This window comes from Stenella coeruleoalba, assembly GCF_951394435.1.
Source record: "Stenella coeruleoalba genome assembly, chromosome: 19".
Classification (NCBI taxonomy): domain Eukaryota; kingdom Metazoa; phylum Chordata; class Mammalia; order Artiodactyla; family Delphinidae; genus Stenella; species Stenella coeruleoalba.
Window position 1 is genome coordinate 1,185,874 of NC_137165.1, and position 69,741 is coordinate 1,255,614.

General features: G+C 53.6%; 2 protein-coding genes across 4 annotated transcripts; one reads left to right on the forward strand and one right to left on the reverse strand.

Moving 5' to 3' along the window:
• Positions 1-1,123: 1,123 nt before the first annotated feature.
• On the reverse strand, positions 1,124-24,434 carry COPS3 (COP9 signalosome subunit 3). 2 transcript variants are annotated; one of them, XM_079905251.1, is made up of 12 exons: positions 24,310-24,434; positions 20,221-20,350; positions 17,721-17,833; positions 17,580-17,629; positions 15,938-16,030; positions 14,314-14,493; positions 11,550-11,690; positions 9,425-9,598; positions 6,323-6,409; positions 2,682-2,795; positions 1,724-1,804; positions 1,124-1,433 (listed from the first exon to the last, which is right to left on the reverse strand). In XM_079905251.1, exons 1-12 carry the CDS (start codon positions 24,362-24,364, stop codon positions 1,380-1,382), a joined length of 1,272 nt encoding a protein of 423 aa, XP_079761377.1. In that variant the 5' UTR covers positions 24,365-24,434; the 3' UTR covers positions 1,124-1,379. The 2 variants fall into 2 exon arrangements, with proteins under 2 accessions (XP_079761377.1, XP_079761378.1); XM_079905252.1 differs by lacking the exon at positions 20,221-20,350 and having other exon boundaries at positions 24,310-24,407.
• A 2,773-nt stretch (positions 24,435-27,207) lies between these two features.
• NT5M (5',3'-nucleotidase, mitochondrial) lies at positions 27,208-41,307 on the forward strand. 2 transcript variants are annotated; one of them, XM_079904710.1, is made up of 5 exons: positions 27,208-27,695; positions 30,984-31,084; positions 35,851-35,911; positions 39,325-39,439; positions 40,719-41,307. In XM_079904710.1, the coding sequence occupies exons 1-5, from the start codon at positions 27,429-27,431 to the stop codon at positions 40,859-40,861; spliced, it is 687 nt and encodes a 228-aa protein (XP_079760836.1). In that variant the 5' UTR covers positions 27,208-27,428; the 3' UTR covers positions 40,862-41,307. The 2 variants fall into 2 exon arrangements, with proteins under 2 accessions (XP_079760836.1, XP_079760835.1); XM_079904709.1 differs by lacking the exon at positions 40,719-41,307 and having other exon boundaries at positions 39,325-39,895.
• Positions 41,308-69,741: the final 28,434 nt, after the last annotated feature.

A 69,741-nucleotide genomic window follows, 5' to 3' on the forward strand; every position in this document is an offset into this window, starting at 1 on the left:
AATAGAAACAATGTAGCAGAGCCATTAACCACACATTAGAAAAGGGAAAAAAGTCTCCCAAGGGATTCATAGAATGTAGGTGGCTGGAGGCTGGAGGAGGTGCCCAGTGGAACTGGGTCCCCGACGGTTTGTGGAGGGGGAGGCCTGCCTCCTGGGCTGTATTGCCACATGGACACGGGGGCTGCAGCGAGGCGGATCCCCAGCACCCTGCCAGGGTCCTGAGCCGACTGCAGGGGGGCCTGCTAGGTTTGCAGAGCTCTAGCCACGGAACCAAGAGAACACACGAGGGCAGGTGTGAGGGCCGGGAGTGAGGGCCCTCCTCCCCAACCCCGACAGGAGGGGCTCACGTGAGCGCCCTGCGAACGCGGGACCAGGCCCTAAACACCGGGCCCTCTGGAAATCAAAGTTTCAAAATAACGCGGTGTTTCAATGAATCACTATTCGGGGAAGAATCTAGTAGTGTCCACATGAGGAGCCCACAAGAAAGTTACTTTTTCCTTAAATAGCCATGACTGGCAACTACTAGAATTCTTGAACACAGTTGAGGTGATTTTAATTCAGATCCAGGTAAATCAGAAGTTGTCCAATTGTTTTCATAAAAACAAGACTGTGTAACTTGCCACACTGATAGAGGGAAAATTTCTTTTTTTTAAATAAATTTATTTTGGGCTTCTTTGGGTCTTCGTTGCTGCCTGTGGGCTTTCTCTATTTGCGGTGAACGGGGGCTACTCTTCATTGTGGTGCGCGGGCTTCTCACTGCAGTGGTTTCTCTTGTTGTGGAGCACGGGCTCTAGGCGCGCGGGCTTCAGTAGTTGTGGCACGTAGGTTCAGTAGTTGTGGCTCACGGGCTCTAAAGCTCAGGCTCAGTAGCTGTGGCCCACGGGCTTAGTTGCTCCACGGCATGTGGCATCTTCCCAGACCAGAGCTCGAACCTGTGTCCCCTGCATTGGCAGGTGGATTCTTAGCCACTGCGCCACCAGGGAAGTCCCCTGATATCAACTTTAGATTCACATCTTCCAATAATTCCTAAAATCTGTACCTGTTCACAATGAATATGTTTGTTAAAAGCTTTTCTGAGGAAAAAAGTGATACAGAAGACACGCCAATGTTCAAATAATTTAAAACAAAAAGGTAGATTTAATGCAATAACCACATTAATCTGAGGATAAATAAATCCACAACAGGCTTTAAAGTTTGAAAACGTTTTCCTTTCTTTGCAGAGAGAATGGTTTTCTGAAAGCACACAGGACCGAAGACGTCAAAACAAAACACACCGCCTTAGTGTCTAGGTGAGACGGGCCTGGTCCTCCCTGCTGCCTTCCCGACACCTGCCCCGTACACGGAGAAGGCTTCTTTGAAACTCAGGAGAGGCACTGGCTTCAGGAATAACTGGATGGCTTGTTTCCCGAATCGTCTTCCTGTGACCCCATGCTCTGGAAGGGAGGGAGAGAGGCAGTGCACTTGTCTGCCCTGGCCAAGGGTTTCCCGCCAGCCCCGGACACCTACGCCCCCGAAGACGCCACCCCGTGTGCAGGGGAGGCAGGTCCAGGACCCCCACCCTCATCCCTAAACACACTTCCAGCCTGGAGTCTGGAAACGTCCCCAACGAGTATGTCTCTGTGAGCCTCCCCGATATGGCTTCTGGGCACAAGCTCACACACCTGATGGAGGATGCCACCCCGCCCCGCCCAGCCCACTCCGTGAGTGAGGGGGCCCCAGTCACCTTCTGCACAAACTGGGGGTTCACTGTGATCTCCTGGTCCATGGCCCTCAGCCGTTCGTCCAGCTCTATGCACCTCAGCATCTGCGTGGCAGACAGGTGTGGATGCGCTGAGTGAGCGGGTTTAGGGCAACTTCACCTTTTTAGCCTAGACTATTACTGTGGGTGCTACAGGGTCACAACCCTGGGGCCAGATGAATTCTGGAGTCAGAAGTTTTGGATTCCGTCAGCAACACAGTACAGCAGGACCTGGGGCAGCACCCCGTCATCAAACACGCTGACATCTTTTGCAGTGAAACCTAAAAATATTCATTTGCCATCACATGAGTTACAAAAAAAACCTTCCCGTTTTCAGGGTTTTTTAAAGAAAACTTGGAATTGCCAAAAACAGACTGTGGAGACATACTGCTTTGAAGGTTCTGGAGCTGTTCAGTTCAATCCGTTTGCCTAAACAGAGGTAAGAAACCAGACTACCCACACACTCCTGGCTCATGTCCAGATCCCGGCAAGCACTCGGAGCAGGATGCGCTCCGGGGCCCACGCTGCTGCCCAGGGGCAACCGCGGACGGCTCGTCTCCTCCAGCTGCCCGCTCTCCCCCAGCAGAGACAGGAGATTCCTGACTTCCTGAGCTGGGGCTCCAGATTCACATTACTGAAGGCTCTACAGTATAGGTGGCCACTGGGTACGGATAAAACCGTACCGATTCTAAGACCCTTCAACTGTTTCAGGAGTTGAGGAGGCTTTGGTGAGCTAGACAAATAAGCTAACCCACCATCTACTTATAATCGTACAACCTGGGAGAGTCCACCTTGAAATTAACTTTCTAAGAAATAAGATGTTCTTAGAAAACTAGTTGGGAACTACCCGTATTCAGAGCTAAAATTATCTCGGAATATAGAGTCAGTGTTTCAGGTATAACATCCTAAACATCAGCCCAAAACACCTGGCATTCATATTTACCTCCTGGTCGATGTTATGAAGCATGGCGGGGTTATTATATTTTTCAGGGTTATCATGGAAACTGACCATCCCATCCTTCTGATTAATACTTGCAAAAATTTCACCATCTTCTATCTATAAAAGAAAAATCAGGAAAGCAGTTTAGACCCCAAAACGATGTGAATATGCAGTGTTTCAACACAATCAGGAGAAATCACAGAAAGCAATAAATACATCTGCATGTGGATGTAGAAGCACCACCTGCTTATTCACAGATACCTGTTCAATACCTATCACGTGCTCTGCAGCAAGACAGACGTGAAGGGGTAAAATCCACATGAGGTAAATGAACCACTTTACTTAGTTTATTTATTTAGTTGGCCATGCGGCATACAGGATCTTAGTTCCCCAACCAGGGACCGAACCTGTGCCCCCTGCATTGGGAGCGCAGAGTCATAACCACTGGACTGCCAGGCAAGTCCCAAATTTACCATTTTAAAGTGAACAATTCAGAGGATTCAACTACACTTGTGATGTGCAGCCACCAACTCTACCCTGTTTCAAAAGATTTCACTGCCCCCACGGGGAACCCGCCCCATTTAGGCAGTCACTGCCCATTTCCCCTCCTCCCAAGCCTCCTGCACCCACTAGGCTACTTTCTGCCCCATGGATTCGCCTGTTCTGGATGTTTCATATAAATGGAGTCAGACAGTATATGGTCTCCGTGTCTTGCTTCTCTAGCATAACGTTTCGGAAGTGCCCTTACATCTTTAGAAAATTTCTGTGAGATATAACTGACGTTGCCGCTGCATTTTAAAAAGTGAAACCCTAACACATTTTTGTTTCACCCCAGTAGAAATTGTCTTCTGGTCCTTTAAGAAAACTTTTCTGCCAATGTTGATTCCAAGGCAGTTTCAAGGTCTTTGTTCTTCGCATCAACAACTGGGGATTTATCTGTTTGAACTTCATCGCCAAATCCTGTCCATGAAGTAAAAAGCGAGAAGCCGATAAAATCCCAAACAGGTGTTTTTCTAACAAATTGCTCCCCAGGTGACAGTGGTCTGTCACAGTGGAACTGAGCTGCCTGAGTTGGTCTGCTCCTTTCCATCCTGGAAAGGGATGGGCCCCAGTTAATGAAACACCAACAGCCCAACACACACTAAACAGAAGGCGTAACTCTGACCCCATGAGCAAAGAGAGCTGCCTCTTCACAAAGGGGAAGGACATGCACACCGGGCTCACCACAGTGGCACACTCTGTAGTAACTACAACTGGAAACAACCCAAGCGTCCCCTGATGGGAACGGAAAGGCAGCCTCGTACAGTGCAACGCTGCAGCCCTGCAAATGAGCCAACTACGATGATACGCAACACTGTGCATGAATCTCATGGTGTTGAGCAAAAGAAGCCAGACCCCGCAGTACATATGCTGTACGTTGCCTTTTATATAAAACTCAAAAGTAGGACGTGACTAAAACTAGGCCGTTAGAGATCAGGATAATAATAACCTTTCTAGGCAGAGGTAGGGCTGGAAGCAGGTTTGAGAAGGCTACACACTGTATGATTCCAACTATATGACATTCTGGAAAAGGTAAAACTGTAGAGAAAATAAAAAGATCAGTGGGGGTGGGGGAGGGGGAGAGGGACAAATAGGCAGAGCACAGAGGACTTTCAGGGCAATGAAAATACTCCACACGATACTATGATGGACCCATGTCCTTATACACCTGTGCAAACCCATGAAAATACTCCACACGACACTATGATGATGGACCCATGTCCTTATACACCTGTGCAAACCCACAGAACGTCCAACACCATGAACGAACCCTAATGTGCACTAAGGCCTTGGGATGGTGACACATCTGTGTAGGGCTGTCAGTTGCTAAGAACTGTCCCACCCGGTAGGGATACTGATAAGGGGAAGCTGTGCACGTGTGGGGCGGGGAACCCTGTCCTTTCCCTTCAACTGTGCTATGAACCTCAAACCACTGTAAAAAAATTGAGTCTTATTTAAAGAACAACCCCTGCCTTCATAAATTTTACACGGTAGGGCAGGATTTTTCAGGTGTGGCCTGACGTTTTGAGCCAGACAATTCTTTGTGGCGGGCGCAGTCCTCTGCATCGTGGGAGCTTGAGCAGTGCCCCCCGCTCTACCCGCTACATGTGAGTAGCACCCCCAGCTGTGACGACCAGAAGCGCCCTCAGACATTTGCCCTGGCAAATGCCACGTGTCTCCGGCAGATAGAACACCGCCAGCGGGTCTGGAGCCTGTCAGGGTCCGTCTGGGCTGGGCAAGCACCTCACTAGCTGTGTCCGCACCGCTGACGAGCAAGTCCGGGGAGGTGTGCGGCTGACCCACGGGACGAAACCCTGTGGGCGGCAAGGTGCTCTCAGCAGGCGCTCCGAGGCTGGGGAGGTGGGACTGGTTTTGTTTGTTTGGGATGTGTGTCTCTGTGTTTGGAGGATTACGTTGAAGGAAAAAACCTTCAAACATTTGTAAATTGAACTATGGAAAGAAAATACTCCATTATCACACTGAAAACAGTTTCATGACTCCTAATCCGGACCTGGCAGCACTCCTGACATCACAGGGGAGATCACTAGCAGAAAACGCAGAATGCTGACTTTCTACATGAGAAGACGTGCCTGACCCGGGCTAAGGACAGAGGTTTGCTCTTGGGGATCAGATCGGAGGCATGCGTTTGTGTAACAGAATAACTAAATGATGCTATTTCAACTTGGTGGGTTACCACATAGTCATTTAAATGCTTATCCAGGGACTTCCCTGATGGCGCAGTGGTTAAGAATCTGCCTGCCAGAGCAAGGGACACGGGTTCGAGCCCTGGTCTGGGAAGATCTCACATACCGTGGAACAACTAAGCCCGTGCGCCACAACTATTGAGCCCGCGTGCCGCAACTACTGAAGCCCGCGTGCCTAGAGCCATGCTCGGCAAAAAGAGAAGCCACCGCAATGAGAAGCCCGCACACCGCAATGAAGACCCAATGCAGCCCTGCCAAAGTAAGTAAATAAATAAATAAATATAAAAATGCCAACCTTTAAAAAACAAATAAATAAATAAATGCCCATCTAAATTTGGGGAGTGGGGAGTTACAACTGGGAAGTAAATGGGTCTCAGGTGTCCTGTGACATCTGCCATCTGCAGCTGGAGCTGAGCGCGTGGGGATCTGCTCTGAGTGTGGTCTCGGGGTGACACCACCCAGGAGGGGGGTGAGTCAGACTGCCACCCATGAGGTCACCGGCCCCTACCTCGCTGCACAGGACTTCCTCAGGGCAGCAGGGCCCTGCCCCACATATGGCTCGTCCGTGGGCTCATCACAGACCAGCAGGCAGAGCAGCACTGCTTTGTGTCTCTTTGTATTATCTGAAGTATTTCATGAGTGTTTTAAATGATATTCACAAAAACCGTGACAATGAAAATATAAATACGGAGCACTGCTAAGACACCACTGTGTGCGACACATGAGTACATGTCACGGGAAAACCCCAAAGACTGTAAGGAAATCGACGAAAATGTCCACAGTGGTTGACGCTGGATGGGCCCCCTTCGTCCTCCTTTGGATTTTCTATCGTAAACACCTGTTACCTTTACAAGGACAAAAATACAGTGATTACTTTTTGAAAAACAGCAACACACTCACCATGTGCAAGACATACTTTTCTGCCTCCTGAGGTCCAGATAACTGCACACGACTTGCCATGTCTTGTAATGACAGCGTTAAAAAGGTCTGAAATTCAGAAGTTAATTAATCACAAGTAGAAATGCTGAGGAAAGAAATTTTATTAAATGTGTACAGTGTTCTACTGAGTCTCTGAAAAGCTTTCCGATACTGTACAAGACAACTTTTTGTTGTGAAGATGACATGCAATGGATAAACTAAGGTTTCAGCATCAGTTTTCTAGAGGACTAATGACTTTTAAGCAGTATCCCACACGTGTGTCCTGTACATCTGAAATGACGTGTGCACCGCCATTTCAGCGCCGCCTGCAACGGCAAAGATTGGAACCACCTAGAAGTCCGTCAGCAGAGGACTGGCTGAGTGCAGCACAATTACACGAATGGACTCCTACACGGTTGTAAAAAACTTACTGGTGTGGACACTTTTTATGAGCTGGAAAAGAATCCAAGACATGTGCATCGTTAAATATAAAAAAGGATGCAAAACAGGGTCTACAGCACGCTCACATCTGTGTACAAGGGAAGAGTGCATATGTGTGACAGCACACATGCGTATGAGTGCATGTGCCTATGTGCACAGATGATCTCTGGAAGGATATCCGAGAAGCGGGTGACACCAGGCTGCCTCTGGGGAAAGAAAAGGCCGGCTGGGGTATAGGAACTGGATGGAGATTTTTGTGTCTTTGAATTTCGTATTGTAAACATATTACCTTGTAAATAATATAAAATTGAAAAAAATCACATTCGTCCTTCAAAATTCAAAGCTAGAATGTGTAAACAAATGGGGGTTAAAAGGAAACCAGTGTTTATCATGGGTTTGCCTGGGCCCTGATGAAAAGGCCCCCTTCCAGGAACAAATTAGAAGAGCTCTTCCTTTAGGGCAGCTGGCAATATTTACAATGATGGCATCTTCACAGCAGGCCATGTTAAGACTGTGATGTTGAAAACTCTTGATAAGTCAATGACCGAGAATTCTACTGATACATATACTTTAGTTCAAAGAGTAGCATGCCCTCTGCAAATGAAACTACTGTTAATCCTAAGAAGTATCTAAGTAGTTTAGCGCCAATGAGGACTCAAAAGTGAACATTTCTAAATACCCGGAACTGTCCTTTTCCCCATTTCAAAATAAGGAGAAACTTCCACTGGAATGTCTACCAGAAGAGGACTGGTTGAGTGAGTTTGACCATCTGTACAACAGAGTATGATGTACAGTCATTGTGGTGCAGGCTTACATTGCCATGGAAACAAGGTGAAGACAGTGAAAAAAGCAGTGTACAGGACAGCACATACAATATGATCCCAACTACAGTTAATGGGGTGTCTACACACAGAGCAGAGGGATTTAGAGAGACGCCCACAAAACATGAATGTGGAGCAGATCTGAGCCTCACAGGATAAGCCCATTTCCCTGGTGGCCCTGCAGCAGCCTCTCATCCCGACACCCACATGCAGTACACCTGCTGAGACTTCTTTAAAAGCCTGATTCTTTTGCCCTTTGAATAGCAGACTACTAACCTGGCTGGAAAATCCTCTGATGCCCCATCTACTGTTCTGGCACCACGGCATGACGCCACGCATCCTCCATGGCGGCGCCCCTGCCCACCAGCAGCTGTGATGCCCCCCCCAAGGCCGCCGGGAAGGGCTTATCAGCCCAGCGGACTCAAATCAATGGTAAGTCAGCACAGTAGGACCAGGACGCTGGTGACTGTGAAGCCACTGCCCCGCCCTGGACTGGCCACCCAAGGCCCTTCACGTTTGCTTGGTCACACTCTGGATCCGTGTTTATCCAATCCAAAATGGAAAACTGCACTTTCCATATAAAGCATACCGACTTCTCGGCATAAGCTATCAACTGATTCCAAAGTGACGAACTGGGGTTGACTATTTCACAAGAGTTTAACTGATGATTTTCACAGTGATGCCTACTTACTAGATTCCCTAAGTTCTAATTCTTCATTTAACTCTCATCCGCCATTTTGTAACTTAACATTTTTTTGAACGTGCACTGTCTTCTCTCCTTGTTCACATTTTGGTTTTCCATCTAAACTCCCAGTACCAGTCACCTACGGGTGCAGCTGTTTCCCAGCAGCTCCTCTCGATGGCGAGATAGAAACTTATTGTACTTAGAGCAGCTGTGTTGGCACCTGGGCCAAATGGAAAACACTGTGGGGAGAATTCAGCTGCTGGTCACCTTGAATCTTTTAGGTCCGGTCTTTCTAGCCTACGGGTCCAGCTGGCTTTTCTCTGACAGGACATTTGTTTTTCCTCTTCTCGAGGCGCTCTCTCTTTCGTGTCTCCATCTTCCTCTTACAGACGGATGTCTGGAGTGTCTGGAAGGGCCTCCTCCTCGTGTGCGGTGACCCTTCCCTCTCCTCCTGCTCCAGGAGCGATTCTCCCCGTGTAGTGGCGGCCTCCCCGGCTGCCCCTCCTCCCCCTGGTCCCCTCCAGCCTCCCTGGCCCTCGCATCAACTGAGCAGCATCCTTTCCCGTCCTCTGCCTGGAGCCCCACAGCCCCGTCCTTAAGCCCCAGGAGAAGAGCCGCACCGTCCCGGTCGCCGCTGCTCTTTGTTGGTTTACCACTCCCTGCAGCAAACGCCTTCCTGGCTCGTGGGGAGCTTCGTTTTTCTTTTTACACTTTCCTGGGCGGTTTTAACATTTGATAATAAGCGTATTTTCCGTCATCAAAAGCCACTAGGTTTATTTTCATCTTGAAAATAGAAAATACACGATCGGCTCACCTCCCTCAGCTCCAGTGTGCTGGCCCTGTGCCCCCGCGTGCGTCAGCCCGCCGCAGGGTCCAGAGCAGCATGGCCACGCCCCCGGGCTCCCTGTCTGTACCTCCCAGGGTGGCCATATCTCCTACCTCTTGCCCTTCACCTGTCCCTCTTCTCAAATACCCTGCCCCAGCACTGGAAAGACCAAAAGCACCCATCAAAGTGCCCTAGGGAGTCAGCTGGGAGAGCTCTTCCTCAGGACGAGACCCTGTGCTGCTGCCCCGGCGCTGAGGGGGGCGAGGGGAGAAAAGGAGCCCAGGGTCGGAGGGGCCCGGCCAGGGCCTCACCTTGGTGAGCCTCTGGATGTTCTTCTTGTACAGCGAGGACAGGCACTGCTTCACCAGCCCCATGTTGTTGTCGCGAGTGAAGGTCTCGCTGTGCTTGGTCACCAGGGTGCGGAGCTCCGAGGGGTTGTTGGTGGAATAAACTTGCGCTAACTCGTGGTACGCGTTGCTAAGAGGCTAAAGGTGTGCAGGCGGGAAGAAACCAGATTCGAGAGTTAGAGGAACGGAGCCTGTGTAAGACGCAAAAGAAAACATGGCACTAAATTTGGAGCAAGTACATTCAACATCCTTCACTGTTACCTAACAAATTATAATTTACCCAAAGCAAATGCCTAGTTTTCAAGACCAAGGATAGAAATGCACCATGGATTAGTTTACTGTCAAACAAAAAAAACTCCCACTTTGTAGTACAGAGCAAACTGCTGCACAGCAAGTGCAGTACACACAGTTAGTAAAGGCACACAGGTCTTTTTTCTCCATCAGGGGCTCTTGATTTTTCTCTTGATAAACCACTTTGGGAAGAAAGAAGGAAAATTCCCACCCTTCTCAGTTCCCTCTCCCGCTCACACATACCTCACTGGGTGCAACAGGACAACCCGCTACTTCTGGGGGAACCAGAGACAACAGGGCTGAGGGCACACTCAGAGGTGTGCTGCCTTCACCATCGCATGCGCTCCCCTCTACCTCATTACGTGAGCATGCGTTGCCCTCTATCTTACACGCGCGCATGCGTTGCCCTCTAGCTTATTACGTGCACATGCGTTCCCCTCTATCTCATTACGTGAGCATGCGTTCCCCTCTATCTCATTACGTGAGCATGCGTTGCCCTCTATCATACGTGTGCATGTGTTGCCCTTATTACGTGCGCATGCGTTCCCCTGTCTCATTACGTGAACATGCGTTCCCTTCTGTCTCATTACGTGAACATACGTTGCCCTCTTACTACATGCACATGCGTCCCCCTCTATCTTATACGTGTGCACGCATTCCCCTCTCTCTTATACGTGAGAAACTGGACCCAGGCCCACGAGTAGGTCCGTGGTCCTGAGACACGGATTCAAACCTGCATCCCCACCCTGAAGCCTGTGCCCTCTTCACCACTCTGATATCACCGCCAACAAACCACAACTGCGGGGAAGGAGGCCGAGTCATGGGGACCTCACCTTACAAAGGCCCTCCTCCTAGGGCCACCTCAATCACCCCAGGAGCTCCCCAAACCTGCACGTCCTTCTACCCACCCCCATGCCCCCGTATGTGACTAAAAGCCTGGAGCCTGAGAAGCACGACGGGCTCTTAGAGAAGGACACGGGCCACCCTCAACAAGGCAGCACGGAAATCTTCTCATCAGGAAGACTCTCACACTGATCTAGTGAAATTCTGAATTTTGTACAAGGAGGGTCAGCAAAAAATTGTTATCAGAATGATAGTGACTTCAGTTTAAAAAAAAACAAAAACAAAACCCTATGAGCATGTATTATTTAAAAAAAAAAAAAAAAGTAGGTCATTTCTTCACGTGGTCCCAGGGCTGAGTCCTCAGGGAAACAAGAGCAGCTCTGTGAGCAGCGCTTGGGGTCTAATAAGATTCCCCGGCACTTGGTCAAAGTGAGAGTCCAACAGAGTCAGCACTGCTTTTCTAGGACCTTAAACATCTACAGCTATGATCACCCAGAGCAAAAGTGTGAAAACAGATTCCTAGGAACATCGCGGTCCGTCAGGCGATCGGTGTGCACGGACTGGGAGGGTTCGGGCTCTGCCACATGCCCAGCAGCCAGCAAGTGAGCATCTGCTAATTTAACGTGCCGGGAGAGCTAGGGCCCGCAGAATAAGACGACAGAGGGCTTCCCTGGTGGCGCAGTGGTTGAGAGTCCGCCTGCCGATGCAGGGGTCGCGGGTTCATGCCCCGGTCCGAGAAGATCCCACATGCCGCAGAGCGGCTGGGCCCGTGAGCCATGGCCGCTGAGCCTGGGCGTCCGGAGCCTGTGCTCCGCAACAGGAGAGGCCACAACAGTGAGAGGCCCGCGTACCGCAAAAAAAAAAAAAAAAAAAAAAAAGATGACAGAGCTACACATCACCACAATTTCCTATGATCAGAACATGTCACCTAGGAAATCTTGTTTTAAAAACTCACCTTAATGAATCTTCCCACAATTTGAGACGTGTATTTCGGCAGCTGCTGCACTTTGCCAAGCAGTATCAAAGAAACGAGAATATACTTTTTATATGCCTCCAGCATGATGTGACTGACAGCCATAGCAGGAGTGGCGATGGCCTGAGCAGGAGTGAAGACAGCAGGGGAGCTTGAATTAGGAAAAGAGCACTTATACTAAATCACTACCTTTTAATAACTCTAGCATTTACCCTTTGAACACATCCAACTCACTGGGCTTTGGTGTCTTCACCAAGCTGTGCGACTATCACCACTACCGAATTTCAGAACATTTTCACCCCCTAAAAAGAAACCCCAGGCCGTCAGTGGTCACCGCCCACCCCCCTACCCCAGGCGACCACTCCTCTACTTCACATCTCAATGGATTTGGCTACTCTAGACAGTGCATATAAATGGCTTTTTTTCTGTGTGTGTGGCCTCGCTGCGTGGCTTATGGGATCCCAGTTCCCCAACCAGGCCCTGGGCAGTGAGACCATGGAGTCCTAACCACTGGACCGCCAGGGAAGTCCCATAAATGGCTTCATGTAGTCTTTCGTGAGCAGCTTCGAGGTGACATTTTCAGGGCACACCCCTGCAGTGGCCTGTGTCAGGACATCATCTGTGTCATGGGCCAACAGTGCCCCACCTTCTGTGTACTCAGATCCTCAGCTGGCGGGCGTCTGGCCACGTGAATCATCATGGTGCTGTGAACATTCATGTATGGATCTGAGTGGACATTTGTCTTCACTTCCCTCGGGTGCAATCCTGGGAGCGAAGTGCCAGGTCATTTGGAAGTTGTAGGTTTAACGTTTTGAGGAAGCGCAGAACTATTTGCAAAGCGGCCACACCACTGTGCACTCCGCTGGCAGTCACGGGGGCTCTGAGTTCCCCACATCCTCATCAACACGTTACTGGCTCTCTTTTTAACTTCAGCCATCCTAGTGTGACTTGATATCACACTGTGGTTTTGATTTGCATTTCCCTGATGACTACTGCTTTTAGCCATCTGTCTATCTTCTTTAGAGCAATGTCTATTCAAACCCACTGCCCATTTTTTAAATTTTATTGTTGAGTTTTAAGACATCTTTGTATATTCTGGATGTAAGTCTCTTATCAGAAATGTGATCTGCCAATATTTCCTCCCATCCTGAGGCTGCCTTTCCACCTTTTTTCACCTGGATTCATGAGGGTTAAGAATTCAAAACTATCACACCCACATCAGCCCAAATGTTCCAAATCAAAATCCAAGCCACTGAGCCTACAAGGCACTTCTGAGAATTATTCAACGGAAACACTCATGCAAGTGCAGAAGAACACAAATGCCACGATCCACACGCAGCACTGCTTTAATGGCGAAGCACCAAACCTGCTTAGAGTACCACGCCGACCGGGGGCTAGTGGGCTGCCAGGGCCACCTGTGGCACGGGGTAAGAGGAAGAGGCTACTTTCACTCTTTACTTTATATAATGCTGCGTGATCTGAATTTTTTTCACTAAGTACATCGTTCTTTTGGATTTTAAAAAGGCAGTAAAACAAAATCTGTGTCACCTCCTGAAATTAAGGTACTAATACTACCTGGAACTGATGTACATCATGAAGACACAGCGCCATGAAGCAGACTGTCACTTGGGCAAAAGAGGGACTACGTGGATTATCAGGTAAAAGCCTTCTAGCTGTAAACGTGAACATGCTGTGTCTTTGACATTTCAACTCTCTGTGACAGACCGCGCACCCTCCTGCCGCGCGCCCATGTCTCGGCACCCCTAGACCATCGGCGGGCTCATCCCACCTCTGCTAGGCTGCAGAGCCACCGCGCGTTCAGTCGCTGCGGGTGTCTGCTCGCGGTTTTCTGAGGAACTGAAATTGTGACCGTACGGTCAATGTAGTCCCCTGGAAGGTCCTACCTGACCAGTCACGTCCTTGAAAGACATCGCCCCTGCCAACAGCACCTGTGGTCACCCTGCCCTAGGCCCCCAGCGATGCTGGCCAGCTCCCGCTCACTGAGGCGACACCCACTCACAGGTCTGTGCGGGGGCTTCTACAGCACCTCAAATACACCATGAGCGCCTCTGAGGCTTGGAATGTCTTTTATCACCTGAACATGTGCTCTGAATGAAACAACTTATGGACATCTGGCAAATTTATCCTAAAACACTGGTTGTAGCCAGCACTGTCTATCTTTGTTAGACCCTGAGTGAAGCTGCAGAGCTGCGCAATACGTCTCATTACACAGACACAAAGGTGGGAGGCACTCTTCACTGTGTACTCCTTCACACCCTTTGAATCACAGACCAGAAGAATGTTTCATTTATTAAAGTAACAAAAACTCGGGAGTTCCCTGACAGTCCAGTGGTTAGGGCTCAGCGCTTTCACTGCTGTGGCCCTGGGTTCAATCCCTGGTCGGGGAGCTAAGATCCCACAGGCCACGCGGTGCAGCCAAAAAAAACAATGAAAGAAAGAAAAGCTTAACCGAACGTCACATCTGGTTTCAGAACAAGAAGATGCGTCAAAGGTCACTCGGTTCCATCCCTTCCCCACACACAAAGGAAGCTACAAAGTCAAGAGACACACACAACTCAACCCAAACCAGGGGTCGTGGCAAAGCCTGGTCAGCCTGCCCCACAGTGCCCATCCCTCCCCTGCCCTGCGCCCCTGGCCACAGGGAAACGGCCTCTGAAAGAACCCTCCCCTGCAGCTCCAGCCGCCAGCCTGCAAGTTCATACGCCCCCGGAGGAGCGCCGACTACCTGCTCGTAGAAGTAGAGTGCCCGCTCGAAGTTCTTCAGCCCGGTGTAGACCATCCCGCCGTAGTAATAGTAGCATAGGAAGTGCTTGGCCTCGTAGGCCCCGTTCTCTTTGCAGATGTCCACCATGTCCACGTCCAGGTACGGGAGGGCGGGCTTAAAGCACTTCGCCAGCAGACACAGCTGTGGAAACATTGACATGAAGCCATCACTCTAGGTGCACTTCGGCTTTAGCAGAAAGAGCAAATTCCCAGATTCCGCAAAGTTCTAGAAAATAACGGGCTTTACATTTTATTGACTAAAATGATCTAAATGTTAGCATGTTATTCCATTTTCTTAGGCATTCAGAATACAATAGCATTTCTTTAGAAAAGACTAACCAGCTATGACATAAAGGGCTCCACAAATGAAGCAAAGCCCATCTATTTACAGATGCACGACAAGTGTGACCTTTTCTCTTCACTGATCTGGTGAAGTAAGAACAGTTTCTCTCCAATCACTGCTTTTCCATGTCTGAACCCTTCAGGTAAGTGTAGGGAATGTGCAGCTCAAGAAAGCAAGATCCAGCAAAGTTCTGTGTCTGGGTGATGCAGCACAGGGCACGCACTGTACACCTGAGATCTGCAAACTTTACTGTATGTACGTCACACCTCCATCACAAAAGTTTTTAGAAGAAATAAAGAGGGGACTTCCCTGGTGGCACAGTGGTTAAGAATCTGCCTGCCAATGCAGGGGACACGGCTTTGAGCCCTGGTCCGGGGAGATCCCACATGCCGCAGAGCAACCAAGCCTGTGCACCACAACTACTGAGCCTGCGCTCTAGAGCCCGTGCGCCTAGAGCCCCTGTTCCACAACAAGAGAAGCCACCAACGATGAGAAGCCTGTGCACTGCAACGAAGACCCAACGCGGCCAAAAAATAAATAAATAAATAAAGAGAAAAGAAAGCACGTCTCCATGTGAAATTAGAACATGTGGTTGAAAATAATCCACATACCATGTTATTCATAAAGGAAACAATCTAGATACCCCACAGGGACTGGCTAAACCCATGTTATGGAATTCTCTGCAGCTGTAAAGCACTGACATGGAATCATCTCCAAGACACAGTAAGAAAAAAGCAAGGTACATAAGACATTGTATAGATTAGTATTTGTGTTTAAAAAACTAGAGAGGACAAATATAAACATATCTTATACGTGCATAAACCGTCTTTGGAAGGATGCCTAAGAAACTACTAATTCCAGTTTCCTTTGGAGAGAAGGGATGGGTGGCCAGTCAGCAGGTGGGAGACGGGCTTCATTATATACCCACCGCCCTTTGCCATCTGGGTTTGGAGTCACACAAAATAAAATAAATACATGAACAACACTTTGAAGTGTAAGAAGTCACCTGGTTCGTCCTCAGGTTCCAGAGCTCCTTACTGGGATTGTTAAGGTCACAAGCCCTACTCACCCCACCTGCCCCCACATCACGAGCTGACTAGCTGGGCCTCAGTCGATGGTTTGCGCTCAGTAGCCCCAAGATTCCCTTCCCAGCAACAGGGGCAGCTACACATTCCGAGGCTTAGAACACAGCGCCATCTTCACCAAGTCCAACCGTGACTCGGGGCAACCCCTCGCTGCTCACCTGGCAAAGGTCAGCATGGACGGAGGTCAACTGGTTTGTGTTCATCTGCATCTTGTCAATGGCCTGCTTAAGGACGCCGATTCCGCGCAGGGGCTGTCGGAAAGGACACCTGTCAGCACGCTGGGTCCTAGGCTGTCACTTAGAAACGAAAGTAACATACTGATGGGCTCTTCTAAACCACAAGAGGAGGGTCCCACAGCCTCTCACGAAACTTCTATCCCTATTCAGTCAGAAAATGTTGTCTTAAGCTGTTTATTGTGATATGTAGAGTAATTCAGCACAACTTTTTAAATCATAAAGCTTTTTCTAATTATTGGAGATCAATAATCAAAAGCAACATTACACTCTCAAGAGTTCATTATACTTACAGCTAAACAAAAATTTTACAAATTATTTACAACAGATGAGACCTATGCTTAGGTGACTGAATTGTGGATAAGGATGTTGGCATTGTCCCACAGGGCAGTCTAGCTGTCACCTGTAAATTCTCTCCAGCAACATCTCTTACCTGGTGGTAAACTGCTGTTGAGAGTGATACCACAAGCCCCTTTTACAGCACAAGGGGCGCCAGAATGGCAGTTCCAAGCACAAACGGACCGTTTTCCTGCCCTGACCATGAATAACAAGACCAAGAACCACACGAGGTGCAGTCAGCTTTTGGAGAGGAGGTGTGACCATAAAATAGCTGAGGAACTTAACGTGTTTTTTCAGTAGAGACTTGGGATTAACCATCTCCCTCAAACAATAATTACGTAGTGCTCCCACAAAATACCAACTGGCTCTTTGTTTTCAGCCTCTTTTTTTTTTTTTTTTTTTTGCGGTTGTTTTCAGCCTCTTTTACACTAGTCTTAAAGTTGAATTTCAAATCAAAAAGAAACTTACAAATTACAACTTGTGTATCACAAAAAATAAAGAGTTTACCAGATTAAAGGAAACTAAAGACACACAGCAATGTAATTCAACCCGTGATCTGAGACTTTCTTCTGTTATAAAAGATATCAGTGAAACAACTGGTAAAATCGGAACCAGGTCAGATTTGCTAAAGGAGTCGGTCAGTGCTCATCTCCTCATGTTGGTCAGTGTGCTGCAGTCATGCAAGAGAACGTCTTAATTTGTCCTAATTTCTAAGAAACACTCGCTGAGGCACTCAGGCATCACATCTGCAACTTTCTTTCCGGGGCTCAGGAAAAAGAGAAAAGAATGAACAAGTATGGTAAGACACTAACAGCTGGGGGCTCTGGGTGTAAGACGCTAACAGCTGGGGGCTCTGGGTGTAAGACGCTAACAGCTGGGGGCTCTGGGTGAAGGGCACTTATGGCAATTAAGTATACTAACCTAACAACTTTTTTGTAAAGCTAAAATTATGTCATAATTGCAAGTTAAAAGGTTTAACAAACAAAAAAGCGGCATTTTACAGCACAAGGGTGCTAGAATGGCAGTTCCAAACACAAGCAGCAGCCTCCCCCTTGAGGCACCACTTCTGTGGTCAGAGCCCCACAGTGGATGCTCTGAGCTCTCCACAGCGACCACGTACATCCGAGCATTAGGGTCTCAACACCAGGCTGGAACCCTTACACTCAGCGCACTGTGCAGATTAGAGGCGTGCGAAACAGAACTATAAATACTCAAATAACATTCTTACCTGTTTTCTTTCCACAAGTGCATTTGTTAGCTGATGGCAAAGCCCAGCAACTAGACACAACAATAATAAAATATTGAAAACATAAATGACTACAGGGCAGAATACATTCCGTGGAAAAGAAGAAAAAGCTGCTCCCCTTACAGGTGTCTGTTGCATAGCGAATGTGCTCCCCGTTACAAGTGCTGATGAAGAGCTGAACCTGTGAGAACAGCGTCTCGAAGTCAGGAACGCTGGGCATAGAAAACTTCACAAACCTACAACACAGAGAAAAGAAGCAACTTGTCCTGGCGTCTCACAGGGAAACGGAGAAGTCCGTCCGTCCGTCTGTCCGTCCTGCCTCCAATGCTCTGTGAAGTTAAAGGAGTCACAGTACTTTTAAAAATGAAGAACTGGAATCTGTGAGATTCTTCTGGCCTGGTTCTCTGCACAGTCAAGACACAGAACATGGACACAAATAGAGATTAAGAAAAATATGCTTAAAAAAGAACAACTTTTACCCAGAGCAGTTAGGCAAGAAATAAAATGCAACCAAAAAAGAACTTTCAAAAAAGAAAACTCCGTCAAATGAGGCCAAATATCAGGTTGTCCTGATACTCGTGAAGTAACTGAATATAAACTCATAACCAAAAAATTTTAAAAATAGATTTCTTTAGCAGTCCAATGTGCTCAGTACTGCTTTGTTCGCCTAGAAACCCGCTGTGGGCTTTTCCTGCCTGAGCAGAACACACTGAAGCTACGGGCTGGCCGGAGGCCACGGCAGCGGCTCATGGTCACAGTGCTGCCCCAGGACCCAGGGGATGCTGGGTGACCTGGGAGAAAACCTAGCTGCAGGGCAGGCCCAGAAGGAGTGGAGCGCTGAGAAGAGGGATGACTCAGGCAGGTGGCCCGTGCCGAGCCACCTGGGAGATGATGCCACCAAGTGCCATCGTAAACACCAAGGGGGGTCGGAGAGGTTTCGAGGGAGGAATCACATAAGCTACCACCACTTAGGCGCTGCTTACACGTAAACTGCAAGCTCTTCTTTAAATAGAACAAAAAACTGAATGGTTTAAACTCATTTCAAGAAAAATCAAATGGGTATTATTGCCTAATGACAATTTCTCCATCTTTCAATCTGTACTTCCATCTATATAGTATTACTTAACAATGCCACCTTACATCTGTAATTACACTTTCCAAGTATCAAAATGTGTCCGAACAATCTCATTTGGGCTTCACAATAGGTCAGTAAGGCATTGTGATTTCCATTTTATAAATAAAAATATGAAGCTCAGGGCCTCAAACCTCATCATCAGCAGAACATAGATTCAAACCCAGGGGACCTGGAAACAAGGTCGGGGCTCTTCCCAGGTTTCCTTTAACTGATATACAACGTAAAACGCCTTCTAGTTTCAAACAGCTTCCACACACATCACCTCACTTGACATGCGCATCCGCGTATGCTGACGTGTGTACAAATCACGCTTTCTGTTCTTTTAATCGGAAACCACAGGCGGCAGAAATCTTCCCCAGCCATCCCAACCCGCGGAACCTCCTGCAGCGGAGGCCCTGCTCCACATCTGCATCGTCTGAAACAGTGGCTACAGGCAGCTCCTGAGCCCTTGGGGTGTGGCAAGTGCAACTGAGGAACTGGACCTTTCACTTCACTCATCCATAAAGATTTACATTCAAACAGGCACATGAGCTACTGGCCGCCCGTGTTCCGACCGGCACCTTCCTCCTGACGCATACCTGTCTCAGAACCTCAGTGCAAGTGGAGCCAGACCCTCGCTTTAGGTCAATTTCTTCTCGGTTTACTTACATTACCTCAACTTTCATAACAACCACAAAATCCCGATTTATAACACTACAACGTTAAGAGAAAAGAATTCAACTGTCAAAGACGCAGGGTCACAAGAGTTCAACAGACCAATTGAAATAACGTCTATTTAACTTGGCCCTAAAACAGCTTAAACTTGTACAGCAACTATAGCTTTTTTAAAAAGGGAAAAAAAAAAACCAGCTTCAACTTGTCTGAAGGGAATTGGAAGCCAGGCTGCTCTGGATCACTGGTAACTTCCCTCGGTATAGCCCCTGTGCCCTGTTCTGTCACTCTTCCCTCTTTTCTTTCTAAGTTAGAAAATGGGGAGAATCCAGTGGACTATGTGAATAGAAGTACTCAGATAAACGCAAACTACAGCGCCCTCAACTGAGATGGCCATTCATTTTTTAAAATACATTTCAAAATGTGTATAAACATAAGAGTTTTAAAAGATGATAAAACAGAACAAAATATAAAAGCACCTACTGTATAGCCCAGGGAACTCTACTCAATGCTCTGTGGTGACCTAAATGGGAAGGAAATCTAAAAAAGAGGGAATATATGTATAGTTGATTCACTTTGCTATACAGCAGAGACTAACACAACACTGTAAAGCAACTATACCCCAACAGAAATTAATTTTAAAAAGTAAAATAAATAAAAATGAAAGCAATGATTAGCCGCATCGAGTTAAAAGTAACTACTACAACGTGACTTTAGTTGTGCAAAAGAGCTCACTGTCATTTCCAGGGCTTACTGCATACAACAAAAAACCCCAAAGCCAGAAAGTGCAGCGCTGAGGTTCAGCGTGCACAAAATCATAGAGGAAAACGCCCTTACAGAACAGCAAGGACTCCCAAGGAGTGCTCCTGGACATCCAGAGCCCCGAGCACGGTGTCCAGATGGGATAAGTTCTTCGCAAGGAGCTCCCCACTCTTGTTGATCAGTTCACAAAGCTGAGTCATTTGCCCTGGAAAACAGGAATAACACTATCATTCAGTTATACCACTAACCAAACCAAAGGAGGTCAAATCCCAGACTTCACACATCAGACCTGCAGGTGCCTGAGGGTGATTTCTTCTCCTTCATTTCGGACGAGGACCCAGAAGGGCCAAAGACGTCTTGCCTGCAGCCTCAGCACTAAACTTCCCACTTTCCTCTGGCCCCTGAAGGTTTCCCCTTTTCTCCACTCTCGCTTCCAGTCCCCCAAGCCAGCAGTGTTCACATCACCGCCAGCACCGCCGCACCTCCAGGACTATGACTTCACCTTACGGCTATGCCTCTGGGTCCACTCCTTTCTCTTCCTCCACCTTCCCTCAGATCCCCACCATTTCCTGTCTGGACTCCACCGTCTTCCAAGTGGTCTGCCTCCTTCCATCTCTCTCGTCCAGCCCACAGCCCACGCTGCACCTGTCTGACCTTTCTGAAGTGCAACTCCCATCACACCCCTCCAAACGCCCCCTCGGCCCCGCCTGGCCTCCTGAGCCCCCCCTCACACACCGGCGTCCCCGCTCTCGCCTTAGGTCTCTGCACGGCTGCTCTCCAAGCTCAGTGCTCCCTCGCGACTCTTCCACGACCCCCACGACCCGACTCACTCACGTCAACCGTCAGCCCGGGCCCCCCCTCCCACGGCTCTCTGTCCTCTGTGCTCTCTGCATCCCCGGGATCCTGGTGTTAGGTCATTCACATGAACTCAGCAGGAGAGTCGTCCCTTCCCCAGCTTCAGAATGCAGTGCTTGCCTAGCACCCGATCAATCAACAAGCAGCTTGCTGAATTAATCTAACTGATCCACCAACCTTTCCCCAATACCACAATATTATGTCTTAACAACTAAGGTACAGAATCTAATTAGGCCAGAATTGGACTCACCGGCTTCCCCCCAAGGAAGTTTCTTTTTTAATTGAGATATAGTTGATTTACAATATTATATAAGTTTCAGGTGTACAAGATACTGACTCACAACTCCTAAAGGTTAGACTCCATTTATAGTTATTCTAAAATATTGGCTATATTCCCTGTGCTGTACAATATATCCTTATAGCTTATTCTATACATAGTAGTTTGTACCTTTTAATCCCCTACCCCTATCTTGCCCCCTCCCCTTCCCTCACCCCACTGGTAACCACTAGTTTGTTTCCTATATGTCAGTTTCTTTTTTGTTATATTCATTAGTTTGTTGTATTTTTTAGATTCCACATGTAGGTGATAACATGCAGTATTTGTCTTTCTCTCTCTGACTTACTTGACTAAACATAATACCCCCGAGGTCCAACCATGTTGTTGCAAACGGCAAAATTTCATTCTTTTTTATGGCTGAGTAGTATTCCACTGTGTGTGTGTGTGTGTGTGTGTGTGTGTGTGTGTGTGTGTGTGTGTGTGTGTGTGTGTGTGTGTGTGTGTGTGTGTGTGTGTATACACCATATCTTCTGTATCTATTCATCTGTTGATGGACTCAGGTGCTTCCATATCTTGGCAGTTGTAAACAGTGCTATGAGCACTGGGATGCATGTATCTTTCCAAATCAGTGTTTTCATTTCCTTTGGATATATACCCAGGAGTGGAATTGCTGGATTGTATGGTAGTTCTGTTTTTAGTTTTTTGGGGAACCTCCATACTATTTTCCACAGTGACTGCACCAATTTACATTCCCACCAACAGTGCACGAGGATTTCCCTTTCTCCACATCCTCGCCAACATGTGTTATTTGTGGACTTTTTGATGATAGCCACTCTGACAGGTGTGAGGTGGTATCTCATTGTGGCTCTGATTTGCATTTCCCTGATGATTATCGATGGTGTAGACTCACCGATTTTAATGGGTTATTCTGATGACAGACACCACGGCCACACTCTACTCCCACATCCTACCAGCTGTTTTCTGGTGACGGTGGAGGGTACACATAAGTCCACGGGCATTAACCTCTCAAGTTTCCTCCTCAACAGTTCTCTTTCACATTTTGAACTTCAAGCTACCCATGCCAGCTATTTCTATTTAGTAACTGAGTGATTTTTCCCATTAAAAAACACTTAGAAAAAAAAAAAAAAAAACACTTAGGGGCTTCCCTGGTGGTGCAATGGTTAAGAATCCACCTGCCAAAGCAGGAGACACAGGTTCGAGCCCTGGTCTGTGAAGATCCCACATGCCACGGAGCAACTAAGCCCATGCACCACAAATACTGAGCCTGCGCTCTATAGCCCGCAAGCCACAACTATTGAGCCCACGTGCCACAACTACTGAAGCCCTTGCACCTAGAGTCCACAACAAGAGAAGCCATCGCAATGACAGTAGCCCCCGCTTGCTGCAACTAGAGAAAGCCCGCGTGCAGCAACAAAGACCCAACGCAGCCATAAATAAACAAAAATTTACTAAAAAATAAAATAAATTTAAAAAACACTCAAATGGTATAATGCTTAAAAAATCCAAGTGACTGTAGCCAGGAACTCTGATAATTTCTAGAACTTCTTACTATACTTTTAAATTTTTACCAAAAATAAACATTCCATTATTATCACACTCACTACAAAACAATAACAAAGAAAGTCCATTAGGTATCACCTTTCACGGTAATAATACTAGTTGAACTGGGAAATATCAATACCAACTCATCATCATGTTGTTAGAGATCTCACTGGCAGGAATGAAATAGCTTCTTTGCGGTGATTTGAATCACCCACAATTAAGCATTTCAGTCCATGATTTTCCCCCAATTAAATAACCAATCCTGAGATGAGACCTAAGAGAAATGCTGGGTCACCCTGAAATCATAAGGCAGTCACTTCGTGCAGGCCAAGGGGAGACACACCTAAGGGCCACAGGGTGCGTGTGAAATGAACCCAACCAGATGGGGGCCAATGAAACGTCCTCTAATCAGAGAAAGCTGGGACATTATGCCATTCCCTTCACTTAAGGTTCATGGGAGAAAATTCTGAATAAGAGCTGAGGAAACAAGCTCATTAACGTTTGCTATTCGGGGAGCATGAGGCACAAGCACGAGGCACAGGGGCACAGGCACGAGACACAGGGGCAGGGCAAGTGTCCTGTGCCTCTCTGTCCGGCACACTGCTCCTAAAGCAGCGACTTGCACAGAGCGTGTGTGCAAAGCTTTCAGATAAGTGATCCTGCTTGATGCTCACGACCACAGCCCTAGTTCTGTCTTGTAAATAAGGATACTGGCCCGGGGAAATTAGGCGGCTGGCACACCGAGCGACCGAGACAGGACTCCAGCCCAAAGCTTCTAGGCACACGGAACCGCGGGAAGGAGAAACTTAAGTCCGTGGCACGAACGAACGCATGGATTGCTTCTTCACGCCTAGAGAATATGGCTCACCTGTGAAGCCAACTCCTACCAGTAACGAGAGAAACAAGACAGAACCGCGCCCCACACCTGAGCAACCTCGGGGCAGCGCCTGCCCACGGAACTCAGGAGAGAAGCGTGCCTACCCAAGGTCACGCAGCTCCTGCAACTTTAACGGTTCCTCCCTCTCAGTCCTGACAACTCGGCGGAGTAGGGCCATTTCTATTCCACGAATGAACAAACAGGGTGGGGAAAGAGGCCTTACAGCAGCGGCCAACTACTTTAATTCTGGGCCCAGGGCTCGATACGCAGGTGATGAAACGAACGAACCAACTGCATGAAAATCAGGAAGAAAATTAACAACGGTCACAACTCCGCCCTTAAGAGGGGAGCCTGGAGCCAGGGCCCCCGGGGGACGTGCGCGCCAAGCCGCGAGGGGCCCGCCACGCGGCCAGGTCGGGAGGGGCCGCCGGGAGCCGAGACCGAGGGGGCACCGACGGCGGGGGGCGGAGGCCGGGGGTCGGGACCAGGGCGGAGAGGACGCCCAGCTCGCGCGCTCGTCAGCCCCGGCCCAAGCGCCGAGACCCCCGGGCCAGCCCGGACGCAGACTCGCGGCCTGCGCCCACCGCCTCACCTTGGGCCGAGAGCTGGCGGACGCTGTTGACGAACTGCTCCAGGGCAGACGCCATGTTCCCGGCGACCCGGCGGCGGAGGCGGCGCACGCGGGACGAGGACCGGCGACCCACTGGAGGGCCTCGAGGGCGATGACGTCACTTCCGCCGCTCAAGCACCGCGAGATCTCACCTACCTGGGACCCGGCTACTGTTTCCATGGAATCCGCTCTAGGGATGCCACGCCGGAAGGCAGCTTTCTTTCCCTTCCGTCTTCGTTCTGTGCACACGCGAAATCGCTCCCTGGGTTTAAGGGGGATGGTGGGCAAAGGAAGGAACTGAACTCCTAGTTAGGCACATCCCTTCCGGATTTTGTTGGGAATGGCTGTCCCGTTTAACACCTTGCCAAATCCTCCAAGCCCGGCTTAATTGCCACCTCTTCCCTGAGGCTTTTCCTGCGAGGTAGTAGTCCGGCCAGGCAGGCAGCATGCGGTCAAATCCCTTGTCTACCACTTAGTAGCTCTGTGACTCTGGGCAAGTACCTTGGCTTTCCTCTGTCTTGTTTCCCCATCTGTACAATTCTCACGGTAAACCACGTAAAATACTTATGGTTGGAGGGGAGTGATGTGAAGTGGGGCTGCTGCAGGATAGACAGGGACCACGTCGAGTAAGCTGTGTTAAAGATACTGGACTTTTCCCCGAAAGATTGGGACGCCACGGAGAGTTTGATGCAAGAGAGTGGCATGATCAGACTTGCACTTAGAAAGGGCTGTCTGACTTTACATGGATAACCTCAGAGAATCATTTAGGAAGCTATTACAGTAGTCAGTCGATATGAAATATAATAGTAAAAATTGTACCTTGAAATAGAGATGGAAATAAATTGATGTATTTGGGACAAGTATAGATGAATGACTTTAACACTTGTACTCTAGGATGGAGCTGTCCCTGAATGCTGTATGGCAACATTTGGTCCTCAAACAGAAGACAGACATTTTGAATTATAGGACACATTTCCACGGAAGTACATGGATTTTAATAAAAGCCAAAAATGTTGTGAGAAGTTAAGCACTACAATAATTCAAAATAGCCACAGCTACTAGTCATATTTTAAATTTTGTTGCCTATTTAGATTGTGGCGTCTGTTCTCAAAGTGTGGTTCCTCAGCCCGCAGCATCAACGCCACCTGGGAACTTCTTAGAAATGCAAATTCTTGGACTCCACTTTAGACTTCCTACAAACTCTGAGGGTGGTGCTCTGCAGTCTGAGTTTAACAAGCCCTGAAGGTAACCTTGATGCACACTAAAGTTTGAGAATACCTGCATTGTGGCAAAGAGGAGCCAGGAATCAAATCACACTCATTTCAAAACTGCTAAGGGCCATCCCACCCTTCTCTCTTCCTCTCAAGAGAGAAATGACTGAAGGAGATGTGGTTAGAGGGATAACCTTGGATATACTCTAACTATTTTTTAAGCTATTCATGTGTAAAATCCAGCAATTAAGTTTATTTTTAACTATTTTTTATAAATCTATTTTATTTATAAATCTATTTTTGGCTGTATTGGGTCTTTGTTGCTGTGCGCAGGCTTTCTCTAGTTGTGGCGAGCAGGGGCTACTCTTTGTTGCGTTGCGTGGGCTTCTCATTGCGGTGGCTTCTCTTGGTGCGGAGCAGGGACTCTAGGCACGCGGGGTCAGTAGTTGTGGCTCGGGGGCTCTAGAGCGCAGGCTCAGTAGCTGCGGCGCACGGGCTTAGTTGTGCGTTCTTAGATGTGGGATCTTCCTGGCCCAGGGCTCGAACCCATGTCCCCTTCATTGGCAGGTGGATTTTTAACCACTGCGCCACCAGCGAAGTCCCCAGCAGTTACTTGAGACACACCTTACAACAAACAGCCACAGCAGTGAGTGGAGATACCACATTTAACTATCTGTTTTTCATTCTTTGAGTACACATTTACTTTGTCTCTGATATGTGTCCAGCCCTGTGCCAGATGCCAGGTGTATATCTGTCATCAAGACAAAGTTCTTGCGGCAATGAAGCTCCGGCTGTAGGAGTTACACACAAAAGCAAGCAAACAAAATACTTTCAGCGAGTCAGTACCTGTTATGAAGAAAATGAAACATGGTCATGGGGTAGAGGAAGGTCAGGAAATGCTTCCAAGATGTGAAGGGTGAGAAGGAGCCAGTGAGAAGGGATCGGGGAGCGGAGAGTTTCAGGGAGAGGAACAAATGTATGCCAAGATCTTTAGACCCAAATAAGCTTGGTGTGTTTCTGGAAAAGACAAAATGCTAGTGTGTCTTAGAGTATAGTGGGTGAGGAGGGTCCTGGTGTGTCTCTGTTGGATACTGCTTGCCTATAACAACAGTAATAGTCTCTTATTCATTCAAATTGACAATAAAAGATTTTAAAGCCAGAAGAAAAAGGAAAGCCACCTATAACGGGGTACATAATATTTATTTTAGATTCATTTGAAAGTCACCGGTTTTATTAAGGCTTCGTGATATTTGCACGGTGTTTATTGCTCCTCTAACAGCCTCTCCCCAGCCAGTCACCGTAAAGCAGGGGGCACATCACTGTTTTGGTTCCTTCCTACTACTGTCACTCCCTGAAGTTCTTCTGCCTATTTTGTTGACTTATTTGCTTTGTGTCCCTCTCCTCTTCTAAAATGTGAGTTCCAGGGTGGCAGGACCTCGTCCACGTGGTCCACTGCGCGACGCTCTAGGGGCTCAGTGAACGTCTCCGAGACACAGGCCTGCTCCTGCGGCACTGGGAGGAGGGAGCCCAGGCGCAGGATCCCGGGAGAAGGTGCCAGTGGAGATCCGGGGACTGCGGACGCCCCGGGGACAGCCCAGCGCCCAGGGCTGTCCTCCAGGCCACGCCCCTCGGGCCCGCCTCCGCCAGCGCGGGTCTCTTTAAGGGCGGCGAGGCCGCAGCCTCGCTCTGGGGCTTGAGCCTGCGCGCTCGTTTCCCGCTCGCCCCGCGCGCCCCACGCGCCCCGAGCCCCGCGCGCCCCACGCATCCCGCGCGTCCCCGGCCCCGCGCGCGCCCCCCGCATCCCGCGACCCCGACGCCCGCTCCCCTGTCCGCAGTGTCTCCTCCCGCGGACATGGCCCCGGTGTTCGCGGCGAGCGCCCGCCAGGGGCCATGATCCGGCTGCGCGGCTGGTGCGCGCGGAGGCCCCGCGGCGCAGCGGTGCCTGCGGGGCCCGCTGGGCTGCGCCGGGCGTCGGGCGGGCCTGCCGGCCGCGCCCTGCGGGTGCTGGTGGACATGGACGGCGTGCTGGCCGACTTCGAGGGCGGCTTCCTCAGGAAGTTCCGCGCGCGCTTCCCCGACCAGCCCTTCATCGCGCTGGAGGACCGGCGCGGCTTCTGGGTGTCGGAGCAGTACGACCGCCTGCAGCCCGGGCTGAGCGTGAGCATCCCCGCCCCGGGCGCGCGTGGCCCTGGGAGTCGCCACCCGTAGCACCGGGTCCTAGGGGCCTCTGCGTTCGATAGCTCTTGGCTGTCATCGAGGGCTTCTCAAAATTCAGGAGCACATAAGGCATAATATACCTAACTCCCTATCTTCAACTGACTTTTTAATTTTGGCCTCAACTCACATTCCCGTTTCTTCTTCTACCTGAATTTGATGAGCATCTTTACCATCCATTCTTTTTTTCCCTTTTCCACCAAAGTGTGGTTCCCAGTAGCATTGAGGTTGCAAGTCTTCCTGGACAGCACACAGGGAGTCGTGGTGGGTCCGGATCTATTCCTTGGCTTATCCCCTGCCCCAGCCCGCCCAGCTGAGCACCTGAGCTCTGACACCAGGAACGTTCTTAGATCGCTTGGTTTGTCCATTTAAACTACTTGGTGAAAGGTACGGGATCTTGCCATGGACCAACTTAGAGACCTAATGTTTTCTGCTGTCCCTCAACTGGCCACCTAAGGTGGCTGCCAGGGGGAGTTGATGATGATTTTAGAACCTATTTTGTAACCCCAGGTTGCTGCATTCCCTCCTCTGTGAGGCAGACATTATTTTCTCCCTTGTGAGGTGAGGAAACCTGTCCCATGTCACAGCCAAGAAGGGTCAGCCTGGATCTGAGTTGTCTGTCCGCTTGCCAAGGTCGTTCAGTCCTGTCCTCTGTCCTCCTCTAACAAGTGCCAGTTGTTTGATTTACAAAAGGCATCTGGACAGTAATTTGGTTTGTGGAGGGGTGGGTGTTCAAAAGGAAATGAAGCGCCATTTCTTTTCATTAACACCAGGCGCTTCAGAAGGCAACTTTCCCCTGAGGCTGGGGTGCCGACCTCTCCCACTCCCGATACCTCATTAAAAACTTTAAACCGGAGAAAATGCCCCAGTAATTTTTGCAGGCCCAGTAATGTTCTCCCCTGCCCTGTGTGTGTCTTCATTCATAGACGGCACTCAGCGTTGCCGTCCGGGTTCTTCCTTTCCTCCCAGGACCGTGTTACTGTGATGCCACTAAGCCTGTTACTGAAATGGAAGTCCGTGTGCCCGATGCAGAGAGGCCAAACAATACCAAAACGTCAGAGTTTGGAACAGAGAAAGGTCTACTGCAGGGCCATGCAAGGAGATGGATGGCTCATGCCTTCAAACCCCAAACTTCCCAAAAGCTTTCAGCAAAGCCTTTTTCTAGGAAAGGTGAGGGAGGGGCGTGGTTAGTTGCTGCAGACTTCTTGGTGTTAGATCCTTTGTTCTCGAGGTCAGGTCATGGTCAGGTAATGATGTTCCTGTAAATTTCCACCAAGCAAATGTTATTCTCTGTTCTGACAAGAAAGGGCAAGGTCTTACGGCACAATTTTCACCCTCGAAGGTCCAGGTCCTGGCTAAGAGGAGGGGGTCCCTGCGGGGCCGGTTACCCTTCCCTGGAGCGTTCGTCCAGCACCAAGTCTGGGTCCTCCCGCCAGTGCCCAGGCCCGGCTGAAGATGCAGATCTCAGTTGGCGGCTCCCTCAGGTCCAGGTCCCGCAGATGCCCCTGCCATTAGGTCGCCCACCCCCGCAGCTCTCCAAGGACAGTGGCTCTTCTAGTCCATTGTGCCAATGTGCAGACTCCGGGTCTAAGGGAATGCGTTACTGTCTTCCAAGAACAAGGCCTGGGAGCAGAACTCGGGCACCGAGGAGGGGTGCTCCGAGAGCTCACTGTGCACTGCCGCTCCTGGGAACATTGCAGGCAATGGGGCTTTAATAGACGCATACGTGACCTTTATCCCCAGGCACAGCTCATAGCAGGACCTCCCTGGTCTCCCCTTGGCCGAGCTGGCCCAGCATCTGCGTTAAAACCTCCGTGTCAAGCACCCGGCTTCCACACGGAGGCATCCCTGCTTTACAAAATGTGGGTCTTTGTGTGTTTCCTTTGAGCCTCGCTTGCCGAGGGGTGAGCAGGGCGGAGGGGAAGGCATAGCTCGTTTTCACTGACTTAGAATCTTACACTGTTAGGGCAGTTGAACGGGCCTCAGAGAAAGGAAGTCCCTTGACCAGGGTTTCAGGGAAAGTTGAGGGGGAGGGAGGTAAGCTGGGGTGCTGAGGGGAAATGGTTAGCCCTGGGCCACAGCCTGCTTTCCACCACTCACACTGCTTCGCTTTGAGTCAGAAGCCCCAAGTTCGAGTTCTGACAGTATCACCCTGAAGTGGCCTTGAATAAAAGCTTCAGTGAAGCCCAGTTTCCTCATCTGTAAATTGGGGGTGGCAGCTCTTGCCGCTTATGGGATGTGAGGCTCAGACAGGAGAGGGCATATATTAGCAATAAGTACTGATGTGCTTAAGCCCATGCAGCTGACGACAGTATTGCCCGTGTGACCTCCGTGCACTCCCCATATGTCGCCGTGGTGGCATTTTTTCGGAGGGTGGTGTTCTGACAGCGGGTGGGGGAACGCTTCCTGCATTGCACACGTGGGACATGGTTTCCTGCTTCTCAGAGGCTGGGGGTTGTCACTTTCCCCTTGTCCTGGCCCTGGAAGGGGGTGACATACCGCAGACATGAATTTGGCCGGCAGCGTAAGACGGACACTCCTAGCCGGGCGGTTGGGAGCTACCGTTTTGCTGTGTGACATTAAGTCAATCCCTTCCCCATTCTGAGCCTCGGTTTTCTCACATGTGAAATGAGGGTCTGGATTGGGGGCTTTTAAACTTTAAAAGCAGCAGAATAGTTGTGTGTGTGTGTGTGTGTGTGTGTGTGTGTGTGTGTGTGTGTGTGTTTTAACGATGTAGTTTATTGGCATCCCAACGCGTAGCTCAGATAAAGAGCTGTTCTGCCGATGTGATGCGGAGCCTGGAGCTCTGCTCGGTCGGCCTTCTGCCCGCGCCCCCATCCCTCGTGGCACGGCGGTGCTCTGAAGGGCCTGAGCTCCTCCAGCAGTTGAAAGTGAGATTCCAGCGCCCTGGCAGGACCCAGCCCACCCTCGCTGCCTCCAGGGGGCCTCAGGCCTTTAGAATCAGGCAAACGTGTGGTTCCTGGGAGCCAACCTTCTGTCCCCGCCAGCTCCAGCAGGGCCTGTAGCAGCGCTGGCTTCAGAATCCACAGCCCCAGCACCGTAGCTGGTCCCTGTTGGATCCTCGCAGAAGCTGGAGCCCTCCTGCAAAGGGGCCGGAACACACGCCAGTGCCAGCTCCCACCCTTCCTCCCCCGGGAGCTGCGTCCTCGCGGTGTGGGCTCGCAGGGTGCTGAGGACCTCGGGCATCACCTGCACTTCTCCCCTTCTCAGGAGAAGGCGATCAGCATCTGGGAGTCGGAGAATTTCTTCTTTGACCTCGAGCCTCTGCCAGGCGCTGTGGAGGCTGTGAAGCAGATGGCCAACCTGGAGAGGTGAGTTTGTCTCGGCCCAGGGTCCGCGCCCCTTCCCGTATCACGTCACCTCTGCTTCTCGTTCCTCACCCTTCATGGGCCTGCGCGGTCCATCCTCACGGGGCAAGTCTGTAGGCTGTTAAGATGCTTCCATCCAGTAACTTGGGAGAATGTCGAGTCTAATTTGACGGGGTTCGCTGGGTGTTCAGGGTTCATTTATTCAGCAAATAACTGAGAACTGACTGTCAGATGCCTCTGGGCACCAGCGGGTCACAAGCGAACAAAGCGCATTCCCTGCTCTCCTGGAGCTTACAGTCTAGCCAGAGAGCAGGTGTTACATAGAGCATCACATCCGGGAAGACAACCACGAACTGGGATCAGTGCTGAACACAGAGAGCCAGGTGTGTGCAGGGGTACGATGGGGAGACCTGGGAGATGGGGTGGGGGAAGCGACAGCAAGAGGATGAGGGGAACGTCTTCCTGGTGCTGTGAGCTGAGGCCCCCGCCCCGGAACCCGTGCCCACCGCCCATCGAAATTCAGTGGCACTTACAGCGCTCCCCTGAGGACCTTAAAAAAGGAAATAGCCTTATTGAGGTACAATTCACATGCCCTGCACCCACGTGGTTTTTAGCGGGTTCACAGAGATGTCCAAACAGCACCATAGTCGACTTCAGCACATTAACAGTCACTGCGCATTCCTGCTGTCTCTGGACAGCAGCCTCGGCAGTGGGCTTTGCTGTCTCTGGATTTGCCTAGTCTGGACGTTTCACATACGTCTCTTACGATACCTCGCCTCCTGTGACTGGCTTCTCTCACTCAGTATGACGTTTCCGGGTTCATGTGCGCCGCCAAGTGAATCAGCACTTCATCCCTTTTCACTGCTGAGTGATTCTCCATGTGTGGTTATGCTACGTTCTGTCCATCCGTTCCTTAGTTGATAGATCTCGGGTGTTTCTTCTTTTTAGATGTGAAGAATAACACTGCAGTGAACGTTCACGTACGAGGGTTTTTGTGGCCGCATGTTTTTGTTGCTCTTAGATGTGCACCAAGGAGTGGAACTGCTGGGTCATATGCTGAATCCAAACTACTTTCAAAGCAGCTGCACCATTTTACATTCCCAGTAGCAATGTCTGAGGGATCCAACTTCTCCCCAGCACTTGCCATGGTCTTTTTTTTTTTTTTTTCCTTTCTTTTGCGGTACGTGGGCCTCTCACTGTTGTGGCCTCTCCCGCTGCGGAGCACAGGCTCCAGACGCGCAGGCTCAGCGGCCATGGCTCACGGGCCCAGCCGCTCCGCGGCACGTGGGATCCTCCCGGACCGGGACACGAACCCGCGTCCCCTGCATCGGCAGGCGGACTCTCAACCACTGCGCCACCCGGGAAGCCCGCTATGGTGTTTTTGATTCCAGCCATTCTAGTGGGTGTGAAGTGGTATCTCATTGTGGTTTTAATTTGCATTTCTCTGAAGACTAATGATGTTAAGCATCTTTTGGTGTGCATATTAGCTATTTGTATATCTTTTTTGGATAAATGGTTATTCAAATCCTTCGCTAATTTTTTTTTCAATTTATTTGTCTTTTTTTGTTATTGTTAACTCATAAGACTGCTTTATATGTTCTGGATAACAAGTCCCTTGGGAGATATATGACTTGCAGATATATTCTCTCATTCTGTGGATTGTTGCTTTACTTTCTGGGTGGGGTCCTTTGAAACCCGAAGTTTTTATTTTGATATAATTCAATTTATTTATTTTTTTTCTTTTGTCGTTTGTGTTTTTGGTGCCGTATGTAAGGATCCTTTGCCTAATCCAAGGTCACAAAGATTTGCTCCCGTGTTTTCTTCTAAGAGTTTTATAGTTTAAGCTCTTATATTTAGGTCTTTGATCCATTTTAATTTTTGCATATGGTGTGAGGAAGGGGGTCCCACTTCCTTCTTTGTCGTGTGGAAAATCCAGGTGTCCCAGAACCATTTGTTGAAAAGATTCTTCTTTCCTCTGTTGAATGGTCTTGGCTTCCTTGTTAAAAGTTAGGCCGCAGATGTTAGGATTTGCTACTCTGGTCTATGATTTGAACCTGATTTACACCAGAATCATGTACTGTAACTTCTCCCACCTGTAGCAAGAGCCGGGCGAGGCAAAGAATGTGTATTTTTGCACCGAAGCTTTTAAAACCTCTGTTCTTGTCTGGATCCTCATTTCCTGGACCACGTTCACCAACTGTATTCTGGGGAGCTGGATGGCACGGTGGTTACGTCTCAGTGTGAACTGGAGTTAGACCGCTTCTCCAGAATCGACCCCTCAGCAAGTCTCTAAACTTTCAGTTTCTTCATCTGTAAAATGTGTGCAGTGTAAATGTTAGCTGCCACTGTTACTATTCTGCAGGACTTAATAGGTGTGCAACAGAAGGGTGTTCTTTTTCTTTAATATTTATTTATTTATTATTTATTTATTTTGGCTGCACCGGGTCTTAGTTGTGGCATGTGGGATCTTAGTTCCCTTAGTTCCCAGGGATCGAACCCGGGCCCCCTGCATTGGGAGTGTGGAGTCTTAACCACTGGACCACCAGGGAAGTCCCGAGAAGAGTGTTCTTTGACCAAAGCAGCATGGGAAACATCGATGAGCGGAGTCTTTCCTGTGGGACTTCTCAGAGCTTTTAGTTTGTGGACATGCATTGAGATTCTTCAGGGGGCGGCAGAGGAGGAAGCTTTCTTTATTTTTAAATTTATTTTTATTTTTGGCTGCATTGGGTCTTCGTTGCTGTGCGCGGGCTTTCTCTAGTTGCGGCGAGCGGGGGCTGCTCTTCGTTGCGGTGCACGGGCTTCTCATTGAGGCAGCTTTCGGGGAGCACGGGCTCTAGGCGTGTGGGCTTCAGTAGTTGTGGCGCATGGGCTCAGTAGTTGTGGCTCACGGACTTAGTTGCTCCGCGGCATGTGGGATCTTCCCGGATCAGGGCTCGATCCTGTGTCCCCCGCGTTGGCAGGTGGATTCCTAACCACTGCACCACCAGGGAAGCCCCAAGGAGGCAGCTTTCTTCTCGTGGGTTCTGGCCTGGAGCACTTTTTCACAGCTGCCCTATTAACACATTCGCAGAAATTCCAGTCTGAGATGTCCAGGTTGAGACCACACCACTGGTCCTTTACTTCCACTTTGGCGCTTAGCGGGTGGGCGATTCTGACGGCCAGTCCATGGCCAGAGTTTGGGCTGAGAGAGGGGTCTAGCGGATGGCTAATCAAGTGGATGGCTCTGTCTTGTGCTTTGTGCAGGAAATGAGCAAGGTGACGTGTTAGAGATCACCGGGGAGGGGCTACTTCAGGTGCAGATGCTTCTCCAAGGGGGTGATATGTGACGTCAGACCTGTAGGATCGGAATGAGTAGTGAAGGGCGGCGGGGAGCAAGGGACAGGCCCTGGGAGGGGAAGGGGTTTGCTGACTTGGGTAGCAAACGAGACCAGGAAGGTGAGGTTTCAGTGAGTGTGGGGCAGGTGGGATGTGGAGGAAGAGGTTGAAGGGAGAAGGGTGTCATCTAACTCAGGTTTTAAAAACATGGGCTCGGGCGCTGAGTTCGGCATTTCCTTGGCATTTCTCCAAAGAAGAGCTACAGATGGCGATTAAGGGCGTGAAAGTTTGCCTCAACATCGTTCGTCCTTAGGGAAATAAGGCAGAACCACAGTAAAAAGCCGCTCTGCACCACTAGAACGACTGTCATAAAAAAGATGGACGATCGTGGGTGTAGCCAAGGATGGAGAGCTGGGAATCCTTATCGCTGGTGGTGGGATTGTAACCGGCGCAGCTGCCTTGGAAACCGCATCCTCAGGATGTTGGATACAGAGCCGCCTGTAACCCAGCAGTCACACCCGAGAGAAACGGAGACACAGGTCCACACGGACCCTGCACACGGGCGTCCCCAGCGCCACAGTTCCCGGGTGGAAGCGGCCCCACTGTCCATCCGTGGTAGCATGTAAACTGAACGTGGAGCATCTATACGAGGGATGTTACTGGGCAGTAAATAAAAAGGCCCACAGTTCCAGTGCCCTTGAAAACATGACCCTGAATGAAAGAAGCCAGTCGCAAGAGACCATGTACCGTGGGGTTCTGTTAACATGAGATGTCCAGAACAGGCAAATCCACGGAGATGGGAAGCAGGCGGAGACCCAGGGTGCCCGGGACGCCACGCCCTCTGCCCGGGGCCTCAGTCTGACGCAGGCCTCTCGGGACTGCTCTCCAGGGATCCCATCCCCCGTGGGCTTGGCCCGATGAGACAGTAGGTGCCGCTCCTGGGGCAGGCGCCAGCTCGATGAGGACAGGGGACCAGCTGGCACTGTTGGCGGGCGCCGGGCCCAGGGCCGTGGGAGGAGCTGGCGCAGCACAGACCCCGAGGGTCCACCAGGGTCCACAGGAGTGCGTGAAGCCTGAGCCGCCGGCCGCACCCTTGACCTAGAGACTCCGGCTCGGCTTGTAGGTTTCCTGCCTCTGCGCCGTGTGAGGCCCTGATGTACGCCCCTTGAGTAGCTGGCTCTGGTCCTGTAATGCCTTCCTCGCAGGCTGGTACTCGCCGTTTCTCGGCATTTCCTGTCACGTCCCAGGGACGGCCGTTCCTCAGCTCTGCCAACCTGCATGGCTGGCTGCACGGGGCTGCCCTGTGGTTTGCCCGGCCCTGAGCTGGTGTCGGGCCGGGGCTGGGGTCACACGCGGCGGCCGGGGCCGGGGGGACAGGGCATCGCTGGCCATCGGGGGCCGGGCTTGGGCAGGGGGACGCCGGCGCCCAGCCTCACTCTCCGCCTCTCCCCCAGCACGGACGTCTTCATCTGCACCAGCCCCACCAAGATGTACAAGTACTGTCCCTTCGAGAAGGTAAGACGCCTGGGGTTGGGCCTCTTCTCGCTTTGCCCCACGTCCCAGGGAAGGGCTTGGACCTGCACCCATGGCCGCCGCCTCCCGGGGCTGCCCCTCCTCCCGTCCAGCCTCGCGGGTCTGGGCCAGGGCCTCCTCCCAGCAGAGTCTGCAATTCTGCTGCGCCCGCTGGGTGGACCTGGCGAGGCACCAGGTTCTGTGGGAAGGTGACCGTCCCCGTTGGTGCAGCATCGACGTGAAGGATGGGACGAGGAGAGGATGTGGGTCGGGGAGGGGCTGGAGGCCACCCAAACCAAGTATTTGGGCACGAAAAGCCTCACAAAGGTGAAACAGTGAAGCTGCACTTTGCTCCATACTCACTTCGTCATCTTTATTGAAAATGGGTAGAATGACATAAAACTGAGACTTCTCTGGAGGCTGGGAACTTGCGGGGTTGCCAAACCCAGAGAGATGGTCTGTTCCCCGGGGGTGGGTTCCCACCAGAGGTGGGCCCAGGGATGCTCCTGCCCCGAGGAAGCTGAGGGGCTTCCCAAATCTGGGAAGGTGGGGCTCGGGGGCCGACCTCGGCAGGGGTCCAGCACGTCCCCTCGGGACCTCTCCTCGCCCGGCTCCACGCGAGAAGCAAACACACACGGTCAGCCAACGTTCGGCGCCTCCTGCGCTTCACGCGGAAGGGATGCGCCTCATCGGGGCGTCGCGGGCGCTGGCCTCCACCGTGCGCCTCGTGCTCAGGACGCCCCTCAACCCGCCAGGACCGTGAGTGCAGCTCACCTCGGGGGGCGAGTGGCTCGGCTTGGTCAGCGGGGGTGGGCTCGGGCCTGGAGGCGTGTCCAGTCCCCAGCAGAGCAGTGAACTGGAGGCTTGGCATCCCCCGCACGCTAGAAGTGGGCATCGTCCGGCCCCTCGTGAGACCCCCGGCGGAAACGCTGGGAGTAGCCAGCGTGTTTCCACAAGCCCCCAGGTGCGCCGTGTTTGAGAACCGCCGGGCTGGGGCAGCTGTTTCAGCCAGGGCTGCGGTGGAGGCGGGGCTGGCTGTCCGGCCCTCGGGGTCCTCGTCCCTCCCCCAGGGTTCAAGTATCATCTGCATGCCGACCATCCGGCCCGTGCAGCCTCAGCCCAGCGCTCCCCTCTGAGCTCCAGATGGCTCCGACCTGGTGTGTCTGTCCCAGGGGTACCGACGTCCTTGTCCCACGTCTGCCCCTCCCTCCGAGGCTGGAAGCACCACCCTGCTTACCCCTCAGTACCTCAGCAAGCCTGCTTCCTGCTGATGCTGTCCTTCAAGCACACCTCTGTCTACATGGCCATCTGGGGAGAAATGCTGACATAGCCTCGGAGCTGCCCGTGCATTTCGGCTCCACACGCACACCCCCGGGGGTGCGGGACATGTCCCGCTGGCCCGACTTTAAAGCCTTTAGTTGTCTCTGCAGCAGCTGTGTCACCAAATGCTGCTCTTCCCTGAGGCCATGGAAAGACCTCCTCCCTCGAAAGTCTGTCTAGTAACTCTTTTGCTGCGTGTGGTTCGGATTCGGTTTGGGTCGTCTTGACAGATTCTGGTTCGGGAATAACACCACCACTTTACCTCGGATGGCTCTGTGTTCGCCAGGCCGAACTGTTTCCTGCCCGAGTGTCTTCAGGGACCAGACTTACGATTGGGTGGAAAACGAGCCACCTTCCCTCCCCAGCCCCACCCCCACAGCGGTGCCCTCGGACCCTGGCCCCCACCCTGGCCGGGCCCGGGAGTCAGACGAGAGCTCTGGCCCTCAGACCCCCCCACCCAGCCTCTCAGGGCCTCCGTCTCATAACCAGTGCGGTTGTGCTGATGCCTCCCTGGGTCGTAGGAAGGATGCAGAAGGCGGCATTCACGACCTTGCTAGCAGTAAACGTCACCCCTGTGTCTTCTCTCCGGCCCAAAGACCCCCACCCAGCACGAAAGAAAGAACCTCAGTGCACTTTTCTCAAACCAGAAAGCCTGGGCAATTTCACGGTTGATTATTTTTCCTGCATTCTTGGATCCCGGAAAAATAAGTTAGGTGCAAATTTGCCTATACAACTTCAATTAAAAACTACGTTTTGAAACGTGGTAAATTTTTTTTTAAAAAAAGGAAGGAAGGAAATTCTGCCAACTATAGATACTTCTCTAACTTATTTCCCAAATTTTCTCTGATTAGCCATTACTCTTGCAATAAAAAAGTAAATGCTTTTTTGGTTGGCAGTCATTCGGCCAACGTTTACTGGGCACCTGCTGCAACGCTAGGCGTCTGGGGCTTAAAAGAGCCGTCTCTTTGCTCTCGGGAGCTGAGGACAGTGTGGCAGGAAGAGAGACGGTCCTCACTCTGTCACAGGCTCTGTGGTCCCCCAGGAAGGAGGCCAGGGCAGGTTCCTTGGGGAAGGTAAGAATTGGGTGGAGTCACGGAAACGAGAAGGCAAAGCACTGGAAGGACAAGTTCTGAGTAGACCTGATGCGGCCGAGGAGAGAATCTCTGAGCTTAAAGGTATCTCAGTGGACACCCTCCAAACTGATGAGCAGAGAGGGAGCAGAGCCTGCCTGCCCTCCCCCCGGGGTGGCCTGGAGACGCAGCTCCGATGGCTCCCCGTGGGCCTGGAACGCATCCGGGCGGGACGTCCGCGCCCTGCCCCCCACCCTCGTCACCCCCTTGTTGTACCGCCTCAGAGCCTTCGGGGTGCGCACCTGCCGCGCGGCTGTTGTGAGGCTTCAGTGCGGGGTGCGACGGGGCCCTCGGAGCAGCTGAGCTGGAACGGGAGCCCCGGCCGCCCCACCTCCCCTGGCCGCGCGGGGGCTGCCGTGCCCCCGTCAGGGCCTCTCCTCCCAGCCGGAGGCCTGGGGTGTCCGCGCCCTGGCCCGGTGGACGGCCCAGGGGTCAGCTCGTCTGCTGTCAGTCCAGCTCGGTGTGGAGACTTAGCCTCGCGAAGCTGTTTTGTGAACCTGACAGCCCCCTGTTATCTTGTGATGGGGGGTCTTCCTGAGAAGGTGGCCAGTGTGGTCGCTTGCATGGGGTCCTCCATCTGCTGGGTTAGGTCACTCAGGAGCAGGGCGTCGGGGGAGCCCCCGGCACTGGCACCATCTGCTTGAGACCCTCTCCCGCTCCCGTCGTGGGTCCAGTCCTCACGTGGCCTCCGGACGAAAATTCATCGGGTAGGACAGGAGGACGGCCAGTCTGTAAGGCGTTGTTTCGACGCGCCTTGGAGCTCCGTCCCCCTTTCCTTGCCCTAGAGCCTCGCCGCAGGGGCCGGGGCGTCTGCTCGGAGCCACGATTCTGCCGCCTTGTGGCCGAGGGGCCGGGACGGTCCTGTTGTCCGCTGAGCGTGGCAGTCTCCCGGGGTGGGCCCCTCTTGCAGGAGAGCCAGCTGTGCCCCCTCACGGCTCCACCTCCCCCCGCCTGCTGTCGTTCCAGTACGCCTGGGTGGAGAAGCACTTCGGCCCTGACTTTCTAGAGCAGATCGTGCTGACCAGAGACAAGACCGTGGTCTCCGCCGACCTCCTCATAGACGACCGCGTGGACATCACAGGCAAGTGGCCTGCAGCGGGGGAGGGGCGAGCGTGGCGGCCAGGCCTCACGGCCCCTGACTCCCCTCACTCATCAGACATGTTAGGCGTCACATCCAGCCTTAAGCCGCGCGTGGAGCGAGACAAGATTCTTCTCCGCGTCCGGCCTCGGAAGGGGCCCCACTGGGAGTCAGGAAGAGTGGGTCCTGCCTCTGGGGTAACTCGCTGGGTGGCCTCGAGTGAGTCCCTTTACACCTTGAAGCCTTGCCCTCGTGCAAAATGAGGGCTGGACTCTGGCTTCCAAACGTTTGTTTTTAGCAACAGAACCCCTCCCTTTTTTTTTCCCAGAAGTAATTTGGACTGAACCTCATGTGTTAAAGCAGAAAGGCAAAGCCTAATCTCTCTAGTTGAAGGTGGTTTGGGAGCTGTGTTTGTCCCTTTTGCAGATGGGCGACCCCCTCCCAAAAAATAAACAAACAAACCTTGGATTTGCCTAGAAAGGAGAGGGGAAACTTATTGGTTCATCAAACTGAAAATCTGGGGTAGGAGGGCTTCAGGCACGGCTGAATCTAGGAGCTCAAACAACCTCCGTCAGAATTTGGTTTCTTTATCTCCTGGTTCTGCTGTTCTCGCTGTGCCTGCGTACTCTGGCAGATGCTCCCCTCCTGGTAGCCATCACTAGTTTCAGGGTTAAAGCCTATGCTTTTGGACACCTCAGTGGGAACATTTGAAATATTCCTTCCCTGATGGTTTTTGGAGCTGGCCTGGGAAACATGCCCATCTCTACCCCGGTCAGTGTTCAGAGGTAGAATCCACAGGTGTGCCCGCCACCGACCTCCCAGACCATATGGTTTCCCTAGGACAGTCAGGGCACAGTGCAGGGGTGGGGGAGGCCATGACTTCGAGGGGCCCAGGGACCCACTCAGCTTCTGTAGGGGAGGGCGGGCGTACCCTCTTCCGCAGGGGAGAGGCCGTACCGGAAGGGCAGGTCACCACTGGTGGTGTCAGTGTGGACTCAAGGGACTGAAGCCTGCGGGGCTTTTGGGGCCCACGGTCAACAGCTGGTGACGGAGCTGGTCCAGACGGTGCAGGATGGCTGGGCACAGGGGCGGGGAGGGCGGGTGTCTTGAGGCTCAGCCTCCAGCAGAGGCCGCGGCCGTAGGGAGCGCGTGGTCACTGTTTGCCGAGCACCCGCTGTGGGCTCTGGGGCTGCGAGGGGGCCCGCGTCCAGCCCCTGTGAGACAGGGCTGGTGCGATCGCCTGGGGCCCCGACATGGGACTGAGGTGCTGCTTTCCCCCCAGGGGCCGAGCCGAACCCCCACTGGGAGCACGTGCTCTTCACGGCCTGTCACAACCGGCATATGCGGCTGCAGCCCCCCGGCCGCAGGTTGCACTCATGGGCAGACGACTGGAGGGCCGTCCTGGACAGCAAGCGGCCCCGCTGAGCTGGCTGAGCCCCGGCCCCGCACGTTGCCCGGCCTGGCCTTACACGCACCTCGGGGCAAGCCTGGCCCAGGGCCCTGGACAGGACACGGGCGGCCAGGCCGACCTCAGGCCTCCGGTCAGGGAGGAGCCCGGGGCGTTGTTCAGAGGGGACAGCCCTCCCCTCCCTCAGGGAAGCCCCCTCCCCGGCCAGCAGCCGCCTGGTCTGAGGGTGACGTAGGAGCAGGTGGGGACAACCACCCCGCTCTGAACCACGGCCCCTGCTGCCCGGCGACCAGGGGGTCTCCCCCGTGGACCTGCCCCGATCCAGCAAACACGGTGCGAGTTCTGGGCCGTGCCAGGCTCTGTGCCAGGGGTCCTCCCTGGGCCCCGCCTCTGACCGGCTAGAGGGCTCTGCCCCCCTCCCGCTCCCCCCACCCCGGGGGCCAAAGGCTTAGATGTTCGCTGAAGGCGTGAACAATAAATGCTGTTCTCTAGTCCCCGCCCCAAGGTCCTCCGGCATCTGGCCCCCGGGCGCCCAGCTGTCCCCCTGCGCTGCTGAGAGCCTGGGTTGGGGGTGCAGCTTGGTGGGTCTGCCTCGCCACGGGGCCGCATGGGGCCGGGAGGGACGGGCCCTGACGGTGGCGCAGGTGGCAGCGCTGGCGGCTGCGGTGTCCCCGGGCGGGAATTGGCCTCGTAACCGGCCACCCACGGCCCGCGCTTTCTTGCCCGCTCCTGCCCCCACTGTGCTCCCCACGGCTGCTCTCCTGGGACCCCCTGGTTGTCCCTTGGGCCCCGGGGGTGGGTCGGGCAGGAGCAAGGGTGAGGAGAGCGGCTGGTGGGTCCCAACTGGAGGGTATCAGGGCTGCATCACATGGGCTGGAGGCCCCTGGCCCGAGCAGGGTAGTGTCTGGAGGAGTCCCGGCCACCCTGGCCTGTGGCCTGGGAAGGAAGCGAGACCCCGGGACTCCGGGGGCACAGGAGAGCAGGTCACACGCGCCACGGGGTGTGTCACCTTCTTCCTGGGCTCTTTACTCTGCCTGCTCGTGCCGGCGGCCAGCAGCGGCCTGCCCACTGGGCCCTCTGCACCCGCCCTCCGAAGGCCTCCCTGCTTAGAATGATCAAGTCCGGATGCCCCAGCTCTGGACCGTCCGGGACCGCAGCCTCTGCCTGATGAGAACTGCGCCCTCCCCTGGACGTGGCCACCTTGTTCAAGGCTGTCTTGGGCTCTGTCGGTTTCTCAAGCGGGGGGGGGGGGGGGGGGGGGGGGGGGGGGGCTGGGGAGGGGCTGGGGGGGGGCTGGGGGGAGGTGCTTCCTTCATGCAGAGATGTCCTGGGGAGGGCCATCCCTCCCCGTCTCCGGGTAGTGTTGTTGGCCCCGCTGGCGTAGCCTGTGCCCTGAGATCGGCTCTGGGACCCCACGTCTGGTGGGCGGACCTCTCAGCCACAGGGAGACACCTCCGCGGGGTATGCTGAGACCCCCAGCCTGCGCTCCCGGGCCTCTGGTGCAGTGCAGGGTGTGAGCAGGGGTGGGGTGAGGCCCAGCCAGAGCCCCTCCCTCGCATCTGGGCTCTTCCAGCTGATGGCTGCCCTGGGTTTTAACGGCCAGTTCAGCTCAGCTGGAATTACTCACCCCAAGGTAGAAGCCACTGCAGCTGCCTAATCAGTTCAAGGAGAAAAAAATCATTGCAGGGGCCACGGTGTCTGGCTACTTTCTCAAGGTGCCAGGGAGCAGGGGGGCCCCTCCCACCAGGTGACATTGACAGAAATCTGGGTGGAGGAGGGGAGAGCCCTCCTGGCCCTGGCGGGGGTGGGGGAGGCACTGCAGAGGCCCTGGGGCTGCCAGTGAGGGAGCTGGGCGGGAAGGAGATGGCCGGACAGGCCTGGAACCTGGAGCAGAGGGGGGCATCGGAGGTGGTGGCTGTGACGGGTTGGGCCATGGGCCGGTACTGCCCTCCTTGTGAGGCAGGACCGTGGGGCTCTGTGATTCCCTTATTGTCAAGCAGGATACACCTGCCTCATTTAGGTGAAGGTGAGTTTCTTCAAACTTGAGGAGCACAGGTTTTGCTTCTGGACCCTTAATGACCTGCAGAAAAGGAAGGCCCCCTCCCATGGGTGACACGTCAGCTGGGGCCCTCGCCTCCTCCACTGGCCTCAAAATGCCTCAGCTCTGTCGAGAGCGGAGACTGACCCCTTTGAAAATATTGTAAATATTCTGGACTTGAGGCCCAGAGCCCCTGGGAGGAGCAGTGGCACCAGGTCTGGAGCAGAAAGACTCAGGATGGTTTCTTCACTGTTCTGGGTCACAGTTTCCCCAGCTGGGACCCATCCCAGTGTCACAACCCCAGTAACGACAGTGTCCTCGGCATCCGCCATGTCCCGGGAGCTGACGCGCACTTTACGTGGCCTTGTAACCAACCACCTCCCGTGGCTGCTTCCACTTACCCGGGGGGCCAAGGGTACGCCAGGTGGTGCAGCCGTGCTCTGGGCCTCCACACAACACTGTCCCCCGCTCCAGAGCCCCCTGTGGCTCAGCTGTCCAGGACAAAGCAGAGTCTGGGCTCAGGGGCTGGGCCTCCATCTGGAGATGAGACTCAGGCCCTTGGCCTGTGGCAGAAACCGAAGACAAGTCCTGGAAGCCGGAAGGTGGCGGTGGGCAGCAGTCTGACATGGGCCTCAGTCTCCAGGCCGAGGCAGAGGTGTGGGGAGGGGGGTAGAGGGACAGTCCCGTCTCCCCCATTCGCCATCCAGGGGAAGCCATGAGTCCTGCGGCCCCAAAGGAAGGTAGGGCCGGAGCCCATGGGATGAGGATGTAGGAGCCGGCTGGGTGGGTCCCCTCTAGAGGGAAAGGGCAGGAGGGGCCTCAGCTGGAGTGAGCGAGGGCCAGGCCCCTGGGGGTGCCCTGCCCCCTCCAAAGTGTGAGAAAGAGGATGGACGTTCCAGCAGAGACTCTGGCCAGCTGAGGAGGCGGGTCCCACACAGCAAGGCCGAGGTCGTGCCCCCAAGGTCCCCCCACTCTGGCACAGGAAGGAAAGGACTCAGGGTCCCTGGGTGCCTGTGGAGGTGGTGCTGAGGATGGATGAGGCCGTAGGCTGGGGGCTCATCGGGTGACCACCACCGAGGGGCTGAATGACCCTGGGGCCGAGTCTGGCTGGGCCGAGGGCACCTTATGTCCCTGCTGCAGGCATTTGGATCAAACACAGGCTTTACTTTCTCAGCTTCAGTTTTCAAAAAATTAAAACGAGTGCACCTGGCCTTCCCTGGTGGCGCAGTGGTTGAGAGTCCGCCTGCCGATGCAGGGGGCGCGGGTTCATGCCCTTGTCCGAGAGGATCCCACGTGCCACGGAGCGGCTGGGCCCGTGAGCCGTGGCTGCTGGGCCTGTGCGTCCAGAGCCTGTGCTCCGCAGCGGGAGAGGCCACAGCAGTGAGAGGCCCGCATACCGAAAAAAAAAAAATGAGCGCATCTTACCTGACCTCGTGGTCACATGGGAGGATGGATGACCAGGCCCCAGCAGACCCAGCGCCTGGTCCAGATGTTCCCTAGGCAGGGATGAACACGGAGACCCTCTGAAGAGGGGGCATCGCCCCCCCCCAGGGAGCGGGGGCATGCTCCTGGGAAGAACCTGAATTAGAGGCCAAAGAAGCCATTTTAGGTGGAAAGACACTGAATTCGTTTTAGCTGTTGATTAAAAGTGATCAGTTATAGTGAATAATGAACATGTACCTGCAGGTCTGAGTTTTAGTGTATTTACATTTGGTCCTGCCCACACCCAGCCCAGGAGGCCAGGGCTCAGAGAGGGTCACAGGTGAGCCCGGGCCACCCAGCACAGAGCGCTGGAGCCGAGCTCAGCCCCCAGAGCTCGGAGGGGAGAGGCAGCAGGAGGGGCTAGGAACTGGGACCCTGGAGGCTGGGGCCTGGTTTATCCCTGACTTGCTGTGACCTGGGCAAAGCCAAGTCTCTGAGCCATTTCCAAGGTTGGTCAGCTTCTGCGAGAAAGGGTTGCAGGAAATAGGGACGTTTATTCCACAGCGCGGCTGCTTGGTGGAGGAAGTGGATTTGCTCTGTGAAACAAGGTGGGGCCTGGTGGCCGGAGCCCCAGTGGCCAGAGCTGGGGGCTCTGGAAGCTCTGACGGGGACCAGGGGCGCCAGTCCTGGCTCGAGCACCAGGTGGCAGCACAGCCCATTGAAATGGATGCAGGGGTGCGCGTGCGTGCGTGCGTGCGTGCGTGTGTGTGTGTGTGTGTGTGTGTGTGTGTGAGAGAGAGAGAGATGGGGGTGCTGGCGATTACTGGGGGCACAGGCAACTGTGGGGAAGGAAGCGCAGGTCCCCTAAACTCCCTCCCAGCCCCCTGGACCAGCCCCTCCTGCCCTTTCTCCCAGGCCACTGGGGACAAGGTCGGACCCTGCGTGTCAGCAGGCTGAGGACCGTGTCCAGCCTGCCTGGCCAGCAGAGCACCCGCCACTCTCACGACCTCCAAGCGGCTGAGACGTCGTCCTGCTTCCGAGTCAGGAGCGTGCGCGGGTCCAGGCGGCCTCGGCATGTGCCTGACCACCCCCCAGACGCCCACCACCCCTCCCAGTTCCTGGGGCGCATCTCTCCTGTGTCTTGCTTGCATTTTCATTTGGAGGGTTTTCTGCACCCAGCCGACCCCCAGCCTCCTTGTGGGGAGTCAGGCCACCGTCTTCCCAGCCCTGTGCGGTCCAAGGGAACGAGGGCAGGTCTGTGCCACGGCTGCCCTGTCCAGGGGGCTGGGCCTCACAGGGGAGAGGGGCAGGCCTGCAGGCTCAACAAAGCTGCTTCCCTCGAAGACTAGGCCACAGCTGCGGCAAATGACAGAAATAGGACCAATCACCTGCCCAGCCAACACCTCGGCCCTGTTGGCAATTTGGATGAAACTTTAAAAGAAAAATTATTGATTCGATTCTGCAAAGCTGGCTTGGACCCACAGGCTGAGGCCTAAGGAGGCCGGAAATGATCTGGGAATTTTTCACGTAGAAGCCAGGAGAGGTGTGCGGCCAAGGAGTCGCCGCCGGGGAGGACAGGTAGCGGGTGGTGTCGGCCTGTACGGGAGCTGCAGTTCACACAGATGGACACCGGATGGCACCAGAGAGCCAGCTCTGGCGGCTCTCACCTTCCGGGGCCGGAAGGAGCCCGGCACCCAGATCACCCCTGCCCCCGGTCCTGGACTCATCGTCCTGGTTCTGGAAACTCCTGTGGGCAGGGCCTGGGCTGTGCACAGAGGGGACCCCAGCTGCTGACAGCTGAGTGGACGGTACTTGAAAGCAGAGGCCTTGTGGCAGTTCGGGCCCCAGGGACAGACCAGGGCGGGAGACTGCGGTCCACGTGGGCCCAGCTGGGGAGGGCCGGGTGCTGGGAGACCTAGAGGGTCCCTGTACTCCTGGAGACTCCTCTGTGGCGGCCCAGCCTCGCCTCCTGTCTCCCGGCCTTCACAGGATCCCATACAAACCAGAGGTGCAGATGGGAGCCCTCAGACGTGTTTACAGACTGACGTTCTTTCAGGGCTCAGGTGCCCAGGGATCTGGCCCCAGGCCAGGGTCGGGGGGGCAGGGGCGTCGGCCGCTCTGGTTGGGCTCCAGCTCTCACCCCTGTGCGAGCCGAGGGTTCATCCCCCACCCCCCAACGACCCAGGCCTCCTGGACCCTGGTGGCAATCGAGCCCCTGACCTCTGACCTAAACAAGGGCCACCTGGCCGCGGCCCCATCCTCCTCTGACCTCCTTGGCACTGACTGCCTGAACTCAGACCCTGGGCGGGGGGTGCCCACTAAGTGAGTGGAAAGAGAGTCGAGAGCAGGGGGAAGGGCCCCGTATTCCTGGAGCATCTGCTGGACGTGAGCCACGTCGTCCATCTTCCCACATGACCACGAGGCCGGGTGAGATGAGTTCGTTTTAATTTTGTGAAAACTGAAGCTGAGAGAGCGGAGCCTGATTTCAGTCCAAATGCCAAAGGCCATGCCCTTCCCACCGTCCACAGCTGCCGCTCGGGGCAGGGATGGGAAACCCAGAGGCGCACGAGGAAGGAGGCCCCAGTGGTGGGTGACTCGCAGCAAAGCCCCCCGTGGTCCCAGGTCCCCAGCGCGCTGAACAGCCGCCCCCTCTAGGAGGTGAACCTGCAACTGTGCGGAACACCTTAAAGGTGGGGGCAGCTGGGCCTGACGGAAGGAGGGAACCTGATGGATGGGGGCTGCTGCCAAATGTGAGAGGAGCCAGAGACCCTGGACAGTGTGTCTGGGGCTCGAGGGGGCCCAGCCCGCTGCAGGATGATGGTTTAGGGCACCTCCATGGGAGCCACCAGGTGAGTTGAACCCTCTTCCCCATCACCCCCCCCAACACGCGCACACACACACACACACACACACACACACACACCTGGGCCAAGCAGAGAACACAGGCATCTGGGGTTGGGGGGAGGGAGCGTGGGAGCCACGCTGAAGGGATGGGCAGGGGCCCCGATGGCCGGCACACCCGGGGGGTTGGGGGGCCCCCAGCACAGAACATCGGACATTGTCTAGGGGTGACTCTGCTCTCACACGCGCTGGGGGCAGGCTGTGCGGCTGGGGTGAACCTCAGGTACAAACAACAGGCATCAGACACCTGAACAAGTGAACTGATACCAAGGAAAGGGGTTAATGTGATGAGAACAAGAAATTAGAACAGGCATAACTGATATCCTTAGACAGAGGTGATAGGACACTGGACCCTCAGAAAGGCCAACTAGAGTATTTGGAACATTAAAATCTGGTCACTTGAAAGAAAAAATGGGCTTCGTGGCTGCAGCTGCAGAGCAAATAGACAAGCCAGAAGATGAACCTGAGGTTGCACCACAAAAGGACAAAGGGGCGGAAGGTGCAAGATAAAAGTTAGCAGACGTGGAGAATGCGCTTCATTGCTAGTCCAAAGGAGACAAAAATGCAGGAGGAAACTTCCCAGAGCTGAGAATGAAAACGTCCAGAACTCAGACTCAAAGAGGCCACCGGGGCCACCAGTGGGTTGGAACAGGGGATTGAAGTGTGACTACGTTCTAAATATTTACAGACAAAAGCCAGACAGCTTGCAAGACAATGTAACAAATGCTAGAAGCAAGAAGAAAATGCGGTCATTGTCTTCAAGTTTTGAGGGAAAATAATTTCACGCTCAGAATTCTATACCCAGCCAAATGTAAGAATAAAAACCCTTCCTGAAGACATGCGAGGCCTCAGATGGTCTGGCATTGAAAACAATTCCTTTTTGAAAATATTACCAATTGATGTGCTCTAGCAAGAAGAAAAAGCAATCCAGGAAATGGAATACAAGAAACAATTGATATGAGGACTTCCCTGGTGGTGCAGGGTTTAAGAATCCGCCTGCCAATGCAGGGGACAGGGGTTCGAACTCTGGTTGGGACGATCCCACATGCTGCAGAGCAGCTAAGCCCATGCGCCACAACTACGGAAGCCCACGCGCTCTAGGGCCCGTGTGCCGCAGCTACTGAGCCTGTACTCTAGAGCCCGTGCGCCACAACTACTGAAGCCTGCACGCCTAGAGCCCACGCCCCGCAACAAGAGAAGCCACCGCGATGAGAAGCCCGTGCTCCGCAGCGAAGAGTAGCCCCCGCTCTCTACAACTAGAGAAAGCCTGTGCACAGCAACGAAGACCCAACACAGCTAAAAATAAATTTAAAAAATTTAAAAAAGAAACAATGATGAGCCAGGAACGGACAAAACTTGCTAAATCTAAAGAAGTGTGGACTGCTTAAGAATTAGTAACAATCTGGAACTAAACTCGTAGTAGGTGTTAGCAACAAATGAGGTTGGGGTCTGTGGAGCGGAGGGCAGTGTGCTGAAGCTCTCACTGGACGTAGGTTCAGAATAAGTCTAGCACTGGTAGAATAAAATTCACTATGTGTGTGAAATGTCAAGGGACATCTCCATAAAGTAGAAATAGAATACATAACTTCAAACTATTAGAAGGAAAATCTGAAATGGAAAAAATGGAATCAATCCAGTAATGACTAGGACAGAGTGGAAGACAAAGCACAGGAAATAGAAAACAAAAGTGACACCAGGGATGATATCAAACATTTCTGTAGTTGCAATAAATGTGAATGTGTTAAATTTGCCTATTCAGGAAAAAAATCTCCCCAGATGGAAGCCAAAATCCCATCTTCAAGAGACATGAATAAGTGATAACGACCCAGGACAGTTTCATAGCAGAAGGGAAAAGACATCCTAAAAAAAAGTCCTCATGAAAGGAAATCGGTGAGTGTGCACGAGGCTCAGAACAGAAATCAAAGGAAAAATATCTTAAAAGGGACAAAACTGGATTCGTGCTGCTGAAAGAGGCAACCTGCCCGCAAAATAAAGGTTATGGAAAGTTGTGCCCCTAACAACATAGTTTCAATACGTTTAAAACAAAAACTGGTAGAACTCTGAAGAGAAATGGTCAATTTCACGGAGAGGGAGGCTTGAATTCGTTTTCCTTGGCACCTGACAGATCAGAGAGGCAACATAAGGACTATATATATACAAACAGTTCAAAAAGACGTTGGGTTATTTTCAAATACACACAGATGGACGGGTCATAAAATTGAAATATTGAAAAAGGAGAGCTAAAGCCAGTTATTTTGTAGACAGTCCAACCCTCTCCTTAGAAAAAGGAGGAAGAATCAGTGGCTGAGCTCAGCGGAGTTGTTGGATCGCACTGTCAGGTGTGGGAACCACTGCTCCTGGCAGAGGGCCCGGGAAGAGGTGACATTGGGAAGGCAGGGGAGCCGGGCTGGGAGAGGGGACCCAGACGGCAGAGGGGGGCATCTTCCCTCTGAGCAGGTGAGGGCTGGGGGTGGCGGTCTCGGTGTGGGGAGGGTACGGCGCCGGTGAGCCTGGACTTGCCAACCTCCACTGGGTACCTCCCGAGCAGTTTACACGAGTCACTCTTAACACCCACTGCGAGGAAGAGAAGCCTGAGGTGCACACAGGTCCAGTAGGTCACAGCAGGGCCGGGGCTGGGACTTGGGCCCATCCGGTGCAACACAGCTGTGAATCGCTAAGCCACACGGAGCTCGTGAATCAGCGTAAGCGGTGCTCTCAGCGCTGCTCTGGGTCCCCTCTGGGGAGAGAGTCTAGCGGTTTTATTTGATCCTCTAAGAAGTTTATGATCTAGAAAACATTAAGAATCCCTGACTCATGTGTTGGGTTACTTTCCAGAATTGGAAACAAGGGACTGCGAGAGCGGGGCATGGGGGGAAAGGGGCGCAGACTCCCCTGGGGGCCTGGAGCCTGGGTGAGAAGTCCTGGACTGTCTGCCCTGGCCCTTCTGACGCTCCTGCGGGTCAGGACGGGACACTCAGAGCAAACAGGCAGACTCTCCAGAGATTGTGTCTCTAGTCCAACCCTGTCGTTTCACAAATAAGGCCTCTGAGTCACCCGTGGTCCTTCAGCCAATGGGTGGCTGCCCTGACCTCGATGGTCCGGCCTCTCCTCCCGTGACATGACTCCCAGGACAGAAGGTGGAGCCCAGTGCCACCCAGGAGCCTTCAAGGCAACAGAGGGACCCCAAGACGTCAGCCTGGGGCCAGATGGTGTCACTTGGGTTGGTTTTTTTTTTTAATAGTGGTAAAATACATGTAACATTTACCGTTTTAACCAAGTGAAAACGCACAATCCCATGGCATTAGGTACATCGGACCATCACCACTCTCTAGTTCCAGAACCTTTCCATCATCCCAAATCCATTCTCCCCTCCCCCAGCCCTGGGAAACCCCCCAGCTGCTTTCCGTCTCCGTGGGTTTGCCTGTTCTGGACATCGCACAGGAGCAGAAACAGGCCTTCCGAGCCTGTCTCGTTTCACCTGGGTTCATCCACGCCACAGCAGGTGTCAGAACTTCGTCCCTTTTTATGACCAAATAACATTCCACCGCATGGATATGCCACACTTTACCCACCATCCTGGTCAGACGCCTGGGCTGTTTCTAGCTTTAGGCTGCTGTGAACAGAGCTGCTCTGAGCGCTGGATACAAGTTTTCTGTGGAGCACCTGCTCTTGCTTCTTTTCAGTGAAAACCCAGGAGCGAGACTGTCGGGTGACGCAGTGACTCTAGGCCGATTTCCACAGCAGGGTAGGTCTCGCTGGCCCTTTCCCTCGGCAGGCGGCACGTCCCTGGGCTGCAGCCACCTGGGCGCTCCCCTGGGTTCCAGACCCACTGCCCACGTCCACATGACCCTGGCCTCCCAGGGCGTCGTCTCTTTCCCAGGTCCGCTCCACCCATGCCCCGCCTCCCTCTGACACTGCCACGCCCTCTGCTCGGCACCCCTGGGTCCCAGGTGGTGGATGAGTCCTGGCCTCAGGGTGGCCCCTGGGCCGAGGTCACGACGGCAAGCGCGGTACACCTACAGTGCGCTGCGGTCTAACTACACGCTTCATCCTGTTCAATCCCCAGAGCAAGCCCGTGACGCAGACACAAACACCGTGTCTCGTTAGAGCGGCCAGGCCTCCGGGGCCTCCACAGCCCGGCTTCACTCAGGTTGGGGTGATCTCTGAGGGCAGAAGGCGGAAGGGGTCATCAGTGTGCCCAGCCCCGTTCTGGGTACAGGATCATGCTGGGGAGGCCAGGCCCCGTCCCTGCCTTCTAAGCACGGGCCGTGCAAGCAAGGGAGAAAGTGGACATTCAAACTGGGACCAGAGGAGGTCGGTGGGGTCGGCAGGGAGAGATGACATGTGAAGACGCTGGGCAGGGGGGCTGAAAGAAGGCCCCGGTGGCTGCAAGTGTAGACAGGGTTGGGAGCGGGTGGGGCAGGGACAGAGGTGGACACAGCCTCCACCTGCCCCAACCTCAGCCTGCTATGCTCCTCGGGCCACCAGCCTCTTGTGACAGTGACCTGCCCGCACCTGCTCCTCCAGGTGACCATTCACGTCTCCCAGGTCGGCGGCGGCCTCGCTCGGCCTCACCTGCACCCAGCACAGGGCCTGGTCGGCACCCGGTGAGCGTCTGCAGGGCGGATAAATAAATAGGTGTTCGGATCAACCAACCAACCCCACGGAGAGACAAAAACAGGATTAGGTGAGGCCAAGGGACCTGTGTTCCTGCTTTAATCCTGAACTCCTGGGAGGGGTAGAGCAGCCCCCCTGGGGCGGGGCGGGGGGTGCTTCCAGATGGCAAGGGGTGTACTTTAAGGAACCAGACACCGACAAAGAGAAAATTGGTCTCCATGGTCCTCCTAGGAGGTGAAGCAAATTCTTGAAAACTTGGAGGGCTTCCTGGAAGAGGCAAGCCCACTCCCCTTGGAACCCAGAAACCCAGCCTATTCCCCTTCCAGGAGGGGATCCCCTCCCCTGGCCCCAGGCCTGGGAAGGAGCCACAGGAAGTGGAAAAGCGCAGCCGGCCCAGCTCAGGGACACTGGTTAATTCATCAGGCTTCACTGCTTACCGGAGGTCTGCACCCTTCAGCTGAATATTCAGGCCGGCCCCTGGCTTAGCTCTGCCTGCGTCTGTGCAGCTCTATTTTTACAGCCGTGGGGATGGCTGACAAAAACATTTAAAAAGACACAAAAATTTAAAAATGTAGAAGCCGGACATCAGCTGTTTTGTTGGGAAAGCAGGATCACACCTGCGTTCTATCTCACTGAGCGGCATCCTATCCCCTGCCCCCCAGCCCCAGCCCGAGGGCCCAGGGGCTCAGGAGGGCCCAGGGGCTCAGGCCCCGCTTTACCCCTCGCCCCCTGCGGGTCCCTGCCAAGACCCTTTCCTTCCTGTGCCTCGGTCTCCACCCTGTGAAAAAGAGAAATTTGGACGAGTTGATTCTCATTCGCCTTGGGTGATTCAAGATCTTCCCCTGCAGTGGTGGAGGGGAGGCAGGCTCCAGACCTCCAGCCATGGACCCCGGGCAGGAGCCTTCCTCTCCCTAAGCCTAGGTTCCTCATCTGCTCCCTCCCCGTGGCCCAGACAGCCCCCAGCTCTCTCCGTGGGGCCGACGCCAGTCACTCCTCGGCTGGCGGCACTTCCGAGCATCCCGCCCAGGTCAGGGGACTTTCCCACGAGTAAGACAGGAACGTGCTTCCCGAGCGGCAGCCAGGCCCTCACGCCCGCAGGAGATGCTGCAGGAGCTGGTGGGCGTGGCCACCAGGGTCCAGAGTTACCAGTGGTCACGTCCAGTGCAGGGCAGCGTCCAGCCCCAGGCCCTGTTCCTTTGGGCTGTGACTGGAGAGAGCTCTGGCCTGCCTGAAGGGCCCAGGATCAGCTCCATCCTTTAATCAATCTCTCCTGTGCCTAAACTGTCTGGCTTAGAGCCCAGTGTTTGCAGCTGAGAGCCTCCCTAACCCCACCCCCGTTTCAGTGAAGGGCAGCAGCCTGAGTCCAGCAGCATCCTGCCCTCCCCTCTCCCTTTGTCCCGTCCAGGTCTCACCCATCGTTCTACTTCCTAAACAGCTCTCCACCCCATGGCCAGGCTTCAAGCCAGGCCACCAGCCCCCTCACCTCTAGACCCTTCCCGAGTTTTCCACGCAGACCCCAAGTGAACTTCCTGAAATGGGACCGGGGTCAGACTGCCCCTGCTGAAACCCCAGAGCCTGTCCACCCACCTTGGGCTTGGTGGGGAAGCCAGTGCCAGCCCTGCGGCTCCTTCCCCCTGCCTTGTGCAGGCGCGCCTTCTCCCATCTGGAGCGAGATTCCGCCCTTTCCCCTCCCACCCCTACTTTGCCTGCAGCTCTCAGCTCCTGGGGAAGTCACTTTGGCCTTTCCCCTCAGGGGTCATCTCTCCCTGCCCTTAAAACCTCCTGTGCTTCTGGGTCTCTTGTCTTCCTCACTTGCAAGCTGTGTGACCTCAGGCAGGTTACTGGATCTCTCTGGGCCTTAGTGTCTTTGTTCATTTTCAAAATAAGGTTAACAACGTTTGCCCCTCCGGATTCAGCCTCCTCCACGTCCACTCTGCCGTGGTCCTGGACACAGACCCACCTGGCTGCTTTTCCAGGGCCTCTGTCTTCCATGGGAGGTGCTGTCAGAGAGGGAGGGAGGGAGGGGGCCGCTGGGGGTCTCTTCCTGGCCCCCTCCTCGCCTCGGGCCATGAGTGTCACCGAAGGGCAGCCCTAGGGGTGGCAGCAGCTGCCACTGTGGCTGCCCTTTGGGGGCCTCTCCGTTTCCCCACAGCTCTGAGAGACATTGTAAACAGGGGCTTTGTCTGGACGGCTCCCTGGAGCCCTCCGCAAACTCTGTTTCTACATCCTAGGATGCTGAAGGTGAAACGGTGATCGTGCCCTTGGTTTGCCTTGTTTCTGCTCATGTTACTTCCCTCTGAGGTCACGCTGTCTTGTTTCTCAAGTGATGATTTTCTTGTCTATTTCTGGCAACAGACTGATCTGAAGTGCACAGGCTTTTCTGAGCTGCATCCCCAGCACACGGTCGGCCGACAAGAGCACTTGATAAGTTATGATCCCCGGTTGCCTGTGTGCCGTACTGTCGTGGTGCCAGGAGGAGAGGCGGGGGTGCCCACAAGGCCCCCTTGTGCAGTTGCTCAGGTTGTGCACTGCAAAACTCGCCTGGCCCACGGATCAAAGGGAGCTGAAATCAGCCTGTGCTCTTCCCACCAAGCTGCCCTTGGGAGAAAGGTGTCTTTCCTAAAGTGCTCACAGGGGCTGCAGGAATGAGTGGGTCTCTACCCCACAACCTGGTTTTTACTCATTTACACAGAAGACTCCATCTTCCCGCCTGTGTTCTCCCTCCCAGCCCCCTGGGCACCTCCCTTTTCATTACGTCCCCTCTGCCCTCCAGGAAGCCAGCAGCTCCCCTGGGTAGTGCTGTGGTCTGAGAGAGAGTCCTGCAGGAACAGGTGGGGACAGGAGCTCCGGGAAGGTCTCCGGCCCCCTGAGCTCAGAGCCGCCGATCTTCCAGATTAAGGCGGGGGCCAGTGGTCAGGCCAGGAGAAACCAGCCACGGATGGCTGCAGAGATAATGGCCCTGGGCGCAAAGTGGACTCAAAGAGGCCTGAGAGGCAGTAAGCACAGAGCCCCCCCCCCCCCCACCGACTCCAGCCCGTTAAACTCAGGATCACGGCTTAAACCAAATCCCATCTTAAAGAGCTCTGTTTAGAGTCTGCTGGATATAAATTGTTCCATAAAGAGAAAAAAAAAAAAAATCCCAACAATTCATGCAAGAGAGCAGCTCCTAGCGGGAGTGCAGGGTGGGCCGTTGATGCCCCCGGGGGCAGACCCCACCGTCAGGAATCAGGAGTTCGTAAGTCAGTGTCCCAGCCCCGCACTGGGCAGAGGAAGAGCTGTCAGCAGAGTTGCACCCCGGTTCCTCCCAGCTCTTCCCCACTCATCAGCACCGGCCATCGCCGGCCGGGCTCACGTCCTGTCCCCTCCTCAGGATCCCCTGCTTTCTTTCAAATGGGCTACTCGCACCCAGGGCCTTGACGCTGCTTTGGGAGGAAACTGAACTAAGACATATGGTCAAGGAGGTCCCACAAATACTCCAGGAAGAGGGATGTATAATTTAGATTCAGGTGCTGGGAAAACTGGCTCTCTTTACTGGCAAACGGTTATTGAGTGTCAGTTACTGGGAGTGAAACAATGAATAAGACAGTCTCTCTCAAGTCATGCACAGTCTAATGGAGTTTTGTCCAAAGCAGAAAACACCTCCCCGTCATCTTATTATCTGTGGCCGCACACGCACACACGCGGCCGCAGAGTAAACATACTCCTAAACCCTCTTATAGTGGGTACCAGGGACTGTGATGGGAAATAAGCCTGGGTTCAAATTCCGGCACCATAAAACCTTTAACTAACTAGTGAGGAGACTGAATCAGTAACCAAAAGTCTCCCAACGAAGAAGGATCCTTGACCAGATGGCTTCACTGGTGAATTCTATCAAACATTTAAAGTAGTAATACCAGTCCTTCTCAAACTCTTCCAAAATATTAAAGAGGAGGGAACACTTTCTAACTCATTCCATGAGACCAGCATTACCCTGATAGCACAACCAGGCAAAGACACACAAGAGAAGAAAACTACACACCAACATCCCCCACGAACATTGATGCAAAACTCCTCACAAACCAAACTCGGCAGCATATTGGAAGGATTATACGTCATGACCACGCGGGATGTATTCCTGGAACGCGAGGACGGCTCAGCAGACGAAAATCAATAACGTAACACACCACGTTAATAGAATGAAGGAGGGAGAATCACACGCTCGACTGGTGCAGGAAAAGCGTTGACAAAATTAGTTCCAATGGTCAGTGAGACCCAGGTGGAAACCTGCTAAGGATCTGTGGGAAAGGTTTTCCTTTGCTAATAGAGGTGCTGCCACTTCCTTCTTCTTTATCTTTCTTCCTGGAAAGGGCACGTGGGGCCAGAGGTGGGGCAGGCATCTTTTACGCAGAAAGTCTGACCTTCATGGTTGATCAGCGTAGGAGGCTGAACCGCGCTCCCTCTCCCCCGAAGACGTCTGTGTCCTAATCCCCAGAACTTGGGAATATGTTAAAGTACATGGAAAAGGGGACTTTGCAGGTGTGGTCAAGGTGAGGATCTTGGGATGGGGTGAGTAGCCCAGATGGTCCAGCTGGGCCCAATGTCATCACAAAGGCCCTTACGAGAGGGAGGCGGGAGAGTCAGAGTGGTAGGAGGTGTGAGGTCAGAGGGCTCTGAGGATGGAGGAGGGGTGGTGAGCTAAGGAATGCCTGCGCCTCCAGAAGCTGGAAAAGGCAGGAAACAGATCCTCCCTGGGGGCCTCCAGAAGGAAAACAGACCTGCCCTTGCCTTTGGCTCTGGCCCTCAGAATTGAGTGGAGACATTTTCGTCTTAAATCTCTTAAGCCACCTGTTGGTCGGGCCCTGTGCGTGTCTGCTCTGCCTCGGTCTCAAGTTGCCTTTGGTGTCACGTCTCCTTGGTCTCTTCCGACCTGGAAAACCTCCTCAGTCTTTTCTTCCGTTTCGTGAATTTGACTTTTCGAAGAGCGCTCGTCAGGTAGGTTTTTATTTTTAATTAATTAATTTATTTATTTTTAGTTTTGGCTACGTTGGGTCTTCGTTGCTGCACGTGGACTTTCTCTAGTGGCGGCGAGCGGGGGCTACTCTTTGTTGCGGGGCACGGGCTCTAGGCACACGGGCTTCAGTAGCTGTGGCTCGTGGGCTTCCATAGTTGTGGCTCGTGGGCTCTAGAGCGCAGGCTCAGTAGTTGTGGCGCACGGGCTTAGTTGCTCCGCGGCATGTGGGATGTTCCTGGACCAGGGCTCGAACCCGTGTCCCCTGCACCGGCAGGCGGATTCTTAACCACTGCACCACCAGGGAAGCCCCTCGTCAGGTGTTTTGTAAAATGTTGCTCGATTTGGGTTCGTCTGCCGCTTTCTCAGGATCAGATTGAGGCTGTGCGTTATTGGAAAAATGGCACAGAAGTGGTGACGTGTTGTCCTCAGTGTCTCGTATCAGGAGGGACGTGACACTGCGTCCCATTGCTTGGGGCACTAACTCTGATCACTAGTGATCCTGGTGTCCACCAGGTCTCCACTGTAAAATCATTGTTTTTTCCTCTGTACTTAATACATATTTGGGGGGGAATAGTTTGCTACCGTGCAAATCTTGTTTCTCCTTAAACGTTCTCCCACTAATTTTAGCGTCCACGGTGGACCTTGCCTGCAGCAGTGATTTTTGCTGTCCTTCATGCCTGCCACGTTTATTGAGTAGAACTCTCTGGAAGGAAAACTGTCCCTTCTTCCTCATTTACTTGTGCAATTATTAGTTTATATCCGTATGGACGCATGGATGGTGATTTTATTTGATGAGTTAAAGTACAACATTACTCCTCTGTACCTTGATTTGTTGCTCAAATCTCAAAGCCAATGTGGCTGAGGGCTGTGTGTAGGTGTCTGTTTGCATGAAGGTCAACCAATCAAGCCCCTGTCCGTCCCTTCGTTCGTTCATTCGACAAGCATCACTGCGCGGGCACTGCTGGAGACCGAACAGCGAGGAAAACAGAAGTTGTCTGCTGTTCTCCTGAGGAGTGGGGGGTGGGTGCTGTTTATTCCAGGCAGCTGCTGAGGGTCTAGATTTTTTTTTTATATCAAAACCAAAGTAGGCCAGTGTGTCTCCCCCACAAAAGCTTTCTGTGGGGGGCAGTGATTCAGGCCAAATCAGGGCAGCCTGATACCCGCGTTTATTTAAAGCAAGATGACTCCACCTGTTTGCATGACCCAGTAACACATTTCTGTCTTCGTCCCTTTCAACAGAAGCAGTTTGGAATCCTGGCCTTCAGAGTCACCTAGCTCAGCGACTTTCAGACTGGGGTCCCAGGGATCCCCTGGGTGTTGGGGGTACCTCAAGGGGTGGGAGTCCGAGAGCCAGCGGCTTCTCAGCCTCTCCAGCAGAGCGACTCCCCTCTCACCCGTTCTATGAACCGGGCTTCCAGCCAATGTTTATTGGAAGAATGGGTTCTGGTGCTAAAAACCAGAGTTGTATGTCCCCCACCCCTGTCTTCCTTTGTGAAGCAACGTGGTTAAGAGTCCAGACTTAGGTGGATTTCATCCCTGCAACTTGTGACTTCAGGGACCTCTGGATCTCAGTTTTCTCATCTGTAAAGTGGGTGACAGCTGCAATTCCCACCTTAGTGGGGCTTTTGTGAGGACTAGATAGCAGATTCTGTGATAGGCAAGAGCGTACACCTGTTTTAAATTTCTAAATTAAAAAAATGACAAAAGTGACCCATCTTCTTCAAAACACTCAAAAAGAATACTACAAAAGAACCCAAAACTACCTAGAAAATTCCCAGCCGCACTCCCAAGAGGAAGTACAGTTAACATAGCTTACCGTACATTCTTCCAGACTGTGTTCTATGCACTTGCGAATTTATAATAGTCACGTTTAGAAATGCTTTGTACCAACATGGAATTTCACTGTACATGCTGCCTTGCACTTTGCTTTTTTCACTTAGTCGCCCACTGGGGGCGAGTTTCCTCGCCAGGACCTGGAGCTGGACCACGTTCCTCCCAGTGGCTGTCAGGTACCCACCTCGGGAAAGTGCATCAGTGTTAGCCAACCCCCAGCTGAAGGACATCAGGTGCTTTGCAAGTTGTTGCTCACAAACAATGCTGAGTGTTCCTATTTAGGTACATTTCTTTGGCTTCTTGTGCTGCAGGAGAAGCTCATAGAGCTCATTCGTTTCTTTGATTATTCGTGATGCTGTGCAGGTGTCCCCGGGTTTCCTGACCGTTTGCAGCTGTTTCTACTGTAAACTGCCTGGTTGCATCTTTTGTTCTAAATGAAGAAACTGAGGCTCAGAGAGTCTCGCGATTTGTCCACGTTTATAAAACCCATCTCTCTCCACCACGCTTAGTGCGGTCCGTCGTGTTCGTAGCTCAGCTTCTGTTCGCTTCTCTTTTGATAAAATCGCACCTGTCTTAGGTCAGACTCCCACAGACACAGATGCTGAGTCAAAGATTCAAGGCCCTCGGGAGAAACCTGCCGGGGAGTGAAAGCAGGGTTGGAGACCAGGGTGAGGTTTTAGGGGAAGCCCCGCAGCGACAGGGGATCACGCCTCCCCGTCTGTCCTGCCGGAGGCCAGGGAGCCCGGCGTCACTCTTCCCTCCCCAGTGGGTCACAGCCAGGGGCTGCCCTGGGAAGGGGCTCAGAGTGCGCGGCCCCGGGGAGGTCTGGGAAGGGCACACCCGTCTCAGGCCAGCTCAGTTCGCTGGGGCCTCAGGAGGGAACCCTGCAGGGCTTAAGCCGTTAGCATGTTCTACCCCAATGCTCACCCCCAAATGACTGACTTATGGTTGGGCCCACAGTACAGTTTCTGCCAGTGGGAGTCGCCTGGGATGTGTCTGGAGAGAGAAGAACAGGATCTGGGTGCGACCCCTCTTTCCGCTAGTGAACACGCTGCAGGCGGAGGGGCGGCACTGCTGGGTCCTGGGGAGTGTGAACAGCCCACCCGGCGGGACGACGCTGAGCTGTGCGCACGACTCACACCCCCGACGGTGGCTGAGCTGCCCTGTCATTCTGAATCTTCGAGGAACCACGGTGCCGTCGGATCTCTTGCTTGGGCCAAGGTGGTGGGTGTAAGAAGGTGCTCCGTCTGGTCTCCGTTCGCTTCTCCCCGATGAATGTGCTTCTTCACCCCTCGTGTTCCCAAGAAGTTGTTTCCCCCGACTTCTCTCCCACTGCCCTTTCTTTCTTTTTTTAAAAATTTAATTTAATTTTGGTTTTGGTCGCACTGCACGTGCAGCATGCGGGATCTTAGTTCCCCGACCAGCGATGGAACCTGTGCCCCCTGCAGTGGAAGTGCGGAGTCTTAACCACTGGACCGCCAGGGCAGTCCCTCCGCTGTCCTTCTTTCTTAGGTAGGCACCAGCACTTGTTCTGGTTTAAGCTCCTCTTTCCGTCTGGAATGCCCCGGAAAACTTCCTCCTACCTTCCAGACCTGCCACAATGGCCCCTCCTCCAAGAAGCATTCCTTCATTCCCCGTGAGGGACAACCTCTCCTCCTCAGTCACCCTTCGCACCCGGTGGTACACGCAGGGCATTCAAGGTCCTGGCAGTGCTTCCCACCACGGGCACTTTCACACCACTTGGGCCCAGGGGACCAGGCCCAAGCCGGCTTTTCTCTCCTTCCCACCCCACCTTGCCGACCAGGTGGCTTCTCACAGAACGGGCCCCAAATGGGTTGTTTTCCTCTCTCCCACTTTGGGTGTATGCGGCCCTGCCGTGACAAGGGGCAACACCTGGGTTAGGCGATCAGGAGTGTCAGCTGCCTAAGTGCAGCCCGGAGCTTCCGAGGCCTCCAAGAGGACAGAGCAGCCGACTGTCTACATTTCCCAGGCTTGCTGTAAGGACCGATGGAAAAGCACATCCAGGGGTCTGTCCCAGGAGCGTCCCCGTGGGAGGACTGTCTCATTTCCTCTCCAAGCCCCCGCTCGTCACCTCCGAACACCGGCTCCGACTCAGCTGGCGTCTATCTGCCTGTGAAAAGCCAGGAATTATGAGGAGGCGGCGAGGGCTGTGCCTGAGCCGCTTAAGCTGCTTCTACCACCGGACACAGCTGTCCGGACATGCGTGCGCGCACGTGGGCCAGAGGTTTAGAGGGGGCCACCGCCCGGAGTAAACCTCGGGCTGCACTGAGACTTCCACGTTCCCCGTGAACCGGCAGAGCAAGGCGGGGTGACGGACACAGCTCCCGGGAGGCCCAGCGCACGGGAACTCAGGGTGCCCTCTGCAGGGAGCACGTCCGTCCTCAGTCTGCCTCCTGGCCCTGTGGACTCTCAAGCAGTAACGGGAAGGCAGGCAAAATCCCCCCACCCCCCGCCTTGGGCTTTCCTGGTGGCGCAGTGGTTGGGAGTCCGCCTGCCGATGCAGGGGACACGGGTTCGTGCCCCGGTCCGGGAAGATCCCACATGCCGCGGAGCGGCTGGGCCCGTGAGCCATGGCCGCTGAGCCTGCGCGTCCGGAGCCTGTGCTCTGCAACGGGAGAGGCCGCAGCGGTGAGAGGCCCACGTACCGGAAAAAAAAAAAAAAAATCCCCCCCCAATACTTGCTATGTAAGAAAAGGGGCCTCCAGGGAGCTCACAGTTTAGACAGAGAAAACTGCATATATGTAGGAAAATAAAGGCATGTGAAAACTAGCCACCTTCTCTACTCTAACTGCTTAAAAGGGCTGGGCTCAGCTGAGAGCTTCCCATAAAGATGACCAGTCAACCAGCAAAGTGATTCCAAAAGGAATTCCCCTGTTAACGTGGGTCTGTACCTGCTTCCCCCTGAGCCCCACAGGACTCCCTCTTGGCCTTTCAGGGGAGAAGAGAACGCATCCTGAGAAGCGGTGGTCTTATAGTTTCGGCGTACAGGTCTCTCACCTCCTTGGTTAAATTTATTCCTAGATGTTTTATTCTTTTGATGCGACTGCTGATGAGATTGTTTTCTTCATTTCTCTTTCTCTCAGTTCGTTACTGGCATACAGAAATGCAGCCGATTTTTGTATGTTGATTTTGAATCCTGCAACTTTACCGAATTCATTGATGAGTTCTACTAGCTTTTTGGTGACATCTTTAGGATTTTCTATGTATTATACTTTGTCATCTGCAAAGAGGGACAGTTTTACTTCTTCCTTTCTGAGTTGGATGATTTTTATTTCATTTTCTTGCCTAGTTACTCTAGGTAGAACTTCCAACACTATGTTGTATAAAAGTGGGGAGAGTGGACACCCTTGTCTTGTCACTGATCTTAGAGGAAAAGCCTTCAGCTTCTTACCATTGACTATGATGTTAGCTGTGGGCTTGTCACATACGGCCTTTATTATGTTGAGGTACGTTCGCTCTGTATCCACTTTGTTGAAAGTTTTTATCACAAATGTATGGAAGGGAGGGAAATTCTCACACAGGCTACAACATGGATGAAGCTTAAGGACATTATGTTCAGTGAAATGCAGAAGGACAAATACTGTCTGATTCCGCTTAAGTGAGGTCCCTGGAGTCGTCACATTCATAGGAACAGAAAGTAGAAGCGGGGGGGGGGGGGTGGGGGGGGGTGGGGGGGTGGGAGGGGGCGGCAGGGGGGAGGGGGCGGCGGGGGCGTTAGTGTTTAATGGGGACAGTTTCAGTCTGGGAAGACGAAAGAGTTCTGCCAATGATGGTAGTGATTGTTGCATCACAATGTGAGTGCATTTAATTCCACTGAACTGTTCACTCAGAAATGGTTCAGATGGTAAGTTTTATGTAAGTTTTACCCCCACTAAAAGTTAAATCAAGTTTTTGCAATTAGCCAGGTATTTCTAAACGCCACATGGTTTTGGTGCTGCCTTATGTGGAGTGTTTGATACGGCACAAAAACACAATTAGAAAAGATTAATCCTGCTGACGGTTAACTGGGCTCAAGGCAGAAGCCTGGGTCTTTCAGTGTCGTCCAAAGTGTCTTGGTCCTCCTGCTGGCATGATGCCCTCATTGCAAGCAAGGCACTAGGATTCCTTCTAATGCCCAGGCAGCCCTGATGGGAATTTGGTGGGAATGGACAAGTATCTCACGGCACGTGTCTGACACAGGGCTGCTGGCTTGTTGGCTGGTATCGCCGACCGGGTCTGAGAGGTGAGGGATTTTTTTTTGCTTTCAGCGCAATCCCCCGAGAAAAGGGACTAGCCCGGCTTGCTCTGTTTCTGGAAGGACCAGGAAAATCTGCTCCCCACAGATTTTTGGTAGCTGTGTATTCTCTTTGGCTTCTGTCTAGAGGAGCAAAATAAACAGACTTGGGGAAAACAAACACAAAAACAGGGCGGGGCAAGTGCTGACCCGGTCCCTTGATTCACTGCTCGGCAGGAGACCGTTTGGCGCCCAAACCCTTGTCCTGCACTTTCCTCCCCGGCCCTGAAATCACAAACAACCCTTTGGCCGGGCTTCTAACGAGCTTCTGGAGAGCACAGCCCATGCTTCTGACACAGAAAACACAATTAGACGTGCACAGGTGCCCGTGAAATGCCCGGCTAGGTGCCAGGCGCTCGCCTCCCCGAGAACTCCACCCTGGGCTTTCTCAGGAAAAAGCCCAGGCGCCTGGGCCCACGAGGGTGGGGGAAGCTAACGGCAGGGAGAGAACGTCATGTTTTGGTTTCGAGCCCTGGGCCAGGGCCAGACCACCAGGGCAGCGAGAGAGAAAACAGGGTGTGCGTGGATGTTTCAGGACCAAAGAACCGGGTGAAACGTGACGGTGGTGGGACACAGGGGCCACTTTGGGAAAGTGACCCACTCTGGGGCCTCGGTCTTGTCCCCTGGAACACGAGGATGGTGATAGACACCGCCTCTCCCGGCCTGGCGACTGAATGAGATATGCCGGTAAAGCATTTGGCCCGGCGCCCGGCGTGGAGTTAGGACTCACTCAACACCGGCCGTTATTAAAAGAACAAGCTTCAGGCGTTTCGGTTCATTTAAGAAGCCATGTTTAGATGTCGACTCGTAATGCCCATGCAGAAGCTGGCCGTGAAAACAGGAAACACAGGCTCTGAGGGCAGCTGGGACCTGAGATCCATCCCGGGGGGGACCAGCTGGCCGTGGAGCGTTCGGTCACAAACCAGGAGGCAAACTGTGGTCTGTTCACTCCTTTTCATTTTTGTTGGCTTCTTTCCTGGGGTGGCGGAGGAGGGGTTCTTTGGGGGCTGCAGAGGGTACGGTGGGGATCCTTGGCCCCTGAGAGGCTGTAATAAAGACGTGAAATCTGCTGCATTTGCTTGTTTTTGCTGCAAAACCCACTATCTTCTAGTTGTGATGATGGAATGCCACCTCGCGTGAACCTACACAAAAGTGAGCAAGCAAGCCCGGCGAAAGGAACAGAGATGCGTCTCACCAGCTTCAGTCACAGCTGGATCCAGGTGCTCGAGTCTCCTCTCCCCCTTCCTCTTCGTTCTCTGGTAGCTTCGAGCTACACTGTAAGCCTCGCTCATGATCGCGGATTCCACGTACCGGACTTCACGGAGGGATTCCCACGGCCTTGCTCGGTCACCTGCCCTCTCCTTGGACCAATAACTCTGGGCAGGGGAATGGGCCCCACAGCTGGCCAGACCTGGGTCCCACGCTCACCCCGGCAGCCAGCGGATGGCGTGGCTGGCAAGCCCACGGGCCCCACGTGGGACAGATGCGATTGCAGCAGGCACACGGTCTGCACCCTCGAGACTTGGCAGCGGAGAGTGTGTGTGCACTGCAGGCGCGTGCGTGAGCAGCTTTGTCCCGCCCTTCCCCCACTGTGCTCAGCAGGGCTGCTCTGGCGCTCTCCAAAGGGTCCGCCTGCTTCCTGGCAATCCAAGGTGGAAAAGTTCCTCACTGTTCTTGAATCAAACCATGTGAGTGAGGACTAAGTGCCCCCAAGACAGCTCACGGAACCCTCCAGCCTGCCCGTTGGAACCAATAAGCCATGGTAGAAACGACCCCAAGGCCGGACCCTGAAGACGTCATGGCTTCTGCCTTGCTCTCCTTGGATCACTCTCTGGAGAGGCAGCTGGGTGGTTGGACACGCAGGCCCTGCCCACAGCCACGTGAGGAGCACCGTGGAGGCGCCCCCACCCCCACGCCCACCAGCCAAGCCCCAGAGGAGGCAGCCCTGGCCAATACCCTGACGGCAACCTCACGAGACCAAGCAGAACCACCAGCTAAGCCTCCTGACTTGCTGACTCATACACACTGTGGGAGATGATAAAAGTCCATTGTTCTTTCAAGGCACGCAGTCTGGGGGTGTTTGTTACACAGCTGTAGGTAACTGATGCAGGCAGGCATGGCCTCCGACTTCTAGGGACAGAGTCACTTGGAAAGTTTCCTCAGATCATTTTCAAAGCACTTCTCAGTGACTCTATTAGTGATTGTTACAAAACTGAACATTCACAAGTGGAATCACGCTGAGAACACAGGGCGCACCTACTGTCTCCACACTGAGTTTGCTGATTTAAAAGCCCTGTTCAGGGACTTCCCTGGTGGCGCAGTGGTTGGGAATCCGCCTGCCAATGCAGGGGACACGGGTTCACGCCCTGATCCGGGAAGATCCCACATGCCGCGGAACAACTAAGCCTGTGCGCCAAAACTACTGAGCCTGTACTCTGGAGCCCGCGAGCCACACCTACTGAGCCTGCGTGCCACAACTACTGAAGCCTGCACACCTAGAGCCCGTGCTCCCCAACAAGAGAAGCCACCGCAGTGAGAAGCCCCCACACCGCAGAGCAGCCCCCACTCGTTGCAACTAGAGAAAGCCCGCGCGCAGCAACAATGAAGACCCAATGCAGCCAAAAAAAGCCCAAAACCGTGTTCACCGTTGGCTTTGCCTCCTGAGCAAGATGGGGAAGAAGGCGAGGTTTGGACAGAAAGGATGTCTTCGTGTTATCAAGGGCAAGTTTGGCAACCATGGCGACCACAGAACAGTTGTGAAATCTGCTGGGGACGAGCAGATCCTGAACGCGACCGAGTTCTCCCAGCGGCCCTTCCAGCTGAAGCATCGTCACTCCTAGCAGGCGAGCTGGGACTCGAGGAAGGCCCGCTGTCGGCAGGAAGTAGATCCCGAGCAGGCTCCCCGACGATGGCTCAGACCCCCGCACCTCCTGCCTGGTTCCCCCACCCTCCCGCCTGGCTCTCCAAGCCTTGTGGTCACCTGCCCAAGCTGCTTTCCCAAATGAGCCCCCCTCACCCTCCCAAACACCTGCCACCACCGAGGAGCCCAGGGCCTGCCGAGAGCCGTGTGCGGGCACGTCCCCGATCCTGGTCAAGACGTTCCTGTCCGCCATGAGTGCTGCTGGGAAACTCTCCAAAGTGCTCTATCTCTCCCTCGTCTCCCATTGCTGAACCCCCATCTTTGAAAGAGATGCCATACTATTTAGTAGTTGCTCAGCATACCAGCCAGGACCCTGCAAGACAGAAACCCCAGCTCACAAAGGCTCTCATGGCTGCTGGCTCAGGGCTCCAGCTGTGTCCTCCAGAATCTGGCCACGAGCAGGGCAGCCCCCAGGCCCGGTGGGTGGGGAAACGCACTCTCCCAGAGAAACCAGAGCTTCAGGGAGACTCATTTGAAAACAATAGGAGTCCACTTCCATCCCCACACCTTCATCCCATCTCTGCTATCACACCTTATCTGATGGGGAGCTCATCACTTGCAGAAGTAATTCCTTCTGCGGACTTGCTCTCCTCTCCGTGATTGGCACCCACTGGGCCAGTCCTGCCTAATCACCAATCACCGTCCCCTCTCCCCCCGCTTCCCTTTGCCTGTAAGTCACCGAAGGATGGGCCGGACACACAGGGCCGTTGTCCGGGGAGCTGCCGAGCCCTGAGCCAGGCAGGATGCTGCCTGCCATCTCATTTCTCCCGCCTAAAATAGCCACTTCCTTGTTGGGGGAAGCAGGGTGCTGGGGAGCAGGAAAGGGCCTGGATAAGCCATCCAAAGATGCCTGGTGTGCAAACATTCCTGGAGGGTCACTGTTGACATCAGCCAGACACCAGGCACTTCCGGGGCCGACTGTAAACAGAGTGGTGCGGAAGGTCACCGCAGGAGCTGCGAACCACATAAGCGTCTACTCCACGGAGTGTGACTTTCTCCTAAAGGAATTTGTAGTTGTTTGCAGATAATATCGACGCCCAGCCCTTCCCTTTCATGTCAGATTGAGGGAATAGATGGCCGGACACAGTGGGAGTCAAGTTCAAGGGCGAGCAAGCCTCCTTTAATTAAGCTTCCCTCTCATGGCTGCCTCGAAGCTCACGGACACGCAGTGCACAGTTCTGAATTGCCTCAGGGCCTGGCCAGTCCAGGAGGGACGCGCCTGCTGCTGTCTGGGGTGCTGCCCTTTGCTGAACAAGGGGCTGGAGGCAGCATCACCCAGCTGCGATCAGCTCACCCTTCTGCCAGCTTCTCCTCGGCCCCAGGCAGGTGGACGGGCACAGGAGCCTCCTTCCTGGGTTCCCTCCAACGCTGTCCCCTGTGCCACCCGCCGGCAAGGACAACGTGCATTGGCCACACAGCCGAGGGCGCTCCGCTTACCCAGCTGCAGAATGACAAGGTTTTCTGGGAGGCCCTTCAAATATACAGCCACCTCTTCCCCCAGCAGACTTGCTGTCCCTGTGCTAGACACCTTGCTGCACCCCAGGCTGATGGGAGCGAGGGGCACCTCGTGTGCCCTCACCTGGGCTGCCCCTGCGGGTGGGCGAGGGGGCAGCAGGTGGAACCGGGGGCTGGTCTCAGTACCAGACTGCGAGCTCGTCAGAGGGCAGAAGAGAGAGGGGGTGGGGGTGGTGGGAAGAGTGCAGACTTCTCCCGACGGGTCATGGGCTCTATTGGAACTCCCATCCGTGGCGGGAGAGCCCCTTGGCCTCCAGGATCCCGAGGTGCCTCTGGGGAGGAGCAGGCCGGGGCTCAGTTCTGGCCCTGCTCCTGAGCCTGGGGCTGGGGGCTGCTGGACCAGTTTCTCAGGTGTCAGAAGCTGCACCGTTCTGGGTGGAGACTGCGCGAGGGAGGGACCTGGCATTTCTCACACGCACCAGAGGCTTGCTTCTAGGGGTGAGCATCGCCTGGGAGCTCGTTAGAAATGCAGACAGTCAGCCCCACTCCAGACCTACTAGTTGGAATCTGCATTTTAAATGACTTTAGATGACCCCCTGCCCCCCATCCTTGCATTTTAACCTTGGAGAAGCAGAAGTAGGGTTGGAGAATCAGGGCCCCAGCTCAGCGGAGGCCGACTCTGAAGGGCCCTTCAGAAGCTGCTGTTTTCACCCAAATCTGGACTCCAGGGCTAGGTCAAAGCATACTTTTGGATTCAGAACGCTCAACGTAGAAATGCACCTTGAACAAAGGTGTCCGTGGGTCCACCGGGATATGTCCCATCCCAGAGCCCGTGAAGGTGACTTTATTTGGAAACAGGGTCTTTGCAGATGAAATGAAGGATCTCGAGATGAGATCACCGTGGATTACCCCTGTGGGTCCTAAATCCGATGACAGTGCCCTGAGAAGAGACAGAAGAGGCGACAACCACACAGGCCGAGTGATGCGGCCACAGCTCCCAGGAGCTTTCAGAGGGAGCGCGGCCCTGCGACACCTTGATTTCAGAAAGGGAGCAGATCTGTGTCCTTGGAAGCCCCCAGTTTGTGGCCATTTATTATGGCAGCCTCGGGAAGCTATGGCCACGTGGGTGCCTTCCCAGACCGGGGAGGAAAGAATGGCCAAAAAAGTGATGCAAGAAGAAGCAATAACCCTGCCAGTCCCCAGTCCCAGCAATCTCAGCTTTGTTCCCAGAATGAGCTACGTTCCTCCTCATTTCCTTATTTCTTTTTAATGCTCCGTGAAGCCCAAGAATAGTCCACACGGCAGGCACTAGTCCTGCATGGCCGGCGGGTCACCAGACTGTCCGAACCAGCGGGGCGGCTCCTCCTGTGTCCAAACATACCGTCCAAGGTGACTCCACCTTGTTCGGAAATTATTTAAAGCAGTTATGATACAGCGAACTGAGTCATACTTTAACTGCTTAAGTCCCCTGAAAAGCAGACGTGCTTTAACAAGCCCTTTGGTTGAGTCTGGAAGCCTCGAGCACTGTACTTCGGTTCATTTAAAGCAGGGTGTGCCAGCCCTGGGTCTGGACGGACAGAAACTCTGAAGGCTCTGGGACTATTAGATCATTTCATCATTTCCCTTTAAAAAGTTTTCAGAATTCGTACATAAAGATGCAGGGCAGTACTTTTCAACCCGGACTCGACTTGGAAGCATTTGGGGAGCTTGAAAATAACGATGGCAGTGTCTGGGCCTCTCCCCCGATCAGTTCATCAGAATCTCTGGGGGCATCTGGCAACCCCCTGCCTTGTGGAGTACAGTCACCTCCTGGGGGCTCCATGGAAGCCCCCTTTGTCAATATCCTCTTCGGAAATGCCTTTTCTGCTTCAATTAGCAGAGCTAATTCATTTTATGTTGCCTACAACAAGCACCTGGATGGTTGCAGAGTCTAGAGACTGTGATAACCCCCATTTTACAGAGCAGGAGCCTGAGGCCCAGAGAGGTTCGACCCCTCGCCCAAGGTCACACAGCTAAGGAGGTGCAGAGCCTGCCCTCTTAGCCACTAGGTCGGGGACACACATTGTCCCCACGCCCTCTTGGTGCAGCCTTTAGCAGTGAACACCCGCTCATGACGTCGGAGCGGCTGGCGGGGAGGTGTTCGTGGTGTCAGCTGGCGCCCGGGCACCTCTCACACGAGAGGCAGTCTCTGCCATGGCCAGTGGAGAATGGGGGGCCCAGCCTCAGCCCCACTCATGTGCACGGGCCCCTTTCCGAGCACAGGTGCGCGTGTCTGAAACACACACCTGTCCTGCTCACCATCCAGGAGCCCCGGGCCAGGGCTGGTCCCCCACCGGCAATTGCAGACGGTAGGACGACACATGTGGCAGAAGGGGGTCCTGGAAGGTGGTGCTCGCTGCCTGAGCCGCACTGTGACTAATGGGAGTG

Coding starts and splice junctions, on each gene's coding strand:
- COPS3 (XM_079905251.1), bottom strand. CDS start 24,364: ATGGCGTCTGCCCTGGAGCAGTTCGTCAACAGCGTCCGCCAGCTCTCG. Junction 20,351..24,309: donor CCGCCAGCTCTCGGCCCAAG/GTGAGGCGGTGG, acceptor CCTGTTTTCCAG/GGCAAATGACTCAGCTTTGT. Junction 1,805..2,681: donor TTCATAACATCGACCAGGAG/GTAAATATGAAT, acceptor TCTGCCACGCAG/ATGCTGAGGTGCATAGAGCT.
- NT5M (XM_079904709.1), top strand. CDS start 27,429: ATGATCCGGCTGCGCGGCTGGTGCGCGCGGAGGCCCCGCGGCGCAGCG. Junction 27,696..30,983: donor GCCTGCAGCCCGGGCTGAGC/GTGAGCATCCCC, acceptor TCCCCTTCTCAG/GAGAAGGCGATCAGCATCTG. Junction 31,085..35,850: donor CAGATGGCCAACCTGGAGAG/GTGAGTTTGTCT, acceptor CCTCTCCCCCAG/CACGGACGTCTTCATCTGCA.